A 66,836-nucleotide genomic window follows, 5' to 3' on the forward strand; every position below is an offset into this window, starting at 1 on the left:
TCCGAGATGTTATGATCTACCCGGACCAATTTAACTAGTGCCTATGAACTTTTACCTAATTTTCCATCCACTCCCCATAGAACTAAATTTAAGAAATGCAAACTAGCTTTTGATAACCTGATGCAGCAAATTAGTTATAAGAGAATTTACAATAATAGATACCAATTTCACATACATGGCAATAAAAACAGGAAACTTCTTTCTAACGAGGTGACAGAACTAGCTCTGCTATTTTAACCTTGACTGACAAATTCGGTATACTAGATACTGTATCCTCCACTCTTTTTATTCTAAACTATACTCCCAGGATCCTATTAACCTGAAGAATAAACACATTTTATAGTATAGCATAACACTACCAGTTTTAACTGAAGATCAGATATCTCCACTAATTGACTCCATTGCTCAACTTGAGGTCCTTTCAGATATTAAGGGGCTTAAATACGGAAAATCACCGGCTCACGCTGTTGGTTCTTGCCTTGGTACATCTCGATCAGACAGGATTTGTGTCGGGTGTGGTGCTGTATCCAAGCATTCATAATAAGGATGATCTTCAATTATTAATTTCTCTAGCCGCAGAAAAAGTGATTTAGTGCTATGGGATCACCTGTATGAGTCACTCCGCAGATTTGGATTTCCTCCTCAGTTTTTGACATTTATCAGAATGTTAAACACGTCCTCCTCTTCACAAATAATAGCTAACAATTATTTATCATCCCCCAGTTCAATTCAACAAGGTACTAGGCAAGGGTGACCCCTATCCACCCTTCTATTTGCACTGGCTCTAGAACCTTTGGCTGTTGCTCTGCGGTTGGAACACCAATTTCAAAGCATCTGAGTAGTGGCTGTAGAACTCAAATTATCCCTGTTTGCGGATGACTTATTTTTTTAATCTCTCATTCACCCACATCTATTCCAGCTATCCTACATCTTATATCACTACTTAGCTCATTTGCGGGGTATAAAATAAATGTTACCAAATCGAAGGTCCTCCCGTTATCTAGACCAGACCAGACTAGGTACCACTATGTACACCCCTGAGCTCCGCTTTTTCTGTTTTCTCTTCAAAACTTAAATATCTCATATTATGCCTTCCATTAGTCAGATATATAAGCTAACTTATATATATATTTATCCCGTTATGGAGAAATCCGGATTTTGCCCCTTCACTTACGATTTGGAAATGGAAACAAAAAGGTTTGGCGGCCTTTCGGAATGTATTTGATCCTGGAGGCAGTTTATGTTCTTTCCAACAGCTTAAATATAATATATATTTGCTATTCCTAACTCCCATTTTTTTCTATACTTACAAACCCGATATTACATTAAGCGAGCTCCGGTTCATATGACTCCTTAATTCATAACGTTACACCTTCTTCTATATATTCCCTTGTCACACTGGCTTCTACCTGCAAATGTAGACTTGATTTATATACAATGATCTATTACCCTCTGATGTAACTAAGTTACGGCACAAAATCTGGTCCTCTTGGTCTCATGACTTTCCTGATTTTACATATTCATCCCGAATTATTAATCAACTCCCGTCAGTCTTAAAGTGGGTAAATCGGCTAGATTCCAAGAAATTCATATAAAATTTCTTAATAGAGCATATCTTCACAATCATAATGGTGCTGTATAACCCATTCAGATTCTGGTTGCTGCCCGAAATGTTCTTTCTCCTCTGCGACTTTTGTCCACATTGTATGGCAATGTTCCAAAGTTAAAAAAATGTGGTCCTTTTTATTTAATATTATACAGCAGTTTGGGAAAACATTTCCTTTCACCTGGGAACCATTTCTTTTAGCAGATTTTACCTCCACTAGTACCCAAAACGGCATTGCCACTATTAACGGGATGCAATCGGGAAACCGGCTGACGTGATCCCGACAGCCAGCTTCCCGACTGCTTTATCCCGGCGTGGGTTAAATGTCAGGCGTCTATATCTAGACGCCTGTCATTTTCCCGACGCCGGGAGACAGGCGCCCGGCATCCCTATTGAAGGGATGCCGGGCGCTGCGAGCGAACAGCCGCGGGGGGGGGAGGGTTAGGTGTAGGTCACTTAGAGGGGGGATTAGGGTTCGGCACTTGGAGGAGAGGTTAGGGTTAGGCACCCCTAAGGAGGGTTAGATTAGGTTAGTTTTTACTTACCTCAGGTACGTTCGGGATCTCCAGCGCTGTCGGGCTGCCGCTGCCGGGATCTGTTCAGTTGTCAGGTGGCCGGCGGTATTTCATACCGATTCCCTATTAACTATCCTCACAACTTTGGATAGAAAATGTATCTTTTCGAAGACAGTCCCAACTATAGAAATGTTGAAATTTGAACTTTTAACTTCACTTTAGATTTTTTATTTTTTATTGAAAATGTTTTCCAATTGAACTATAGAATATAACGAAAAAAGATCAAAACAAAAAACAAAGACAAACAAAAAAAAACAACAATTATCACACATCAAAATCGTAAAACATATCCATCACGAATATAGAACACCTACTATAAATAACATAATTTGCAGAGTATAGCAGAGAAAAAGAGAAACAAAATTTACAGCATAAAGAGAATAATAGACTCAGTACAGAATATACAATATATTTTACGCTAGAGCATTCACACTTAAAGGTTAGGGCACATAATGTAGAAACCTCCATTCCCAATATGCATTAGATAATCATATATGAACAGCATTGAGCAAGATACAACCATAGTCTGACTCCCAATCAATAAACATAAAATTTAGAGTCTAGGTAAAGTATGCTGATCCAGCGACAACTTGCATATGTAGATTGTGACCTTCTCTGCCAAATTTGGTCAAACTTGGATTCAGCTTTACAAGTAGTATATAAATACCGCTCATGAGATATTGTGGTATTAAATAGAGCAACCCACGCTTGAAACTCAGGACCCATAGTAGCCATCCACGCTCTCGCTATACATACCTTGGCCAAGGTGCATAAATTAATAATGTATTGTCTAGTGTACCTATCAAAAACATCCGCCAAAGTACCAAGAGTACAAACTGCCGGAGTCAAAGCAGATTGGGGTATATTTTATGATGCAATCACTACAATTACCTGGCCCCAGAAACAGTGCACCTTTGGGCAGGACCAAAGGAGAGGCCAAAAGGTCCCTTGGGAACACCCACATTTAGGACAAATATCATCAGCATACCCCCCCAAATTGAAGTAAACGTACAGGGGTGAGGTAAGTCCTGTGCAGTATAAATAATTGAATTTGCTGGAATCGAATAGCTGTCGTAGATTCTCTTGGACTACCAAGGGCCAGAGACCAGTATTCATCACACATTGGACCAACCTCCACCTCCCACTTTTGTTTAAGACTTGGAAGGTTAGATGAATGGTGAGCATTCATAATAAAGGAGTAAAGATATGAGAGAGCTCTATGAGCATTTAGGGACAATAGGAACAACTTGAGCACAGAATCCTGTAACATTAGAGATACACGAACAAATTGTGCATTTAAAGCGTGTCTAAGCTTTAAATATCTGAAGAACAGTGTATGTGGAAGATCACTGCGTAATTGGGTAAATGATTTTAGAACATTATTGTCATAGACCTGTCTCAACACAGTTATTCTTCTGCTACCCCATACTGCTTCCGCCTCTAAGAATGATAGCTTTGGCAATGCTTTAGCATTCCATACGGGGGTGTAAGGGTCAATATCTGTGAAACCCAGGAGGTTGTTAACCAGCACCGATATTTTAACAGCTTGTAAAAGTAGCTGGGGGCCCAGTCTATATTCCTTATTGGCCAATAGGGCCTGCAAGGGTGTATGTTTCAGCGTTGCCTGAGCTACTACCAAAGTGTGAAGGGCATTTACTGAGGTATCTTGCAGCAAAAGCCTCAAGTGTGATAGCTGAGCTGCATAGTAGTAAAACTGAAAATGCGGCAATGCCAGACCTCCATCAGATTTGGCTCTAAACCACTTCGGGCTCGCTTATCCACCCAGACCAGAGAGGAAACCAAGCCCTCCACTTTCCGGAATAATGTTATTGGAAGATAAATAGGAGACTGGCGGAAAATACATAGAAGCTTAGGCTGGATCACCATCTTAATCAGGTTGACTCTACCAGTTAATGTAAGGGGTAATTTACTCCAAGATCGGGTTTTGGCCTTTAAGTATGTCAACTGTGGCTGGACATTTAGGGCAATATAATCCGATGAGGAGTTGCTAATCCAAACTCCTATTCACTTTACTTTGATAGATGTACTGCTCTTTACGATACTGAAAAAGTTATTTCATACGAAATATACTAGTTATACCTGGCTTACCTACCCACACACTGCTGATAGCAGTATGAAAATATTTGAAAATACCACTTGGTACGTATTACAACGTCTCTATAGATTTGTTCATTGTAACATTTTCTCTTTACTCTTTCGGTAATACAATAGTTATGTGTTGTTGTTTTTTTAAATGACTGGCAGTTTTCCTTGTTTATTTTCCCAAACATCCCCCTCACCCCCTTTTTTTTTCTTTTCCCCATAAAAATGAGAAAGAAATTTATTCTTTAATGTATTTCTTTATTGAATCGCTTTTCCACCAATGTATTTCTGTTTTTTATTGAATTCTTTGAAAAGAGGGCCTGATTCAGAGCCGCTCGTAAGCGGCCGCTCATTCGCTATGAGCGATGTTCGCACAACTGCGCATGCGTATGGGTAGTAATTAGGGGTGAGCGGGTTCGGTTCTACTCGGTTCTGTTCGGTTTTAAAAACCGAATCTTCTTGGCTATCCAAAACCCATGACAGCTGATAGCCAATAAGATTCGTTTTTTAAATCCGAACGGAACCGAGTAGAACCGAACCCGCTCATCCCTAGTCGTAATACACATGCGCCAACCAGTCATTGCGGTCGGAAATCGAGCGCTCGCAAAATAGCGAGTGCCTGCTAATTTGAGTGACAGGATGAGGCGTTTGTGGGTGGTAACAGGGGAAGGTGCTTGAAAACGGGGAGTGGAGATCCGAACGCAGGCGTGCCAAACGGTCAAAACGGGCATTTTAAGGGTGTGCATAATTAGCAAAGCAGCGTCATCGACCACGTCACTTGGTTGTTTCTTAGCCTGAACTGTTCGCATGATTGCGGTAGGATAAACCTACCACAAGCACTGCGAGCAGTTCAGACGCCTTTCGATGGACTCGATTAATCTAATAAATAGCGGGGATGACGTATGATGCGAACGGCCAGGGGGCGTCTTTACAAAATAGCGAACGCATGTTTCGTTCGCTCGCTCAGACATAGAGGCATCAACAGACCGCAAAGAGCGAGCGCTCAATTTAAATAGCCGGCCCCTTTTTTCTGAACGAGCGAGCGCAAATAGCTCTGAATCAGGCCCAGAATCCCTTAGTAGTGGCAACATAATAGTGTATGGACTGTTGATGTCATTCATTTCTGTAGGCTGTGACAGGTAAGAGGCACTAATGCACAGGGCATATGGGATGGCACTGGGTAAGTCATACAGGTAATAATCAGATAACCCAGTCTGCTGCCTTCTATGGAGTACAATGCAGTCAGTGAAAGCTTTATAACCAAGGAAAATGTTTTCTACTCATTATGCTGCGGTAAAAGTGTGAATTAAAGACACATAAGTAGTTCATCAGTTACATGGACAAACACTTACCCAGCCACACAAAGTACTTTCCAGGCAGTGCCAAACAATGAGCTGTATCACATTGCTTTATATTCATGTTAAACATTGTAATGCAATGAATACAATACATTTTTTTATTTTATTTATACAATTCCACACAAGAATGGACCACAAAGGAGCCTTCTGTCCTATCATAATCCTATGGTTATTACTGACTTCTATGAGCACCATTAACTTTATCATGCTACACCTATATAAGGTATCACTACTCATTACAGTTGGTCATTTCTATACATAATTTACCAATTTTTCTCATGTTTACTTATTAAACGCAGTGCGGAGTCACACTCCACTCTCTCTAAGCTTTGTTTTATCTGCAAGATAAGACTCAGCCAACCAGGAGCTTGTGAGGCCTGGGATAGCAGCGACCAGAAGGATGTGCCTGTTTGGGGGCATGTCACTTGCAGGTTCTTGTACCCTGGTACAAAGTATGAACAGACAATGATGGCAATTGTCAGAATTAAGAATTGATTCAGAATTGCTATTAGTAAAAGAAAAGTTGCAGACAGGAGAGATTACACAGTGAGCAGAGTATTAGTCAGCATTGTATTCTGAGAAGGAAAATGTGTAGTACATACATATTGTGTGTTTATGGTACACAACCCTTTCAAAAATGATGCCAATGAAACAAGGAAACAATAATTGTCTGTGACAGTTCCCAAACAACCACATTTGATTAATTATTGTGAATAATGGGCCTGATTCAGACCCACTCGCAATTGGGCGTACGTACGTTCGGCGTACGTAAAAATATATTTAAATTCAAGCACTCGCTCGTATTTTCGTACGCAGCAAAAAATCCGCCCCAAACTCAGCCGACCCCTCCTCTAACTAACGAGCGTGCCAAATAGCGAGCGTATATCCCCGAAATGGCTTGAAGGGAACGCACGTACAAGTACAAACCGGAAGTGGGACTGTCAGATTCCGATGACCTGCTCGTTTTTTCTGCCTACCTCCCTCAATCGTATCATGCCAATCAATGTATCAATTAGCTTAATTGTTTTGTTTTTTTCAACACAATGCAATAAACTTTAATCTTGTCCGTGTTTGTATTTGCTCGCAGAATACGTACGGCTGAAACCTTCGCTTTTATTGTTCAAAAGACATGTTAGCCCCAATTAAACAATTGTTCTATTTGTTTGTCTCCCCACAAATTTTCTGTGGTTCATTTCTTTATTTAAATTTGCTTACGCATGTCACTGCATCAAGCCTATCATAACTCTCAAGAGATTTGTGGCCCTGTCGAACACATGACTCATACACTAGCCAATAGAATTTGTCCTGTTAATTTCCCAAATACATTAGCCAATCAAATTTTTTTGGGGTGCTTTATTAAAAATATTTTGCCAAAAAAACACCATTGCCATCATGAGATCCGCCGCATTCACCAGGCGCGAACTGCTGGTGCTGACGGAGGTGATGGACAGGCGGATCACCAGTCAGCCTCCACCCATCTCAAATAGGCGAAAATGTTCCGCATATGCGGAGGTACGTCGCCGCCTGCGCTCCTTCGGCTCACGCCGACATATTGGCCAGCTGGAGCGCAGGTGGTCGGACCTGCACCGGCGGACGCCCCGCTTGCTGGCATGCTTTCGCATGCAGATTGCGGAAAGTAAGTTTTCTGGACTGTGGTTTTCAAGTTTATCTTGTGGGCCCTAACTGCGTGTGCATGTTTTCATGTCTGTCCTATTGAGTCATTGTAGTCATATCTGCATGTGCATGTTTTCATGTCTGTCCTATTGAGTCATTGTAGTCATATCTGCATGTGCATGTTTTCATGTCTGTCCTATTGAGTCATTGTAGTCATATCTGTATGTGCATGTTTTCATGTCTGTCCTATTGAGTCATTGTAGTCATATCTGCATGTGCATGTTTTCATGTCTGTCCGATTGAGTCATTGTAGTCATATCTTCATGTGCATGTTTTCATGTCTGTCCTATTGAGTCATTGTAGTCATATCTGCATGTGCATGTTTTCATGTCTGTCCTATTGAGTCATTGTAGTCATATCTGCATGTGCATGTTTTCATGTCTGTCCTATTTAGTCATTGTTTTTTTTATTTTTATTTTTATTGTTTTTTTGGATTCCTGTTGAAACTAACCACAATATTTTTTTCATTTTTTAGGGGCACAGCAAAGACTACGGCGGCATCGCCAGACAAGACGCCGGTCCCGGCCCCTCTCTCCAACCCCCAATTCCTCAATTACCCCCTCCTCCCCAGACCCTGTGGCCGAGATTTCAGGTCTACTTCCCCTCCAGCCCAATTCCCCCTCTCCTCCATCCGTCCCTCCTCCAAATACCCCCTCCCAGGATTCCTCAAACACCCTGCCCCTAGGTTTGGGGAATGTAGGCCACCTCCGAGGTGGTCCAGGGAGTGGCTTCTGGCTCTGGCGTTTTGGAGAACGGTATGTTTTTAATTTTTCTTTTGGCCACCACAAACTGTTTGTATGTAATCATGTGTCGTCCCCATTTTTGTTGGCTTTCTGTCGCCTTAGGGTTTTTTTGGGGGTTGTCTTTACCTGTTCCTGCTGATGTCACCATACACATATCACACCTGTGTGCATTTTTTTAGGGCCCTTGTATTTTTGGCCTACGACATTTTGGGGTGCTGGGTTTTATCCGTGTAATGTTTTTTTTGCCCACAAGCTTTTAAGTTTTGGTTTGCTTGTTTTGTGTTTTTTTAGAATGTTGCTTCATTATCGATTTATTAATCCCCAAACTTTTGTCACCCACAGAGGAACAGAGGCGTCGGGCACAAATCTTTCATTGTGTGGCCCGTATGCGGGAGCAGGTCACCGGGCTTCTGCAGGGCCTTGACCATCTGTTGGTCCTCCTTAGGAATTAGTATGTTTTTTTTTTCTATTTGTTTCATAATAAATCAGTTTTAAATCAAGCTCTATCTCATGCGTTTGGAGTAAATCCAAGATTCTTTACACTGACATAAGTAGACTCTTCAAGCAAGGATTGCCACAGAATCTCACTACAGATTGTGTGTTGTATTTTGAATGCAAACAGGCACAAGAAACACCTCCCAGTACCAATGTCATTTTCCTTTTTTGTGGTGGTCAACATGATAGTTTACACCATTTTTCAGGTTCCTATTTGGTGGCCAAACTGCTTAGGACAATCTTACGAAGGCAACTGATTGTACAGGATTCCTTGGTGTGTTGGTTAGTACCCCGAAAACATATTACATTTTAGCTCCACTTGCTTCATTACTGGGTTACCCCTTAGGTAAAATTAACGTTTGGGAGTTTGTTTACACTTGCTTCTAACGTGCCCAAAAAGGAAACAAATTACACTCTCCAAATATTTATTCACAACAGAAATCAAAATACAAAGTGGTCACTCACAAACAAAACACACAGTGATAATCAGAAATACACCACATACCAAAAACACGAAACAAACACACAACAAATCAAGAACTGGTTGACGAAGGTCCATGCCCACATGATTTCAAAAATATGGCGTTGCAATATTGGTGTCAGAATATATTCCAGAAGTTTCCACATAAAGGTTTTTGAAGGGTAGCAGGAAGTAGTCATCGTGGGAGTGCCAAAGATTATGCAAACAAACAGAAAATGGTGCAAGAATTAATATCAAAAAAGATGAATGCTAAAAAACCGTAACACATTGGGTATACACACTGTTGTTTGGTCAATAATTACCTAAAATATCGGGCCACCACATCATCGCGTATGGCCCCCCCACATACTGACCTCCGACCAACCTCGGGGGGGCCATCCTCAGGTAAGGCATCCTCTGGCTGCATTGGAACACCACTCCATATGGCGATGTTGTGAAAGATCCCACACAGGACCACAATTTTCGAAACCATATCCGGCAAATACATGAGCTCACCACCAGAGCGGTGGAGGCATCTGAATCGGCCTTTTAAAAGGCAGATACAGCGCTCCACCACTTGCCTGGTGGCTGTAAGTGCGGTATTAAACTCACTTTGTGGACCTGGTGTGGGAGCCAAATAAGGAGTGAGCAGCCAGGGCATGCAAGGGTATCCACTGTCTCCTGTGAAAAAGAATAGACAACATCAGGATCACTGTGTATCAAGCTTAACATTGTTATGTACTAAAGGTCTACACTTACCCAGAAGCCACGCATCACCAGCTTGGAGGTTGTTTAATTTGTGCCATATCCCTGATTGCCGGATGACAAAGGAGTCATGTGCACTTCTTGGTAATTTTGCATTCAGGGACAGGATCTGGAGGGAGGCATCACATACCACCATTACATTCAGAGAGTGATAGTGTTTTCGGTTGCGAAATATTGCCTCCAGCCGTGCTGGAGGCTGAAGTGGTATGTGAGTACCATCCACAACCCCTATGATGTGTGGGAAGCCAGCTATTTGGTAAAAATTGGCCTTGGCCACACTAAGGGCACCCATATCCAAAGGCATTTTAATAAAATGATGGAGGTGCTTGAAAAGTGCCTCCATCACTGCCCTCAGGATCCTGGAAAAGGAGGATTGTGAGATGCCCGCCACTATTCCCACCGTTGTTTGAAACGATCCTGAGGCACAGAAATGTAACACCGCCATAAATTGCGTAAGTGGTGGTATTGCTGTTGGACTGTCAATTTGCCGCTCAAGATCACTCTCTATTAATGAGAGAGTGTCTATGATGATTTTGGGAGGAAGACGGTAGCATCTTAAAACCTCATCATCGGGCATTCCAAACAGGGTGACACGTGTTCGAAATATCTGGGGCCTTGCACGCCTACGATGCCTACGCCTGGGACGAGATTGAGGTTGGTCGGCTTCCGGGAGCATGCCAGAACAATCCGCCCAAGATCAACCTGAAATGGCAAGATTGGAATGTAAGGCTTTGGACCCACCCCAAAAGAAAATTAAGAACAACTTAGCTTGATGATACCATCCATTGCTGCTTACATGCCGGGGTATTGTCATGATACGTGCAAACTGAAATTAATCCCAAAAATAATTTGATAAATTTTAGTCTGTGCATTTATGTTTCTAAATTTTGTGCTAGACAAAACTTAAAATTTGCGAAACACACATTTGGCCAAAGAGCAAAACGACATTGCACACAGTGCATCAAAATGGGTTTAAATGTAAGCCAAAAAAGCGAAAGGGCAACCACAAAAATTTTTACAGGATTAATAAGCATTTAAAAATGCGCTAATTAGTTCGCAAATACAAGTCACTATACAGAGAAAAATGCGCTAATTAGTTAGCAAATACAAGTTAATAAACAAACTGAGAAAAATGCGCTAATTAGTTCGCAAATACAAGTCACTATACAAACAGAGAAAAATGCGCTAATTAGTTCGCAAATACAAGTTAATAAACAAACTGAGAAAAATGCGCTAATTAGTTCGCAAATACAATTCACTATACAAACAGAGAAAAATGCGCTAATTAGTTCGCTAATACAAGTTAATAAACAAACTGAGAAAAATGCGCTAATTAGTTTGCAAATACAAGATAAAAAATGGACTTACCAAGAGCAAATATATAAGATTCCAAATCAAAAGGTCTTTGGATCCGAAATTAAAAAAAAGCTAAAAGATATGAAATTATGGATCAAAAAATTAAAAACAAGAAGAAACACAATGAGACACCAATTGAACCAAAGTTAGACTTCACAAAACTTACCAAATCAAGAAACGAGGCCAAAAAAAAATATACAAAAAAAGCGAACGGAAAATAAAAACGCAAATCTAGCAAACAAAATAAACTCCAAACGCCAACTCCTTTATCCGCAAACAAGAAACTCTAACCAAGGTAACCTCCAACAATCCAAAAACGCCACCTCGACTCGAGACACACCAAGCCATAAATAGTGTTTCGTTTCCCGCACAAATTAAGGAGGGATCATAGGAACGCACAATCAATGATGCGGTCGCAAAATAAGGACGCATGTATAAATACGTCACGAAAACACATTTAAATTCTGGTGTATTTCTTGTTTGGACCTCAGACATGGCTACAGACCAGGGAAACAATGGCCAAGAGTCAGGCGGTAAGTCTTTCATGCATTTTGTATCAATGATTAATTTGAAACATAAGATTGGGCAAGTTGTGAATTAGAGAAATCTGAATATTTACACAAATAGGTGAGGAGGATGACATGGAAGAGGCTGCTGGGCCCAGTATTCCGGCCAAAGCTGCAAAAAAAAAAAGGCAGCCACATTTCACAAGAAAGGAGATGGAGGTTTTGATTCAGAAGTGTGTGGACATCCTGCCACAGGCAGACAGGAATATGAGTATAAGCCAGAAGTGGAGAATGTGGGAAGAGGTAGCCGTTGCTGTCAATAGGGTGGGTGATTATGTCCGTCTAACCCGGGATGTCAAACGGCGGTAAGTAAACACTTGCCCCCCCTAAAAACAAACACCATTTTAAACAAAAGGATAATGGCTTCCATTTTTTCCCACAGATGGGGCGACTTCAAATATCGCCTAAAGCAAAAACTCGCGGACAGGGCTAGGCATGCAAGGGGGACAGGTGGGGGTCCCACCCCTGTGTCATTGGAGTTGACGGATTTAGAAGAGCTGGCACAGGGGTGTGTGCAGCCTGTGGAGGTGTTTGGCGTGTCCAACATGGATACGGACATGCCAGACTTTGCGGCTCCTCATGTTGTCCCAGGTAAATCTTGTGATGTCACCAACTCTGAAATGTTAGTGGGCCAATATGTAGATTCTAATGTGAGTCTTTTCTCATTTTTCCTAACAGAGACACAGGCGGATGAGTCTGCTCCAGAGGGGAGCCTTGGCCGCCGAATTTCTGCTGGCTCTGCAGGGGAGGAACCAGTACATCCGGCTGAGGACCCTGCAGAAGCCAGTCCAGGGCAATCCCCCTCGCAGGCAGTGGCCCTCCTCACAGAACTCAATTTCAAATCGGATTTCCATACGGAGATTCTGCAGAGGATGGACGCCAGTCTGCTACGGGTGGCTGAGGCCCTGGAGCAAAATGCTGCGGCCAACGTGACCATTGGTCAGGCCCTGGCGGAAAATACCAGGGCCAACATCCGCATCGCCAATGCCCTGGAGCAGCTCGTTCGCCAGCACATGGTGGAGCCGACCTCCTTTCCTGCCGGAACATCAGGATCCTCCACCTCTGGCACAACATCAGCCAATCCTCCAAATGTGCCTAGCCCTGTGCCTAGTCCAGAGGCCACAACATCTGCCTCTGGACAGGCAAGCCCGATGACATCCCGGACCCGGTCTGGCGCCCTCCCTCCCCCAGCCAAACGGGTGAAAAAACGGTGACAGCAATGGCGACTTTTCCCACACTCCTTCTGTGCTTGGCTCATATTCCTTTCTGGTCAAAACTTCCCTCTCCTTTCTTGTGAATTGTTTTTAATTTTGTGTTCTACATTTCATAAATCTTTTATTTTGGCCCAATTATTGTAACTTTGGAAATGAACCCTGCCAAAAAACTTTGGCCAAAAATTTTAGAATTGTGATTTTTTCTTTGAGCAATAAAAATAAAATAAAAAACTGACATTGTATTCTCACATTATTGTCACAATGGATTACCTTTAATCCTGGGCCAAAAGGCACAAACTGGCAAGAACCACATTTTACATGGCCCCCCAAAAAAGTGCTCTTTAAGAAAAGTTTCAAATTTAACATAACGAGGCAAATTCAACAGGCCAAAAGAAAAAGGGAAAAACCAAAAAAACATGATGACATTATTGTTACAATAGGCCCTAACCAACAAATTGAGCCACAAAGAAAATACCACAAATGTACGTAAATTGATTGTGTAATCATCACATTAGCAGCTATGATTTCCACCTGCGTACGCTTCTGTGCTAACACAAAAAACTACTTTCAATACACATACCAAGCCGCTTTTCAATCCACCACTAATTGCTGTTCAGACCACCCGCGATTAATCGCAGCAACATCGAAGAGTGCCGGGATGGAGGTGAAGACCATCGCCAATGTGGTCGAGTAATCCAGACCCTAAGCTGTGCGAGCATTTTGAAGGGAAAGAGGATCATCCAGTGACGTATGAGTCGGTCCGTACACATTTTACGCTCGCATCTGCTAATGTATGTACGCCCCAAAAACGCCTCGCCACGCCTGCGTTTTTCCATCTCCACCCCCGTCAACACCCAAAAACGCCCTGTTCTGTCAAACACATTTGACAGGTCACTTCCTGTACGCTATTTGACGAACGAGACCAAAAAAACTCGCAATCTGCCGTACGCACATGCGCAGTGTTACACCGACGCATGTGCGGTTAGTCAACATCGGAACACAACGAGCATACTGCTGTTTGCGAGTGGCTCTGAATGAGGGCCAATGTTTTTAATTGTGAAACTAAAATACAGTTTTCCATAACACAATCCCCTCCAAATAAAATGACAAATAATATATTTCCATGCTTGTTCTAACATGGGTAAAAACACAGTTTTCCTAAAAATGGTTGTAATATCGGATTATCATTGAAATGCATTTGGACAAGGCGAGTCCTAACATATCAGCTTTTACTTGATTTTTGTTTATTTGACTTTATTTCTTTTATTTCTTCTTTGTAGTTTGCTATTTGCTGACTGATCCATTCAAGGTAACGATCTACCTTGGTATATACTCCAAAATTATCCAATCTTCCGCATCCCTCTCCCCAGCTCACTAAGCCAATAAGAAACCAGGTGTCTCCAAACATGGTGACCATGGGCCCCCCACTGTCTCTAGCGCAAGCATCCATATTGTCCCCCAACCTTCCAGCACATAACATATTACCAGATACATAGTTCTGCATAATGTCAGAGCAATTCTCATGCGCAACTATGGGGATTTGTATTACATTGAGGATCTTAGAGCTGTTTCGCAATGATCCATCCTGGCTTCCCCAGCCAGTTACTATGGTCTCAGTGCCCTCTAGTGTCAGATGTGTTTCAGCAAGTCGTTGACTTGGTAGACAAATGGGCAACACATATGTGCTATACACAGCTGGAGTTTTGAGTTGCAGTAGGGCAATGTCATTATCTGTAGTCATAGGATTGTATTCAGGATGCAGGATGAACTTAGACACATAGATCTGCTGCTCTGTGTTTTCCAGTTCCCAACGTTCATATTCACCTGTGGTGTGACATTTACAGAGAGATACGTAAATGGAGGCTAAGATCCAGTACGATTCTTATGTGTACTTTTTCAGTGAGTATGTTCTAAAGAATAATAATTGCTAACACAAATCAAAAAATAAATTGAGCATTGGTACTGGATATTTATGAAAAAATTCAAACCACCATAGATAAAAAAAACAGTAGAAAAACCATTATTAACTTAATTACATATAGAAAAACAATAATACAGTATGTAAAAGATAGATAATAGAAAGATAGTTAACTGGACTGATAATTATATAGATAATAAATCTTAATCTCAAATTTTTTGTACAATATCCAAGGTATTAAGATGGAAATATAGACCACAATTATTAAAAATATATACTTCATATATGTAGTTGAATAGACCATACAATTCAGCTGAAGTTCTTGCTTTGTATTAATATAATATGAAGATACAATAAATAACTTTCATTGGCTCAGTTGTCTTGTACTATTATTATTGTTATACAATCCTTGTTAGAAATAGTCTAATAAATATTATTTATCCAATATGGAGATGAATGCAATATAGTAGCAAATGTATCCAGTATGAATACATTTGCTACTATATTGCATGCATCTCCATATTGGATACATTCCATACTATAACAGCAATTTCAGATGTGGATACACATATGAATCATCCCTCATTTACTTTCCGTTTGTTTGCCAGCGGTATACTACAGTCATTATATTGATATATGATGTTTTAAATACATGTGTATATTTATATTCATTGTTATGTGAACTTTTTTATTATTAAAATTGGAGATTGTGTATCCCTTGAGTGTGGCACTGTGTGATAAGCGCAACCTATTAACTCAAAAGAATACACAGATCCTGGATAATGCACCTCCCTCCACTCACTGCCATCCTTTCCTGATGCCAATGCGCTCAAAGAGCCGGATTTAGACCTCAGGGGGCCCTAGGCAAGACAACACTTTGGGGCCCCCCTTCCCTCAAACAATCCATAGCACTATATTTGCATTCTTCATTCATGCAAAGCATCCCTCCCCTGACCCTAACTCAACCCTAAACTCAAACCTCACCCTAACCATAACCTCTAACCCTAATACTCTAACCGCTAAACCCTACATCATCCCTAATACCCCAACACCTAATCTGACCCGAATACCCTAACCCAAACTGATACACCAACCCTAATAACGTATCCCTAATATCATAACCCAAATAAACCTAATACTCTAAGGTTTTCCCTCTTAGTACTATAAAGGCGGAGGGGCCTCTCCCTATTACCTATTAAATACATCACATAAGCCTGAGAAGTGCTAAGGATTAGAAGGTGGCTGCGAGGTGGCATCTGCAGTGGGGGGTGTGGTGTGCACATGCCCAGTATTGTGTGTGACTGTGCTCAGCTTAGTGCAATGATGGGAATTAGTCATCTACATTACACTCTCCCCCCTAACTATCGTGCAAAGGGGGCAATTGTTGAGGGGGACAAATGTCCCCTGTGCCGCCGCCAGGTAGAAGGACTGTTAAGGTAAAGTGGAATATTTTCTAGATTTGTGATCATTAATGTAAAGAAAAAATTAAATAGAAACTTTCTTGTATTTGTACTCTCTTCCTTATACTACTTGTTCTTGTATTACTGCCCACCCATAATATAGGACCCATTGTAAATAGTTTTCAGGCTGCTTAGTACTTGAAAATAAATAGACATCTGCAATCAGACACTAAAATCATGAACTGGCTCTGACAGCAACACATCAGTTCCCAACACCCAGGACTGCCACTCCCCCCTCAGGCAGTGCAGGTACACAGCAGCGGTGCTGGGTTATGGGAAAAGGATGGTCTGTGTGGGAGGCTGTACAAAGGTTCATTTACTGGTAGACATATACAGGTAATGGATAAAGGCTTGGTCTGTGCACAAAATTACTCTATGGCCGATAGTCGCTATGGCCGATAGTCGCCCTCCTGCGCATGCGTATGCGGTAAAATACGCAGCACAAACCAGTCACTGCGATCGGGAATTGTGCGCTCATAGTAAACAGACTGGACGCTACTTTGAGTGACAGAATGTGCCGTTTGTGGGTGGCAACAGGGGAAGGTGCTTTTGAACGGCGAGTGGTGCTGCAAACGCAGTCAAGTCTGGGAGTCAAAACGGAGTTTTATGGGTGTGCATAATTAACAAAGATGCGTCACTGTACACGTCACTTGGTTGTATTTTACACTGAAGTGCTCGCAGTGCTTGCGGTAGGGTAGAGTCAATCACAAGCGCTGCGTTCGCTTCCGATGGTTCTCGATGTACCGATGGTTGCATACACTTCCTGGAGATGACGTGCGCTAGTGGGTGTCTTAAGACATGCTGATGGTCGTCTACATACACCAAACGATCGCACGCCAAGACATAGTGGGCATGCTTATGCCTTGCCGTGCGATCGCCTGCCATGCCGTCACTAAGTCAAATTTGCATACGCTGGGAGCGAGCGTACGCCTCTAGCAAACTGGTCTGAATGAGCTCCCGTGTGTACAAAGATTTCTCACCTAGCATACTGATCCTTATGGAGGAGGCAAAATAGCAGCATAGCATTGCTGGGCATTTGGAAACGTGGAAAAGGCACCAAACTCAAGCATGGCAGTGCCAGAGCACTCGCTGTCACGCTGTACTTCAATGGATATAATTTGACACTAGTCTCACAGATTACTGAATATAATAGGGATAGCATATTCACCTCAAAGTCCTGAAAATGTGTATTCTTTGTGTGTTGTGCAGGCAGTATACAGGGTCCATGGACTAATCCTCATTGATATATATAAAAGAAGCAGTGGCGGAACTAGCGGCGGTGCAGCCGGTGGCTTGCACCAGGGCCCGCTGTGGCGCAGGGGCCCATAGCCGCTGCTGCACCCGCCACCAGTGTCCCCCCCCCGGGCCCCACAAGTGTAGTGCAAACCGCAGTGAGAGCAGTCAGCACTACACAGTAACAAACACACAGCCGCCAGCGGCAGCAGTGTGTTTATTATAGCAGCCAATGAGAGTCAGGCAGACTCTCATTGGCTGCTGCGTCCACAGAGGGAGCTGGTTGTAGCTCACTCATGAGCTCCGCCTTCCGTCTCCCCCTGCAGCAGGTGATGGGAGAGACGTCATGACGTCTCTCCCATAGTGCAGTGCGGGCTGGGAGGAGCGGACAGCAGCGGTCGCGGCAGGAGCGGGGATTCAGGTAAGTTGTGTTTTTTTGTGTGCGTGTGTGTGTGTAAGGGGGCCCAGGAATTACCACAGCATGGGAAGGTGCCGCTACTGGGGGCACTGTATATGGGGGACTACTACTGGGGGCAATGTATAGGCGGGACTACTACTGGGGGCAATGCATAAGGGGGACTACTTCTGGGGGCACTGCATAGGGAAGACTATTACTGGGGGCACTGCATAGGGAGTTACTACTGGGGGCAATGCATAGGGGGGATTACTACTGAGGCAATGCATAGGGGGGACTATTACTGGGGGCAATGCATAGGGGGACTACTACTGGGGGAAATGCATAGGGGGGACTACTACTGGGGGCATTACTACTGGGGCAATGCATAGGGGGGGCTACTAAAGGGGGCAATGAATAGGGGGGATTTACTACTGGGGGCAATGCATAGGGGGGAACTACTACTGGGGGCACTGCATAGGGGGGAACTACTACTGGGGGCAATGCATAGGGGGATTTACTACTGGGGCAATGCATAAGGGGCACTGTCTAGGGGGGACCACTTCTGGGGGCACTGTATAAGGGGGATTACTACTGGGGCAATGCATAGGGGGGATTACTACTGGGGGCAATACATAGAGGGGATTACTACTGGGGGCAATACATAGGGGGGGTTACTACTGGGGGCAATGCATAGGGGGGGTTACTACTAGGGGCAATGCATAGGTGGACTACTACTGGGGCAATGCATAGGAGGGCTTACTGGGGACAATGCATAGGGGGAACTACTACTGGGGCATTGCACAAGGGGGACTACTACTGGGGGCAATGCATGGGGGGTACTACTGGGGGCACTGCATAGGGGGGACGACAACTGGGGCAATGCATATGGGGCACTACTACTGGGGGAACTGCATAGGGGGGACCTCTTCTGGGGGCACTGCATAGGGGGACCACTACTGGGGGCACTGTATATGTGGCCCTACTGGGGGCACTGCACAGGGGGACCGCTACTGGGGGCCCAAAGCATATTCTTGCACCTGGGCCCACCACTCTCTAGTTCCGCCACCGAGAAGCACATATAATCAATAGGGTATATAAATAAAAATATGAGGGGCGTGGCCTGGACGAGCTAGTGATAGGAGGCTGAATCCATAGCTCCTAGGCCCAAAAATCCGATACACGTATCCTGGATCATTTGCCTTGACCCTTACGCTCAACTTTTGTTGGCTACTTACCTCTCCATGTTCCAGGAGTTCCTTGGTCTGCCTATCTTCTTTGGCTGGAGAGATACAGGCGTTGACAGTCTCTCCTTCAGTAACACCTCGTTGCGGGCGCCATCTTGGATCTGCCTCTGGCATCTGATGCGGCTCCTGATTCCAGCGCTGGTTACATCTGTCACCCGGTCTATGTTTTGGAAAGCTGGATAGGTGGCAAATCCTGTCTCTGGCAAATTACAGCTCTGTGAGTTTTTTACAGTCCTGAAGCTCCCGACTGCGGCCGCCATCTTGAAGCGCTGCTCTGTGTCGGTAACAGTCTCTGGGCTGGAGGTACAGCTATTGTTACATTTCTCCTATGCTCTCCAGGGTGGGAGTGTGATAACTGGGTCTGCTGCTATGGCTTATTCTCTGGATCCTCACTGCCTTATCATCCTGTCTGCTAGTCACTGAGACTTCCTATACTATACTTAGGGATCGTCCTCTGGAAGTTTTGTACTATTCTCATCTCCTGATTTGATATACAGTCAGGTCCATAAATATTGGGACATTGACAGAATTTTCAGATTTTGGCCTCTATTCACCACCACAATGGTTTTGAAATTAAACAAACAAGATGTGCTTTAACTGCAGACTTTCAGATTTAATTTGAGGGTAATTACATCCAAATCGGGTGAACGGTGTAGGAATTACAACAGTTTCAATATGTGCCTCACACTTTTTAAGGGGCCAAAAGTAATGGGACTATCAACTCAAAAGCTATTTCATGGACAGGTGTGGGCTATTCCCTCGTTATTTCATTATCAATTAAGCAGGTAAAAGGTCTGGAGTTGATTCTAGGTGTGACATTTGCATTTGGAATCAGTTGCTGTCAACTCTCAATATGAGATCCATCAGAGAGATAGCAAAAACATTAGGTGTGGCCAAATCAACTGTTTGGAACATTCTTAAAAAGAAAGAATGCACCGGAGAGCTCAGCAACACCAAAAGACCCGGAAGACCACGGAAAACAACTGTGGTGGATGACAAAATAATTATTTTCCCGGTGAAGAAAAACCCCTTCACAACAGTTGGCCAAATCAAGAACACTCTCCAGGAGGTAGATGTATATGTGTCAAAGTCAACAATCAAGAGAAGACTTCACAAGAGTGAATATAGAGGGTTCACCAGAAGATGCAAACCATTGGTGAGCCACAAAAACAGGAAGACCAGATTAGAGTTTGCCAAACAACATCTAAAAAAGCCATTACAGTTCTGGAACAACATCCTATTGACAGATGAGACAAAGATCAACTTGTACCAGAGTGACGGGAAGAGAAGAGAAGGAAAGGAACTGCTCATGATCCAAAACATACCACCTCATCAGTGAAACATGGTGGTGGTAGTGTCATGGCGTGGGCATGTATGGCTGCCAATGGAACTGGTTCCCTTGTATTTATTGATGATGTGACTGCTAACAAAAGTAGCAGAATGAATTCTGAAGTGTTTCGGGCAATATTAATGTGCTCATATTCAGTCAAATGCTTCAGAACTCATTGGACAGCGCTTCACAGTGCAGATGGACAATGACCCGAAGCATACTGCAAAAACAACCAGAGAGTTTTTTAAGGCTAAAAAGTGGAATGTTATGCAATGGCTAAGTCAATCCCCTGACCTGAATCCGATTGAGCAGGCATTTCACTTGATGAAGACAAAACTGAAGGGAAAATGCCCCAAGAACAAGCAGGAACTGAAGACATTTGCAGTAGAGGCCTGGCGGAGCATCACTAGGGATGAAACCCAGCGTCTGGTGATGTCTATACGTTCTAGACTTCAGGCTGTAATTGCCTGCAAAGGATTTGCAACAAAGTATTAAAAAGTGAAAGTTAGATTTAGGATTGTTTAGTTTGTCCCATTACTTTTGGCCCCTTAAAAAGTGGGATGCACCATTGTAATTCCTACACCGTTTACCTGATTTGGATGTAATTACCCTCAAATTAAATCTGAAAGTCTGCAGTTAAATCACATCTTGTTTGTTTCATTTCAAAGCCATTGTGGTGGTGAATAGAGGCCAAAATATGAAAATTCTGTCAATGTCCCAATATTTATGGACCTGACTGTATATATATATATATATATATATATATATATATATATATATATTATCTCCCTTCTGTGGTCATACATCTCTGATTAATATGGATCGTCTCCTCGTTGCTATTGTTGAGTCCGAGAAGAGGCTTGTGGCTCGTCTGGCAAATTTGTACGAGGTGCTGCCTTTTCCACGTTATGGTTTACCGTATACTAAGACACGGTTCGCTGATATGGAGACATGCATTCCCATTATGGAGTGTGGCGATAATCCTGCTTTTGCTAGTCTAACTGTCTTCAAGTTTTGGAGAATGATATATCCGATACCATTTGATGCCATTGCCGAGGTTGAGATTACATCCCAGGCCGTTGATTTCTCAGCTAATGGGCACTTCGAATCCGTGATGCCTCTCCAAAAAGCTCATATTTTTGCCTCATATATTGTGCTGAAGATTCTGAATTCAACATTTCAGTATATGTACTTTTCTGTTTGTGTTTGGGTGGGATGGTCCGAGATTCCTTTTTTCTTTACTATTTTGCAAGAATCTGAGGCTTGGCCTGATTAGTGCTCTGCAGTCTCATATATTTGTCGCACTTTTGATGCCTTTTCTGCAAGTTTTCATTTTTTCCGCACTGATATACAAGTATATATTCTGATGTTTCAAATGCCTATTGCCCCTGTCAATTATCCTGTGCAAGATATGTATATATGTATGTGCGTATATGTATGTGTATATATATATATATATATATATATATATATGTTTTATTTAGGCTGGGAGGTAGTAGGGGTTATATTTCTGATATATAAGTACTCCTTATATCCTTGTCTTTGGTTTCCTTGCTGAGGGGGGAAGGGTTTTTGATTTAATTATTCTGGAGGCCTGTTGCAAGCTGGGGTTGGCCTCCACTAGCTTAAGGCCACTTAGTCTATTGCCCCTGTTTTATCTTATTTTTTAGGTTGGTTAAGGGGAATTGGGATCCAAGTATGCCTGGGTTGGGGTTAGGCCATACAGGGTGGGGGGTTATAGGATGGGTTGTTTTGGAGGGTTTTGATTTGTTTTGATTTATGGCAGATTATTATTAATATTTGTTAATTTTATTTAGTCATATTTTGCAATTATTATGTATCAGGCTTAAGATGTAAGGTACTTTTGTACTTGTATATGACTCTAACACTGGCTATTTATGTTTTATACTTGGTAAATGAGCCCATATGGCGCCTATGAGCTCTTACTGTTTATTGATATACTATGTGGTGCTCTTTATATCCTGATATATTGATTATTTGTCTTTACTTATGTTTATTGCCTGATTATATGTATTTTTGTATATTGTATGTGGTACTCTGTCTGCCATTTATTATTTGTTGTTGGGTGTTTTACTCTATGTTCTCTATTGGGAATTATGCCATTTAAGAAGGTGATACCGAATATTATTCTCTGAGTCAATATCTGTGCAAATTGTCATACACTTGAACAAAAGCAGGCTTCATATGTTCGAGATTTTGCTCTTTACCGAGTTTGTAATAGGCATAATTTGTAATGGAGTCAATATATGTGTACTCGTTTTGTTTATGTTATTATAAAATCAATAAAAACTTATTGAATTAAAAAAAAAAAAAAAAAAAAATGACGTAAAAGGCAATTATATAATAAACTAATAAATCTATCGGAATGGTCTCATCAAAAGAGTGTAGAATTACTCCTGATTGCTTGAACCTCCTGAATAACTTTAAGTGCTCATGCATGAAAGAAAATGCCGTGACCCTACATCGACTAACCGGTAGTACTCTCCCCCAAATGTGCCTTTTCTAGGCACAAATGATGAAGGGTCCACCATATTCCCAAAACCCTGTTTGTACCCTAGTTAATCTAGAATAAACTACTACTCACCTATCTGATTATATGTGGATTCTTATTTTTGTATTGTGATAAACCCATAAATGACTTTAATGTAAATGAATGTAAGCAGTGTGGTAACCCTTTAAGAGCTAGATAGTAAAATACTCCATTTTACAGGTGTTAAATGCATTTTGTTGAACTGTGTACTGTAGAGTAGCTTTAAAAAGAATCCCTTAGTAGTGGCAACATAATAGTGTATGGACTGTTAATTTCTGTAGGCAATTTCTGAGTGACAGGGAAGAGTAAGACTGAGCGGTAAGAGCCACTAACGCGTTTCAGTCATGCACAGGCCATATGGGATGGGACTGGGTAAATCATATAGGTGGATATTATTTCCTTTAACAGATAATCCAGTCTGCTGCCTTCTATGGAGTACAATGGAGTCAGTGAAAACTTTATAACCAAGGAAAATGTTTGCTGCAGTAAAAGTGTGAATAAAAGACACATAAGTAGTTCATCAGTTACATGGACAAACACTTACCCAGCCACACAAAGTACTTTCCAGGCCGTGCCAAACAATGAGCTGCGGTCAGAACCCATAATGGGTGAATCAGGACTCCGCCACAGCAAAACTTCTTCTCGTGCAGCAGTAAAGCCTGCAATCACAAGAGGAAGCAGGGGTACTGCTGGTCAGGAACAAATCATTATTATTATTATCAGCAAAGTGCCACGGTAATGCTCAGCGCTGGACAATGGGAAAACAGCCTGCATAAAACAAGTCACAAAACCATTACTCTATATGCAACATAGCCAGCCACAGGTGAAGTGGGAGACTAAGGAAGGGTCACTGACAGGAACAAATTATTGTAGCTTCAGATAAAGGATTTAAAGTTTACAAAATCAATTTGTGATACCCCCAAACCAGCAATGTTTTCCCCAGAATGGGGTTAACGGCCAGGAGTTAGGACCCTGCTGATCCCCTGGAGATGGTTCTGCTACCAGCCTTAGAAGGGAGACTAGGCTGTTGGGGGCAGAGGTAGAGAAGACCAGTAAGTCCTGCACAAGACTGGGTGAGGAGCAGGCATATTATGAGCAGAGGCTGATTTTCTGGGCACACATCATGTCTTAGGAGAGCCAGGGTAGTGAACTGAGCTGCATTGCCCGTGAGGATACCCAGAGACAGATTGGCCCGTTCCGAGAGCTAACAGAGGACAGAGCCATTTGCAGAGAACCTGCTATTGCTACAGAGGGACACAGTGAGTAACCATTGCCAGATCAGTTAGGTCTAGAACGAGGTGCCTTACAGGACCTCTGAGGTACCAACAACGTGACCGGTGACAAAAGGGGGGGCCCACATGGATAGTAACACTGGTAGCTGACCGGCCCCTGCCGTAGCAGCCACGTGGTTGTGACGTCAGAGGTCCTTTCTTCAACTTGGATCTAGCAACAACCGTGTACTAGCGATGGGCAAAGTGAGACATTGAACTGAGTCAAGCCATGTGGCTCGAGATAGTGTCTTGGCGCACGGTTCTTCTGGAATGCAGAAACTGCCAGACTGACTGTGCCAGTCACAATATTTGCAGCACTTGAGTAAGGGTGCAGCACTGGGCACGCAGGGGTGACACCAACAGCTCCGCCTGCAGCCCCACACTTGCTGATCCCTGCTCTGCAGCAGCAGCATTAATTCTCCCTCCCGGGAGGGGTGTCACCCAGAGCGCCATTGCCCATCACTACAGTGCACACCCCTGGGAGGTAAGCGCACCACCATGACCCAGCAGCAGCCTCCCCACAGTTCCCCAGCGAGGTGTCAGACTCGGGTCAGGGTGCTGTGTCCCGGGAGTCACCCAAAGTGCCACACACTGCAGAGCTTGTTTATGTGGTGATTGGGGAGGCTCGGGCGGGCTAGCCACTGCCAGTGCCCAGAGGGCATCGGAGCTGGGAGCCCGGGCAGCTGTGGTGGAGACTGGAGAGCAACAAGCTCGGAGTGGAAGTACCTGCTGTAAGCGCACAAATCGCCACTCACACGTCACTCACTGCTTATACCCCACTTAGTGCTGTCCCTGAGTTAATGTTGCAGTAACAGTTCTTGTGTTTGAGCAGCTCAGCGTGATCCTCTGGGGGAGACTGTCACTGAGAGGCTGCTGAGTATCATGTCTCAACACACCAAACTTTTCGTGACTCGAATCATTCGAACATCTACAAGATTTAAGTCAATGTGTCGAGACATTTACTACATCAATGACAGTTACCTAGATACTGCAGCTAGGGCCGGTGCAAGGTTTCCAGGCACACTAGGCAACATTTCAGCAACTGCCCCTGCTCCCTCCAATTCATAAAGTCACCAGTTTATAATATGCACAGCAGTGACACTGACACACACACAGCACTCATACATACACACACACTACCAGGACTCCTACATACACACACACTAACACTGCCAGCACTCATACATACACTAATACTGCCAGCCCTCATACACACATACACTAACACTGCCAGCACTCATACATACAGAACAGAGAACCCTTACCTGGCTCCATTCAGCTGCAGCAGCAGCAAGCCTGTTCCTCGTGCTGCTTAGGAGGGCAGAGCTTCCGATGTGAGTGACAGGCTGGCAGCTCCGGAGGGAAGGAGGGGAATGCAGGAGAAAGGGCTGTCATCACTGCTGCTAAGTGCTGACTCTACCTGACTGACAGGTGAGATTGCAGTGCCAGGGGCTGGGGGAGAGATCCTAAGGCTTGCAGGGACTGAAACAGGCATCCCTTTCTCGCTTTTTTTTTGTGTGGATCCAGTGGCGCCCTCTAGGGCCAGCGCCCTTAGGCACATGCCTAAACTTGCCTAATAGTAACGCCGGCCTTGACTGCAGCAAGCTATATTGTACCCCAGTGCAGTAAGGGAGACAGGATCATACTAGTAACACCAGTGTAACACAGTGCATGTCCTGAGTGGCCACAGTTACAGGGACAGCACAGCCACTCCTGTATCTCAGTATACAGTGATTCCCTGCACCTCCTTTATGTTTATGTGCACCGACGAGAGCCTGTACAGGGAAGATTAAGGGACAATAGCAAATGTAAAACAAGTATTATAAATGTCAAATTCAGAGTCGTAACTAGACTTTTGGGTGCCCTGTGCCAGAAAGAGCATTGGCGCCCCCCTCATTTTTAAAAGGGACATAATACACCCAAAATGAGCCATGGCTTCATGGGGAAGGGCCAGGGAAGAGATAGGAGAGGCCAGGAGATGCTGGGGATGAAATAAGGGGAAGCTACAAGCAAGAATGATAATAAACAGAAATTTGACAGGCCCAAACAGCATCTGTGGTGCCCTGTGCGATGGCACCGGCCGCACTACCCTAGCTATGGCCCTGGTCATATTGAGCAAGTTATAATGAGCATTGGAAAGTGATCATAAGTTGATTCAAGCAACTGCATATATAATTGGTATTGCTGTATCCTTGCATACTTTAACCTTTATTCAGTACAGTACAAGCTTGACGAAGTGTCTCAGCACAATAAAATGAACATCACTTTCCCCAATGTATGTTTACTGTGCTGGGTTCTGGGGGTCTCCTGTCTCTCTGTCGTGGTAGGAGGAGCCTAGAAGAGGAACGGCCCTGATCCAACCAGCGATCCACTCCCAAGCAGATTCCAGAAGAACGGCAGGTACGATCTACTCACTGACATGCCACCAAATTGGGAATGTTACAACTTATGAGGTCCGTCTACTACAGTACATTACTACATAGGGAGTGACTGCTACCTGTGACTCCTTTTATGCTTGCCATCTATACCCCTGTGTCTCTGCTGTTGCCCCTCTATTATAATCCATCACTGTCTTAATCTTATACTTGATTGTTGTCAATCCCACTATTGCATTACTGAGACAAGCAATTAGATGTACTTACTTGCCAAGGACTGTCTCCTTTACGTCCTCTCTTTGCCCCCGTGAGACGGGCTGAATACTTGGGGTTGAATATTTTCATTTTGCCACAAGGAAATTCCTCTGTAAGACACAGAACAAAGGTTGTGCCATTCACAGACAGACATGAGTTTACTTGAGGCACAAAGGGCATATGACAGATGTTTCCAAACTCTGCCATTACGCTTCATGTTTTAAGGATAGCCATGCTTAAGCACAGGTGACTTAATTAGTACCTCAGTTAATTTGATTTATCCATCTGGACTCAAGCATGGATATCCTTAATACCTGGACAGTAAGGTTGAGTATGACCATCACATCCTCTCTACACTACCCAGCTAACCTGTCTTCTGTACTTATTCTCATTATCCCAGTGTGAACAATATTTCAAAGGAGAAAGCTCATTTAAAATGTGACCTAGATTGCTACAAAAATGATATAATTTCTACTGTATAAAGAAAGTAATGTGTGGTTAATTGATTGGAAGCAATAGAATAAAGCAAAGAGCCAAACAGATATATTTACAACTTTCTACAAAATACAGAAAAACATAAAGACATTCAAATTCTGAAAACATGATAGTTAGGTATGGGGATATATGTAACTGCAGCAACAAAGCACCCAGCACTGTACAATATTCTTTACAGCACCAACACATGTAAAAACATCAATACAGAAATTACAAAAGTACTCTCACCAAACTGTAATATTGAATTATTTTTGAAGATCCTGGCCTCTGCAGTTAGGCCCTTAGCTGGGTACACACTGACAGATATATTGGGCGATCAATTGCTCGGCCAATATATTTGCTGCCCGTCAGCCAGTGCGTACCAGCGATATGTCTGTGAGCGATGTCGTTCACAGACATATCGCATTGGCTGTGCTGCACAGATATCTGCAGACATATCTGTCCATCGGCAAATGTGTACGGGCAGTCTGCAGACATATCTGTCCATCGGCAAATGTGTACGGGCAGTCTGCAGACATATCTGTCCATCGGCAAATGTGTACGGGCAGTCTGCAGACATATCTGTCCATCGGCAAATGTGTACGGGCAGTCTGCAGACATATCTGTCCATCGGCAAATGTGTACGGGCAGTCTGCAGACCGCCCAAACATATGCAGCGGCAGGCACCCCCGCCAGCGGGACCCACACCCTCCTACACACTGAACACAGATGATGGTTGTTCGTACACACTGAACAACCATAATCTGCAGATATATCTGTTTAGTGTGTACCCAGCATAAGAGTCATATGCGGGCAGACTCTGAAAATACGCTGCAAATCTTGAAATGCGACTCCCTCGCCTTGTACTATCTGGCTGAGATGAGACTGGATTGTAACTGGAGTTGTGGCTTCACTGACAGTATAGAAAATGCTGAAAATTGCAGAAACCAATACAATTAATAGACGGATAGAGCAGATAATAAGTACCCAAGTGGATTGCAGATTGGTGCATTTGCAATGTTAGTCATAGTTGTCGACTGTTTGGCTGCCCCTTTTGGAAAGGGGCAGCCAAGTGTGTTGGTAATTTTGCAGGGGGTGGTGCTGTCAAAACCGGATAATTGGCGAAGACAGAATCTGTTTGCAATTGGAATCTGCGCAATGCTATCTTGTAAAGGGCGTCAAGACTCCATCTTAGAAATAAAATCTCACAGCACTATTTTGTAAAAAAAAAGGTACATAGTCAGCCTTCCTCAAACACAGGCAGACAGTGTTTTACACAAACACTAACTTATTAGCATTTGGAACCCTATACAAAGCCCATCTGCAACCCAAAACAGGCAGAATAAACAGGGAGGCTCCGACAGCACAGCTGGAAGCCTCCTTCCTGTATGAGGATTAAATTCACTGTATAAACACATTTTGCAATTGCAGTTTAAAAACATCAGAAAAATACATGTGTGCTTGTGTGTGTGTATATGTGTGTAATATATATATATATATATATATATATATATATGTGTGTGTACATGTGGCCCATCATGCATGGACTTATGTGTATAATATCACACACAGACTTATATTTGAAAAGTAGCAAAATTCCCTGCAACTCATACACTCAATGTTAAACAGAACACAGTCAGTTTTTTAGTGATCCTTCCCGAAATCATACTGGCATGGCCACACACACACATAGATGCCCTTCCAGCTTAGTGCTGCTCGCTGAGTGCCCCACCGACCCTCAGACACACAATGCAATTCAGTGCTGTTTTCCCCGCATACATACATTTAAAAGCAATGGTCCCGTAACGCAAAAAGGATAATTATTACTTGGTTTATAAACGCAATGTCAGTATATAAAGAAATGAATGTTTTCTGTAACTATGGCTTAGTAAATGACAATTGGACTGTGTGTGGAGCCGTACTGATCTACTCTGTTTCCACAGCGTTCCGGTGACATCAATATGAAGATCAGAACATGCGGCTATGAAATATGAATGTTAGAGAGAATAACTATTTGAAATGTTGTTTGCCATAGCAGCTTAGATTTGCATGTGGGGGATACAAAAGGAGGTTGGAGACCTTTTGTATCCATTTGGAATTGTCCAATAAATGCCCTGTAACAGATTTCTAACCTTTACCAAAAGACAATAACATGGTGTAGGCTTGTTTACATTTTTGTCCAAAGGACTGGTTATTCCAGTCTAATCAATAGAGATAGCTAACTGGGAACAGTAGTTCAGGTAACCAAAAGGATACTCCCTTTCTGATGACCTCACAGGTAAAAGGGGACGGGAACATAGCATGCACATCCTGAGAACACACAGCCAGCAGACACACTTGCAGATCTTTGGAAGAGAGAGGTTCGCTCCCTCACAAGACAACGGAAAAATGGGTCTCAGTTCCACTGGGTTATAGCTAAGTATAAAATGTGCAATATTTAGCCTATTTGGGTGTCTGTAGCTATGTTTGGTGTTAATCTGTTATTAGCTTAGCATGGTGTGTGGTTTGTAGTTTTCTAAGGATATTCATGAGTCTGTGTTAGCATACAGTGGATGATATATTATCTAATCTGTACTCTTCATCTACACTGTAGGGTACAATAGTCTGTTATCAGCATGCAGGAAAGGGATTGATTATGGAGTTTTTGTAATATTTGTAAATGATTGATGCTGGTTGATTGAGATCCCATGTGTTCTGTGTTAGGGCCTTCCCATGTGTTCTGTGTTAGGGCCTTCCCATGTGCTCTGTGTTAGGGCCTTCCCATGTGCTTGAACAATATCTCTGCTTGGGAGAGATAGGCTTGGTATGTGTTGTGTACTCATGAATGTAATCATAGGGTGGTATCAGTTATATATTATGGAAGTTGAATTAATAACAGCTTTGAATGGTCATAAGTAATTGCCGTGTGGGTCAGATAGGTATATTGTCTGCAGTTTATTAGAGATGGCTATTTCCATGTGGGGTGAACAAAGGAAATTATAATTCTACCCAGTTATCGTGTTGTATGGGTCAGATAGGTATATTGTCTTTATTATAATTGTGATCATTGATGGATGGATGATTTACAGAGTTAAAACTTAATGTGAGTTTTCAAATTGGAGTTTGCCTAGGGATCATGAGGCTTGCAAACAAAGGAAGAGCAAGTGTTTCAGCCCTTCCTCCTCCCCACGGTCTAGTGGGTACTGGATGAGGTCTGTTGTAGGATGGTATTGTTGTATATTGGAATCAGCTTGTGTTGTACATGTTGGAATATTAAATGGTGCAGTGTTTGCCTGATGTGTTGGCATATGATACCCAGCTTGCATATTTAATTAACTATGGCATTATGGGAGATTTCAATGAGCTTCATAATGGAGTTTGTTTGTAGACCATGCGGTTTGGACAATAGGGCAGGAAGCATTCCTAACCCCCCCCCCTCACACACAAACACAAACACACACACACACACACACACCATCACCAGCCATCTTGAACATATGCTCCCAGCAGACATTGATATCTCTCTCATTGTATTTTGATGTGTCTCTTTTTCTCTCTCTGTCTCATATTGCTCATTGTATTTTGATCTTTAATAACTGTTTCATGTATTTTAACTGTACCTTATGACCTAATGTTTGTACAATTTATTTGCGCTCATTATTAGATCATAGCGTTGTAACATCTGTACTTTTACCTGAATAATAATCTTTAGCGCGTTAGACCGCTATTCAACTGTCTCAGTATTTCATTAATGGTATAATCAAACACAGCGCTAATTAGCGACATCTTGTGGTTTCAGAAGGTATAGGCAGGTTTTGTCTTAGAGGTTCTAGGCAGGTGAATCTTAGAGGTTTATAGGCAGGAATGTATTGGTTTATTGGCAAAGTCAACAGTGCAGTCAAGTGAGCGGTGTGAGGGGCATGACGTGATTACTGTCATTGTAAAGTGGGGGTGGGGCCATAATGATGCGTTGTAGCCCGCAGCGGGCTGTCTCCGGGAGACTAGCCCACTTTTCCAGGTGTCCGGGAGAGCCATTCGAGATTGGACGTTTCGCGAGAGTAGACGAGTATGTGTTTAGCGAAGCAGACGCTAATATAATTTTTTTTTTCTTACAACATATTAGAATTTATGTACAGACTTCCCCATTTCTAATTTAGTCTGAAGTATTATTTATTTGTGAGAAAAGAGTTTGAATTGAAAAAACACTGCTGCAGCAGGTTTAGAGGTTTTGAAACCAATCGCACACAGTCATCACTCACTATTAACTTGCAGAGCTGACCCCCAGGAGGCTGAGTTTCAGGCTTTTCAGCAGCCATGTTTGTCTTGGCTATAGACTACAAGCTCAGAGCACGCCATTACTGTACTTTTGCAGTGTGCGTGCATTCACATTCATGATATATTCCAGTGATTTAATACCAATTCCAGACCCTTAGTCGCAGAAAGCCTCAAGTTAGACAGAGAATAAACATAGATTGTGAAAAGACATGCATGTTTAATCAAACAAAATAAATCTCAATCTACACTTAAAGCTGACTCTAAGTAACCTAAATATTTAATTTCCCAGTTTGATCCAAAACTACCAGATGGCTTCATCCTGGATGGACAAAAGTTTGAAAGTTGGCTGAATAGACAATAGTGTTTGGTATTTTCTAATGCTGGGTACACACTGACAGATTCATTGGCCCATCAATTGATCGGCCAATATATCTGCTGCACGTCGGCCAGTGTGTACCCACGATATATCCGTGAACGTCGTCGTTCACCGACAAATCACATTGCCTGTGCTGCACAGCCGATGGACAGATATGTCTGCAGACCGTTCGCAGACCGTACACACACAGCGGCATCCGCGGGGAGGGGGGTGGGACACGCCCCCCCGTCCACCGGGATACCCCCCGAAATGCCCCCTGGTCACCGGGACCCACACCCAGACACAAATGATGGCCGTTCAGTGTGTATGAACGACCGTCATCTGCAGATATATCTGTCAGGTGTGTACCCACCTTAAGACTTCCCACTCTATTACTGTAGCTGGATGCAGAAAAGCAGGGCCAGAATAACAATGGGGCGTACAGCACTAGGCCTCCACATAAAACTAGCATCATGATGACCGGCTGCTCAGCTAGCCACAATGTAGGTCAGGTCTCATTAGGATAAAAATTGTATTTCTGATTTTCTCACACCATACGTGGCATTTTACAGCGGCAAGATGACGCAATTCAATGGCGTGATCAAACCCCCGGGCCGCCTATTTTACTTGGGAAGTGGGCAGCATGCGGGAGACTGGCCCACTCTTTCTGGAGTCAAGGAGAGCCCCCTAAAATTCAGGACTTTCCTGGACATTCCGAGAGTGTTGGCAATCTTATCTAAACCTGGAAAGTAAAACACATGATCAGAAATGTGCAGAGTTTGATAACTGTTGTTTTTAAAAAAATATTGGGTGGACAATAACAAAACAAATCTGTATAACAGGGAAAGTGCTAGTTCAACATGACAACAAGCAGATTTATATGGCTTGTATCCAGGGCCGGTGCTACCATTAGGCAGCCGCCTAAGGGCGCCGGCCACTGGAGGGCGCCGCTAAATCCACACTAAAAAAAAAAATGAATAGCATAATTCATGGCTGAGTGGCATACAATTAATTTATGGCACAGCGGAAGTGTTATGAGGTACATTATGATTTTGGCACTCTGCCGTGTGCAATATTCTATACAGTATATTATATATTTGGGACACTGTTGTGTGGCATATTATTTAACTGGGGAACTGGGGAGACTGATGTGTGGCATATTATGAATTTACGGGAGCAGGGGCGATTGGTGAAATGTTGCCTAGGGTGCCTGGAAACATTGCACCGGCCCTGCTTGTATCACCAATTACTTATAGGGATGATCAGCAAGACTCAGGTGTGAATCTCCTCCCAAGCTCAGTGGTCTGCATACTGGACTGCTCCTCCACACCTGAAAGGAATAGTATTGGTGTACATGGGCATAGGAGAGGATGGGGAATAAAAGAAGCTACTCCTGTCTTGCGCTCATTCATTAATAATAAAAAGGATTTAAGCTCTTTAAATGAACCTGCCCAAGGCACTTCTATAAAGGCAACGAAGATAATTCTCTGAACTAAGATCCCTTCAATTCATGGGATGTGTTTGTGACTTCAAAAGATTTAATGGATCTGCTTAAGCTATGGCTACCCACTTACCTTAGCTAAAACTACAAGACCGCTGGGGACTCAGGGCCTGTTGCATTCTGCGCATGCATCGAAGTGCGTGAACTAGCCACTGCGATAGGGACTGCGATCGCAGAGGCTACGCAAACCCATCGCAGAGTGATTGACAGGAAGTGCAGTTTGTGGATGGTGACAGGGGGGGGGTTGTCGGGCGAACGCAGGCGTGCCAGTGCGTTTCACTTGAACTGCGTGTGTAATCGCTATTGCATACGCAGTTGCGTACGGTAGTGAATCAGGACCTCAGTCTCCAAGCACAGCCTGTGTCATTGCACTGAGAAAATACTCTGGAAAATATACAGGTTCAGGGGGGCACTTATGGGGATTTTCAGCTGCCAAGAAACACCCCTTATAATCAAATTGCCACCTGTTGTTGCTGAAGATTCAAAAAAGTATAATTTAATGCAAAATTTATCTATAATAAAAATAATAAACAAATAAATGAAAAACAGTTTGGAAAAAAACAAGATACAATGATGTGTATTCAATTATATTAAACGTCCTCCATAAACGAATACAAATCTATTATACACCATAAGCAAAAAGTGCAACCCGTTATAATTAATAAAAAATATAGAGGCAAAATAGATAATATATAAAAAATAAATAAATATGGGGGCATTATAAATATTATGCCACTAGAGGAAGGAATAAACATTTAAAAAAGGGAGGATTATAATTATTATAACAATAGGGGGAAGAATTCTATTTATGGTCGGGTAAGTATACTAGCCCTCCCCCCTTCTTCCCCTAACTCTCCCTTCTTGCACCCTAAACCCAGGCCCAGTGACAGGGAGGGACTAAGGGTATACCTGTACCGGGCCCCGAGGGACCCATAGACGCCGCCCAGCCACCTTGCAGCCTGGCCAGGGCAGCGCTGGGCTTTTCCAGGTGGCTCAGCTGTGGCCCGGGCCGGGCATAACCATTAAGTTAGCAACATGGCAGCGTGACGTCATAGGTCACGTCTCCGCATGTCTTCCCTGCCCGTTAGGCAGGCTGCGCCACTGCCTTGGTTAAGTAGTTGAGGTGATTGGGGAGAGAAGATAATGAATAGGGGCTGGGGACAGAGGAAGATGATGGGGGCTGGGGACAGAAGAAGGTGAAGGGGGCAGAGGAAGGTGATAGCGGCTGGTGTAGAGGAAGGTGATGAGGACTGGGGACAAAAAAGGTTATGGAGGCTGGGGATGGAGGAAGGTGAAAGGGACAGAAGGTGATGGACTGGACTGGGGCAGAGGAAGGTGATGAGGGCTGGGGATGGAGGAAGGTTATGGAGTCAGGATATCATATCCCACCAGTCCCCCAGTACACATCGTCCTTTCCCGGATCATCCCTCCCCTTCCATTTTACCTACACTGACATCCTTCTCCCCTGTATCTGGAGAGGAAGTCATGGCCATTATCCAGTCCTCCCCCCCCTTCCACCTCCCCCCTTGACCCTATCCCTTCATGTCCCCTCCGCTACCTGTCTCCTTGTGCCTGTTCACATCTTGCCCACCTCCTCAATCTCTCCCTCTCATCTGGCACTGTCCCTTCTGCATTCAAACATGCCCTTGTCTCCCCAATTCTTAAAAAACCTACCCTTGATCCTAACACTCTCGCCAACTACCGACCCATCTCTCTCCTCCCTTTTGCATCCAAACTCCTTGAGTGGATTGTCTACAACCGCCTTACCACCCACTCCCTCTTTGACCCTTTTCAGTCTGGCTTCCGTTCTCTCCACTCCATTGAAACTGCCCTCACTAAAGTCAGCAACGACCTCCTTGCTGCCAATTCCAAAGGCCACTACTCTCTGCTCATTCTCCTTGACCTTTCTGCTGTTTTTGACACTGTGGACCACCCTCTCCTGCTGAAAATCCTTCAATCCCTTGGTCTACGTGACACTGCCCTCTCCTGGCTATCCTCCTACCTTTCTGACTGATCCTTCTCTGTCTCCTCTCATGGCTTATCTTCCGCCCCACATCCTCTCACAGTAAGTGTTCCCCAAGGTTCTGTTCTTGGACCTCTCCTTTTCTCCCCTATATGTCCTCTCTAGGTGAACTCATCAGCTCATTTGACCTCCATAATCATCTCTATGCTGATGACACTAAGATCTACCTTTCCTCCCCTGACCTCTCTCCCCACTTGTATCTCCAACTGTCTCTCTGCTATATCTTCCTGGATGTCCCAGCGATTTCTTAAACTTAATATGTCTAAGACTGAGATGATCATCTTCCCACTATTTCTTTATCAATTGATGGCACAAATATCTCCTCTAGCCCCAAAGTGCGCTGTCTTGGAGTTATCCTGGACTCCTCCCTCTACTTCAAACCACATATCCAGAACCTCTCATAGTCCTGTCGTTTCCATCTCAAAAATATTTCCAGGATCAGACCCTTTCTCACCCTGGATGCTACTAAGACCCTAATACACTCACTGGTCATCTCCAGATTGGATTACTGTAACCTCCCCCTATCTGGCCTCCCCAACTCCCATCTCTCTCCTCTCCAGTCTGTCCTCAGTGCTGCCGCCTCATCTTTCTGCTCTACATCTGCCTTCCCTCTCTTACAAGCCCTCCACTGGCTCTCCTTCCCCTTCAGAACCCAATTCAAGGTTCTCACACTCGCTTACAAAGGCCTCACCCACTCCTCTCCCATTTATATCTCTGACCTCATCTCCCTTCACTCTCCTGTCCGCCCTCTTGGTTCAACAAATGCACGCTGCCTCTCATGCCAACTGATTACTTCCTCCCACCCCCACCTCCAAGATTTTGCCCATGCTGCTCCCCACCTTTGGAACTCGCTCCGTCTCCCCATCAGACTCTCCACCTCTCTACAATCCTTCAAACGGGCTCTCAAGATCCACTACTTCATCAATGCTTTCTAGCTCTCATCCTAACTTGCTGCTACATGCTCCCTCCTCCCTGTCTTTCCCATCTGTATCATGCCTGTCTGTCTGCCCCTCCCCTTGAGAATGTAAGCTCTTGCGAACAGGGCCCTCTACCCTCTTGTGCTTCTCCTTACTTTATTTTCATCTACTTCTTACTCACCACTAGGACACCAAACACTTGGTGCTTATGCTCTGATGCTTACTTCGGTGTTATGGCCACCAATGTATCAATGTACATTATCCATGTCCTTGTCCTGCATTGTATTTTGTAAGTCACTTTTTTGGTCATGTACTATGTAAGGCGTTGCGGAACACTTGTGGCGCCATATAAATAAACGATAATAATAATAATAATGGAGGCTGGGGATGGAGAAAGGTGAAGGGGACAGACAAAGGTGATGGGGGCTGGGAGCTGGGGGCAGAGGAAGGTGATGGGGCTGGGGATGGAGGAAGGTGAAGGGAGCAGAAGAAGGTGACAGGGGCTGGGGGCAGATGATGGGGCTGCAGATGGAGGAAGGCTAAGGGGGCAGAGAAAGGTGATGGGGGCTGGGGACGGAGGAAGGGGATGAAGGATGGTGATGGGGCAGAGGAAAGTGATGGGGGCTTCTGGGCTGAGGATGGTGATGAGAGGCTGAATTTGAGGAAGGTGATAAGGGGCTGAGAATGGCTGGCTGCAGACACCATCCCTAATACCCATGAGGCATCCACAGCACTGTCATCAAGAAGATCTTGCAAGAGACAGCAGACAAGAACTACAGCCTGCATCGTTAGTGACAGAGACAGTGTGGTAAGTCATAGTGTATTTTTACTTTATTTAAAGGCTGGCTTATCTTTCAGTTAACATTCTCATGCTTCACATATCACACATGCAGGGGAGGGATGGACGGGATCAGGGGTGGTGAGAAGGTGGGGCCCCCAGAGACATCAGTGTACCGGGCCCCGAGATTTCTGTTACCGGCCCTGCCTAACCCTCCCAGTTAGTGCCTAAACCTAAACCTCCCCCCCCTTGGTGCCAAAAAGTAACTGCCCCCCCTTAGTGTCTGACCCTACCCCCCCCAGTGGTGCCTAACCCTAACCTCCCCCCCGCGGCTAACCCTAACCCCCCCATGGTGCCTAACCCTCACCCGCGGCTAACAGCTAAGACGCCCCGGTGTACCTTAGATCGGGATGGCGGCTGTCGAGATTCCAACGTCGGGATCTAGACTGCTGGCAGGATTTCAATACCCATCTTTAGTCCTGGGTAGGGCTTCCGACGCCGGGATTTCGATAGCCGGCATCCCGTCCGCTGGCATACTAACTACATCCCGTGCAAACACTATATCACATTAGTTTAAACCAAGATAGTAAATATAGTAATATAAGCTTAAAGTAACTGTCAAAAAAGCATCTGCCAGCCAGCCACGTGGTCTGCAGTATAATCAGCCAATCATTTCAGCACTGGAACCAGAAAAGTTATGTATTGCTGGTTACTATTCCTGCCCATACTGGTATGTAAGAGAACTGGGATTGTTTTGTAAGAAAGTAACTGGAGTTACAGTGGTAGCAGAATACCTACTGTCTATAGCTCTTTTTTTGCGGAGATGTGACTATCAATGGACCTTAATGCTTTTATAAAAGATTTAATATGCGCAAGTATAAAAATGTAAATTTACTAACAAGACATGAATTTTAGATTAAAGGAGCTTCAGAAATGATATATAAACAAAATGTGTAGATATAAGAAAGTGATAAAATCTGATCATTGAAAACATGAGGGAAGAAGACACAAGTGAGAAGTACATGGACTTACCGGCCGGCTTACAGCTGCGGTAGTTATCATCCAGCTGGTACCCCGCGGCACAGCTACACAGCCGTGATGTACCGTTCCCAGTCTCTGTGCAGAAGTGACTGCAGCCTCCATTACTCAAGGAGCAATTGAAGTGGGTGACTTCTATAAATGGGGATAGTAGGTTATAACATTTGTATGATAAGGATAGTAAAAGCATTTTGCGTACAATAGGTTTTTGGGAGGGCTCCAATAAGGATAAGGAAGTACCCTATAGGTTATACATGTAAAACGGGAAGTCTGATATTAACTTTAAATCATAAAAAAGTGCCCCTTCTGTGACCTACACCCAAATAATGATCGTGATCCACTGAAAACCACTTTTCAACCAAATACCCAGTTTACAGTAACTGCATTACTATTTCCAGCAAACTTGCCTAATTTGTTATCCTTTCCTCTGGATTGTCCCAGGGAAGGGGTCCAGGTGTGAGGTGCGAGGAAACATGTTGCCTACAAATTGTGTCATCTCTCCCTGCCTGTCACCACTCAACAGGGCTGTAACAAGGTGTTTGCAAGTGGTGCCGTTGCCCAGGATTCAAAGCCAAAGGACAGTACCGTCACTACCCTGTTGGCATCTATATGCGGCATGCAGGGTACCTGGAATGGCACCCTGCAGCCTAGAGAGCACCCTGGCACATCTTTAGTGCCTAGTTTCCTTTTCCTGCAACATTAGTGCCCCGCTATGGCACTGTCGCACAATCGTACAATTAGTGACATTGAACAGCTGGGCCACGATGACGTGATTTGCCATAGGTTGCGATACCAAGACCCTGGGCCCAGCAAAGTGAGTAGATTCTTGAGGCTGATTTACTCCGGGAGTATCCCAGACATTCTGGATGTGAAGGCAGGTATGCTTTCTAATAAGCCAAATTATGTGCTTTAGCAATTGTTACTTGCATACGTGGAGAGTTGTACCTGCTGTATTAGAGAGATTTATAAATATTTTTGAAGCCTGATAGTGCATGCACGTGTAATCTCACTGTCACTGTGAACGCTGTGAGGTGCCTGAGTAGATAGTTCTCTGTCACTATCCTCTGTCTAGGCTAGCTCATGGGTGGGGACATTAAGGGCTCTACTCAGCAAGAGTAACAATGTTGCCCCGAATATTATCGGGCAACATCGTCACAATTTTTTATCATTTATTACATTTATGGCCCCTATTTGGAGACTGGGGCAGAGTTACAAGATCCTGCAGGGACTTATGGGAAAAGTCCCTCTGTCCCTGCAGGTTTTGGGATAATTAAGGATTCTGAGATGGCGTTATATAATGTAAGATTTTTTGAGTAATTTAATGCTTTTTGTTTTGTTAAATAGCAAAAAGTGTTAAAGCACTGTAAAGAGCAATGACTTGCTCTCTACAGTGTGATACATGTCGATATGGGAATTAATGGAGAAGATAATTGCGTTATCTTCTCCATTAACCCATTGCTGAATAGTGGACATACTTAAAAAATGCAGAAAATAAGAGTTATGGTATGACATACCTTTGTTAACTCTTTTTCTTCGAGGTCCATGGGTTCCACAGCCATTACGTTGGGGTATGAATCCCGGTCACCAAACAGTTAACGCAAACGAGTTCTCTGCTCCCAGGATGCACCAGGGTTCCTCCTCATATACCCCACCCCCTGTCTCAGGTAGCCAGTTCGTTACCAAGCTCAAGCAGGCAGAGACAACCTAAGGGTAATAAAGAAAAGACCCATACTTACGAGTCCAGACTCTCAAGAGAAGAAACTACGGAAAACCTTCCCCAGAACTACAGGTGCGTCTGGGTGGGTGTCCTGTGGACCCCATGGACCTCGAAGAAAAAGAGTTAACAAAGGTATGTCATACCATAACTCTTATTTTCTTCTTCTAATTGCGTTATCTTCTACATTAACCCATTGCTGAATAGTGGACATATTTAAAAAATGCAGAAAAGAAGAGTTATGGTATGACATACCTTTGTTAACTCTTTTTCTTCGAGGTCCATGGGGTCCACAGCCATTACGTTGGGGATATCCCAAAGCACTAACCCTACGGGCGGGGACGCTCCTGGCTCTCGGAAGAGAGGAGAATCCTACGCCCGAAGGAGGCATCCTGAGAGGCAAAGGTGTCAAAGGAATAAATTTTGACAAAGGTATGAATGGAAGACCATGTGGCTGCTTTGCATAATTGCTCAGCAGAAGCACCGCGGCGGGCTGCCCATGATGGACCTACCGCCCTAGTAGAATGTGCCGTCACTGAATCCGGCACCCGCATACTAGCCTGTGTATAAGCCAATGAAATTGCCATGCGAATCCACCTGGCCAGTGTCGGTTTACTGGCTGGCCAGCCACGCTTAAAAAAGCACAAAAAGTGAATCGGACTTCCTCCATTTGCTCGTGCGTTTAACATAAATTCTCAATGCACGGACCACATCCAGGGAAGCCTCACCTTGTGAGAGACTTGTGCCCTGAAATGCTGGAACTACTATTTCTTCATTAATATGAAATTTAGACACCACTTTCAGAAGGTATCCCTCCCTAGTACGTAGCACAGCTCTATCTTGATGAAATACCAAGAACGGCTCCCGGAAGGAAAGTGCAGCTAAATCCGACACTCTACGTGCAGATGCCATAGCAAGGAGGAATACCGTCTTTGCTGTTAGCCACTTGATGTCTATTGAATTTAAAGGCTCGAACGGAGGAGCCTGTAAAACCTTCAGAACTAGAGTCAAGTCCCACGGAACGAAGGGAGGCTGAATCCTCAACACCCCCTGAAAAAAGGTCTTTATATCTGGTCTCAGAGTAATTTTATGTTGGAACCAGACTGAAAGAGCTGACACCTGTACCCTTAAAGAGGCCAGGCGGAGCCCTTTTTCCAGACCGCTTTGAAAAAAATCAAGCACTCTGGATATCAGGAATTTCTGTGGATCATACCTTTTCAGTTCACACCACTGAAAGAAAATATGCCAAACCCTATAGTATATTTACGGGCTGAGGATGGTTTCCGTGCCTTCAACATCATCCGTATAACAGACTCGGAAAACCCCTTCTTCCTCAAGACAGAGGCCTCAAGAGCCATGCAGTCAGCGATAGCCGATGAAGATCCGGGTACCAGCAGGGACCCAGATCCAGAGATCCGGTCTCAATGGCAGAGGCCATGGAGTGTCTATGGAGAGAGACCGTAGATCTGTGATCCAGTACCGTCTCGGCCATGCTGGAGCTATTAATATGATGGTACTGCCCTCTTGTTTGATCTTTCTGACAACTCTGGGCAGAAGAGCAAACGGGGGAAACAGATATACCAGCTTGTAACGCCATTTTACTGTCAGTGCGTCTACAAACTCGGCTCTCGGATCTCTTGTCCAGGATTCGTACCTGGGAACCTTGTTGTTCCTTCTTGATGCCATGAGATCTATTTCTGGTAGACCCCACCTGTCCACAAGCTTCCGAAAAACCTGTGGATGTAGGGCTCATTCTCCTGCATTTATCTCTTGCTGACTGAGAAAATCGGCCTCCCAATTCAGGATTCCTGGAATGAACACGGCAGATATCGTGGGCAGATGAGTCTCTGCCCATACCAGGATCTTTGATACCTCTGCCAAGGCAGCCCGACCTTGTGCCCCCTTGATGATTTAGGTAGGCGACCACGGTGCAATTGTCCGACTGAATCTGCACCGACCTGCCCTTTAAGATTTCCTGAGCCTGCACTAAAGCTTTGAATATAGCTGTTAGTTCCAGGATGTTTATAGGTAGCCGGCTTTCCGCCACTGACCACTTTCCTTGGAAAGTGTGTGACCCCGTCATCGCCCCCCAACCTTGAAGACTGGCGTCGGTTTTGACTAATGTCCAATCCGGCACACAAAAGGGACGACCCTGCCTGAGATGCTTTGTCTGCAACCACCAGGTCAGGGACAACCATACCTCTGGAGAGAGACGCAGCAGCTGAGACCTGATCGTGCGATGATCCTTGTTCCGGCGAGACAGAACTAATTGCTGCAGTGGTCTGGAGTGGAATTGAGCGTATTCCACCATCCTGAAGGTGGCCACCATCGACCCCAGGACCTGCATTACTATTAAAACGGATATCTGCCTGTTTCGAAGCAACCTGCGTATTCGTGATTGTAGGGCAAGGATCTTCTCCTCCGGCAAATATATTTTCGCACCACGGAGTCCAATCTCGCTCCCAAATGACACATCTGTTGTACCGGACAGGGTGACGACTTTTGCCAGTTTATGATCCAGCCGTGACTGCGACCGAAACCCCCGAAAGGAAGCCCTCCTCAATTTAGACGAGGTTGTTGATGGCAAACTTGCCATCTTTGAGGCTGCCATGGAGGACACAATTTTGTCCAATTCTGGACCAAAGAGAACACCTCCTGTGAATGGAAGGAATTCTAGGGCCTTTTTGGACCCGGCATCTGCCTTCCAATCCTTAACCAGAGGATCCTACGTGCCACCACGGACTCTGCTGAAACCTTAGAGGAAAGGATCCCTGCATCCAAGGCGGCATCTCCCAAATAAGAGGCCCCTTCTCTAATAAAGGAGATCATATCCAGTTGCTTCTTAGAGGCATCTGGTAAAGACTCCGTTAGAGTTTTGGCCCACTCCTCAATAGCTCTTGCTACCCAGGCAGTGGCCATAGCTGGGCGGGTGGCCGTTCCTGCCAGCGAAAAAATTGATTTGAGACAAGTCTCCAGTCTTCTATCCGTGGTTTCCTTCAGCGAAACTGCTGGGATTAGCAGAGTGGTACGTTTAATCAGCTGTGCCACATGTGCATCAACTGATGGTGGATTCTCCCACTTGGCAAAGTCCTCTGCTGGAAAAGGATATAGAAGCGCCATTCTTTTAGAAGAATGGCTTATCTAATCCGGACAGACCCAGGCTTCCTCCATAAGTTCTAATAAATGTTCAGTCTTTGGGAATTCTGCCTTAACCACTTTCTGGCGCTTAAACAGGGGGGCTTTCCTAGGCGGAAGATCCCCTTTCTCGATATTTAACACCAATTTTACAGCCCTTATCAGAAAGGGGACATCGGCTGCTGGAAAATGATCATCACCCTCCTCGGAGCTAGGCTCCTGTGAAGAGTCCTGTGCCTGTTCCTCCTCCTCGGAGGCACTGGCGTACTCACCCATATGAGGCGATATATGGCGCCTAGATTTAGGTTGCTTTGGCTTGACAGCCTGAGGCTGAAAAACCCTGAGGATGATGCCATAACCTTACCAGCACCAGGGTCCATCCAAGGCGGCCACATCATGGGCATAGGGTGCATCTGCTGAGGCAAACCCCAAACAGGTGGTACCGGGGCAGCCAGCCGTTCTGCCACCTGAGCCATAACCTGAGAAAATTACGCCCAAGTGGGCTCAGGGCCTGAAACAGGCAAACTTAATAGGTGTGGTGGCTGTCTGAAACAGTTCCCACAAAGCCCATTTTGTAGAAAGTCCTGTGGGGACAAACCTGCCTTGCAGGCTATACAGGATATCAGCAACGGAGCTCCCGCCACCTGACCCTCAGACTCCTTAGACATAACACTATGCCACTGGTTCTGAGTGTCTATATGCTGCTTTCTACTCTCAACCCACACACCTGTAGCAAGGGAAGGGGAGAGACAGTGACAGTATACAGGAATTACAGTTCTTATACAGAAGAAACAGTATCCATAAACAACAATCACATGTCATGCATAAATACTCTGCGAGCCATATGCATATAAGCTCTCACTACCACAATCAGCCTAAGCTTAAGTAGGATAGAGCCCTGTAAACACCTAAACCAGCAGTAGGCAAGGTAAACAGGGAGACTGCCCAGCGTCCTGTAGGAGCAGGGTTCAGAGAGCAACGGACGTACACTCTGGCTGCCCTATATGGAGGCTGGGAGGAGCAATCCACAATCACTGCGCCTGAGGACTGAACTAGCGTGTGGATTGGGGGAGGGGCCGCCAGGGAAGCATACCTCCCCTATGCTGCTTGGACCTGCCCGGTAAACTGACCTGGCCGCCGCCACAAGCACCGGCTGGTCAGGATCATCATATCCCGGCGGTCTAGGTTAGGAGACAAGCTGTATGCCTCCTGACTGCAGCGCGCCTCCGGCCAGTCTCACCACCGGAGGCCGGACCGCCACGTGGTCCCAGCGTCAGCGGACGCCGGAACCACCTGCTTACCTACCATCCCCTTGATCCGGTTGCAGTCCAAGGCCTGAGGGCCCCTGCCGAATCCCCTGCCATAGACCTGCCAAGGCTAGCGGTGTGGCGCCGGAGGAGGTAGTTGCAGCGCGTGGCGGTGAGCCTCCAATCAGGCGCGAGGCTGCTTCCAGGACAGCTCAGACCACCCGCTGGGATAGAGAGTAAAATTCTTTTTTTTTTTTTTGTTACTCGTCTGCAGGACTGCTCCAGCAGTCCCACTGTCTATGTGGTGAACACACCAAACAGGAAGAACTGGCTACTTGAGGCAGGGGGTGGGGTATATGAGGAGGAACCCCTGGGAGCAGAGAACTCGTTTGCGTTAACTGTTTGGTGACCGGGATTCATACCCCAACGTAATGGCTGTGGATCCCATGGACCCCGAAGAAGAAATAACAGTTTCCGTCTTGTTTTAATTAAAAGAATCATTGCTGAACAGACCCCAAAGTGTACAAAGGGTCTTCACACATGAAGATTTAATAGCAAAGTCATATGAAGTAGACACATGTTGGTACAGGTACATGAGTATTGCAGTGCAGCACACTGAGTTGTTTGCACCAATTGGGCGCCAGACAGGGGCTGGCTGGCAACTTTTAGCCTGGGGGGCAAGTCCAAGGCACTGGCCCATAAGTAACGGCGCATCCTTAAATGGAGGTGTATGTGTACAATAGCGCTGCTAACATACATATGTGTACGTGTAAAATAGGCTATTTTACACGAACACTTATGTATGTCAGCAGCGCTATTTTACACGAACACTTATGTATGTCAGCAGCGCTATTTTACACATACACTTATGTATGTCAGCAGCGCTATTTTCCACGTAAACTTATGTATGTCAGCAGCGCTATTTTACACATACACTTATGTATGTCAGCAGCGCTATTTTACACGAACACTTATGTATGTCAGCAGCGCTATTTTCCATGTACACTTATGTATGTCAGCAGCGCTATTTTCCACGAACACTTATGTATGTCAGCAGCGCTATTTTCCACGAACACTTATGTATGTCAGCAGCGCTATTTTCCACGAACACTTATGTATGTCAGCAGCGCTATTTTCCACGAACACTTATGTATGTCAGCAGCGCTATTTTCCACGAACACTTATGTATGTCAGCAGCGCTATTTTCCACGAACACTTATGTATGTCAGCAGCGCTATTTTACACGAACACTTATGTATGTCAGCAGCGCTATTTTACACGAACACTTATGTATGTCAGCAGCGCTATTTTACACGTTCACTTATGTATGTCAGCAGCGCTATTTTCCACGAACACTTATGTATGTCAGCAGCGCTATTTTACACATACACTTATGTATGTCAGCAGCGCTATTTTACACGTACACTTATGTATGTCAGCAGCGCTATTTTACACGTACACTTATGTATGTCAGCAGCGCTATTTTCCACGAACACTTATGTATGTCAGCAGCGCTATTTTACACGTACACTTATGTATGTCAGCAGCGCTATTTTACACGAACACTTATGTATGTCAGCAGCGCTATTTTACACGAACACTTATGTATGTCAGCAGTGCTATTTTCCACGAACACTTATGTATGTCAGCAGCGCTATTTTACACGTACACTTATGTATGTCAGCAGCGCTATTTTACACGAAAACTTATGTATGTCAGCAGCGCTATTTTACACGTACACTTATGTATGTCAGCAGCGCTATTTTACACGTACACTTATGTATGTCAGCAGCGCTATTTTACACGAACACTTATGTATGTCAGCAGCGCTATTTTACACGAACACTTATGTATGTCAGCAGCGCTATTTTACACGAAAACTTATGTATGTCAGCAGCGCTATTTTACACGTACACTTATGTATGTCAGCAGCGCTATTTTACACGAACACTTATGTATGTCAGCAGCGCTATTTTACACGAAAACTTATGTATGTCAGCAGCGCTATTTTACACGTACACTTATGTATGTCAGCAGCGCTATTTTACACGTACACTTATGTATGTCAGCAGCGCTATTTTACACGAACACTTATGTATGTCAGCAGCGCTATTTTACACGAACACTTATGTATGTCAGCAGCGCTATTTTACACGAACACTTATGTATGTCAGCAGCGCTATTTTACACGAACACTTATGTATGTCAGCAGCGCTATTTTACACGAAAACTTATGTATGTCAGCAGCGCTATTTTACACGAAAACTTATGTATGTTAGCAGCGCTATTTTACACGAAAACTTATGTCAGCAGCGCTATTTTACATGAACACTTATGTATGTCAGCAGCGCTATTTTACACGTACACTTATGTATGTCAGCAGCGCTATTTTACACGAACACTTATGTATGTCAGCAGCGCTATTTTACCCGAACACTTATGTATGTCAGCAGCGCTATTTTACATGAACACTTATGTATGTCAGCAGCGCTATTTTTAACAGCGCTGCTAACATACAAAAGTATAAGTGTAAAATAGCGCTGGTTAAGGCGCATTTGTCACTTTGCAGCACCTTGTACATATTCCCCAACGGTCAGTGTAGAGAAATATTACATACAAGAAATCCCTCCCACCATATTTTTACTTCAAAAGAAAAATAAGAGTATAAAATCCATACTAAACATACACTTACCGGTACCTTTATTTCTTCTTTGTTTTTCTCTGTTTTTCTCTCTCCACTTTCATAGCAGCGTACCCCATAGCATCGTACCCCATAGCAGATTCCCCATAGCAGCGTACCCCATAGCATCGTACCCCATAGCAGATTCCCCATAGCAGCGTACCCCATAGCAGCGTACCCCATAGCAGATGCCCCATAGCAGCAGATTCCCCATAGCAGCAGATTCCCCATAGCAGCATACCCCATAGTAGCATACCCCAAAGCTGCTGCCCTGTGAGTCCATAACCACCCCCCCACACCCCCTCCCTCCCCCTGCAGCCGCTGCCGCTCGTTATGTACGGCCGGCGCCGCCTATGTGCGACGCCAACGGGACGGCCGGGGTTGGTGCCTTGTTTATTATGTACCTACAGGGCTTCCGTAGCCCTGTAGTACAAACCAGAAGAGCACGTGACCGCGGCTACCTCCGACAGTTAAAGTCGGAACGCAGCCGCGGCGGAAACCCCTGAGCTGCACACTGGTCTAACTCCTCCACAGCCGATTGCAAGGAGGAGGTGGGCGGCCCACGATGCATGCTAATAGAGCGGCCCGGGGGGCACACGGCACCCTGCCCCCAGGCCCAGTCCGCCACTGGCGCCAGACCATCTCTTAATTTCAAACTTTTGCACTGTGTTTACACTGGTATACTTCCACTCCAGCACATGACTTAGTTTGCAGTGTGTAGATTACTCCTCCTGCACTGCACTGTTCATAGGTAGTAATTGCAATATGACAATCGAATAAACCAACACTCACATTTTCACCACAGCAAATCTCAACTTAAAGCAAAAGCAGCCTCATCTGCTGCAACACAACATCGCAGATTGCGGACTATGCAGAAATGTACAGAGCTGTGCTGAAGCAATGCAGGGAGATTAAACTAGGAAGTGGGCTTCATAAAGGAGGATGAACTACTCTCCCGGGAGTTTGTGGCGGTTCCCCGAAATGTAGGAGTCTCTCGGACATTCCGGTAGAGTAGGAGCTTATGTTGCTTCCACTGTGTGACAGTGATGGCAGCAATTTAAATGTGTGATTATGTACAGTAGCTGTTCCAGAAACTCACCCTGACAGCAGAGTTTTCCTTCCCAGCCTTGGTGACAGGTACAGTAAAATTTCCCAATTCCATCCTTACAGACACCATTTGTACATGGACTAGAGAGACACTGATCCCCATCTGTAGATATAACACTTCAGTACTTATATAGTACATTATCATCTCCACTTCCATCGTGTAGACACTTACCAAAATACGTTGCCCAAAAGTCAAGCTACAAATAAAAGAATATTACAATGGGGACACGACAGATGACGGTTTGCAGAGAGTTACTGTAGAAAACAGCTGAGTTATACTATTAATTCTCTTACAGTGGCCTCGCGAGTCTGAAATATCTCATACGCCTCTACAAGGTCGCATTTCTCTTCATAGCACTCTCGCTCCAGCGATCCAGGTCTTATCTCCTCCAGGAACTGAGCATTGGAACGTTTTTTAACTTTCAGCACACGATTCGCATCCTGACTACTGGAGAAGACTGAGAATGAGAGGTGGGAAATATATAGGCTGGTTAATTCCTGTAATTGTCATCTGTAGACACTATCACATATTACATATCACCTTCTATCACTTTATTTTTTTCTCAAAATATATTATTGGAGAGCCACATTTTACTTACATATAGATAAAAATGAACGTGTTTCCAACAGTACTTTATCTAAAAATAATGACATTCACATATGTGACAAAATAAACATACAAAGAGTGAGAGAGTCGAACGCAACTTAACAAATCATGTAGGAGCATATATGTTCTAAAGGAGGATATATTGATAGAGACGAAGAGCAAGCAGTTGAGAACGGGGGACAGCCCTAGGAAAGCATTTCTAAATTGTACAATGAGGTTAACACTACAGGTTTTCCTTCACAGGTGAAGGTAAAGTACGTACATATGGCAGCCAGACAGCAAAAAATGTCTCCACTCTTTTTTCCTTATTAACCAACATTTACAGCCAATCCATATGGAATAAGTAGGAAATGAAACAATCAAACACAGGGTGGAGGGTAAGGATAATGAGAAGAAGTAATGGTAAGTTACATGAGAAACAGAGGGAGTAAATCAATCAATGAATCTGTACCTAACAAGTGGGTGGACGAACAGCATCAAAGTCATTGCTGGAGGATAGTAGACGGGAACAGAGGTTCGCTGTTGGCAGGGATGGTGCTAGCAGTGGCGTAACTAGGGCAGGGCCGCCCGGGCTTATGCCATGGGCCCCCCGCGCTGCTGGCCATTGTACAGGTCCGCCCTAGTCAGTCAATGTACTGCGGACTGCAGTGAGTGCGGTCCGAACTACACAGTAACACACACATAGCCACCAATGCTGGGTAGTACACTAGTACTACCCGGTGGGGATGTGTGCGTTTCAGCAGCCAATGACTGTCAGACAGACTCTCATTGGCTATCTAAGAAAGGGTCCTGGACTGCACACCCTGAATATATATAATGGGAGGTGCTACCTGTTGAGACTATTATTGCAGGCACAGCCAATGAGAGTATCAGAAACATCACAGGTGCACAACTCCAAATTACTGATTCTATATAAATACATTATACAATAACATTTTGCACCTTCTACCTGGACTAGCACCCCATCCTTATTGGTTTAAAGCATGGAGTCTGGTATTGTGAATGCACACCAGTAATAGGCACAATTTTAGGTAAGTCCTCCAAATTATATACTGTAGTGCAACGCTGGGTTGATTTCTGGGGCGTGGGTCCCAGGGGCGGATTTGCCACAAGGCTACATAAGTGGCCGCCTAGCGCCCGGCGGGTCCCAAGGGGCCCGTGGCAGGCCCCACAAAACTAGATGACATGGCTGTTGCTGTGTGCGACTGTAAAATCTTCCAAGAGGAGCACAGCGCGCACCGCGTGACGTCATGACTCACTCTGCAGTGCATTGAAGGGGAAGGGAGTCCTACTCCTACTCGGGTAACCATTCTGGAACTTTCCCGCAGGAACAGTAAAACTGCCTGGCCCGCTGCATCCCACTTCTGCACAATGACAAGCGGCCTGATCAGCCACCCGCTTGTCATTGCGAAACCAATAGTCAGGGCTGACCCACCCGTTAAGTGGGGTGATGATGTCACGCAGCCGCCGCACAACAGCCCGTCTGCTACTTGTGCTTTAACCACACTTGCTGTGCCAGCTCCTCCTAGGATGCTCACACTCTTCTGGAATCAAGGTGAGCACAGTTATCCCACCTGTCAGGCTGCCTGTCACTGCCTTGGAGAGGAGGGTAGTTGTAGTTAGGGGAGCAGTGTTATATTCCCTGTGGGAGCAGTGTTATATTCCCTGTGGGAGCAGTGTTATATTCCCTGTGGGGGCAGTGTGATATTCCCTGTGGAAGCAGTGTTATATTCTCTGTGGGAGCAGTGTTATATTCCCTGTGGGAGCAGTGTTATATTCCCTGTGGGAGCAGCGTGGGGGGCTGATGGTAATTTATTCATAAAGAAGTCTTTTCATTTGAGGCCCACACACCCCTTTCAATGAAAGGAGTCTACTATGCATGATACCACTCCCCTTATATTTGTGGGGGTGGGGGGCATTTTGACTTTTTGCACTGGGAGCCCACAGCCCTAGAAACAACCTTGCCATAGGTAGGACTATGGTTGTGTGTTTTCTTGTACTGTGTGAATGCATAATAAATGAATAAGTCTGTGTGTCAGTAAGTGGTATCTGTGTAAGTTGTGTGTGTCAGTAAGTTTTATCTGTGTCAGTAAGGGGTGCCAGTAAGTATATATAATAATGTGTCAGTAAGGGTTTCAGTATGTGGTATCTGTGTCAATAAGTGTGTGTGTCAGTAAGAGGTATCTGTCAGGAAGGGATGTCCATGTCAATAAGGGGTGTCTGTATCAGTAAGAGGTGTCTGTGTAGGTAAGTGTGTCTGTCAGCAAGCGGTATCTGTAAGTAAGTGTGTTTGTGTCAGTAAGAGGAGTCTGTGTAGGTAAGTGTGTCTGTTAGTAAGTGGTGTCTGTGTCAATAAGTGTGTGTCAGTAAGTTTTTGTGTTAGTAAGGTGTATTAGTGTCAGTAATAGATGTGTCAAAGTGGTATCTGTCAGTAAGGGGCATCTGTGTCAGTAAGGCAGTGTGTGTGTGCAACTATTGTATGAGGGCAGTGTGTGGCTTTCGGAAAGTATTTGTGTGCAGCTTTGGGGCAGTGTGTGTATATGGCTATGGGGACAGTGTGTGTGTATATGGCTATGGGGGCAGTGTGTGTGTGTGTGTGTGCTGCTATGGGGGCCGTGTGTGTATAAGGCTATGGTGGCCGTGTGTGTGCAGCTATGGGGGCAGTGTGTGTGTGTGTATGCGGCTATGGGGGAAGTGTGTGTGTGTGTTTACGGCTATGGGGGCATTGTGTGTGTGTGTGTGTGTGGCTATGGGGGCTGTGTGTGTATATGGCTATGGGGGCAGTGTGTGTATATGGCTATGGGGGCAGTGTGTATGCGTGTGGCTATGAGGGAAGTGTATGCTGCTATGGGGCAGTGTGTGTATATGGCTATGAGGGCAATGTGTATGTGTGCGGCTATGAGGGAAGTGTGTGCTGCTATGGGGCAGTGTGTGTATATGGCTACGGGGGCAGTGTGTGTGTGTATGCGGCTATGGGGACAGTGTGTGTGTGTGTGTATGGCTATGGGGGCATTGTGTGTAACATTTCATGCAGTTAAGGGAGTGGCGCCCCAAATTGATATCTTGCTTAGGGCCCTATGAGGTCTAAATCCGGCTCTGGTGGGTCCCCTGAATTGCTTTGGTTGGTCCTTTCCTTTTTTGCACATTTTATCTCCAGGAGCTAACGGCTCGCATGGATAACCAAGAGGCGGCACAGCAACATGTGGCCCAGTACCTACAGGAATTATCTGGTCAGCTCCTGTCTATTCAGAACACTCTGGCAGCTATGTCTCATGCTCCACCTTCTGTCGCTCCTACGGTTTCTCCTGTATTACCTTCGGGGGTCGTTCCTCAAAAATCCCATTTGCATTTGGCTACTCTCGAGAGGTTCGATGGTACTCCACAACGATGTCGTGGTTTCATAAACCAGTGTGAGATCCAGTTCGAATGCCTACCCCAGAATTTCCCTACCTCCCGGTCTAAGGTGGCCTATGTAATTTCATTACTAACCGGGACAGCTCTGGATTGGGTCTCCCCCTTGTGGGAACGAGCAGATCCGCTCGTATCTAGATATGAAGAGTTTGTGGCAGCTTTCAAAAGGATCTTCGATGAACCCGGGAGATCTGTCTCTGCTTCTTCAGATTTGCTTCGTGTCCGTCAGGGTACCCGGTCCGTCGGGCAATATGTAGTACAATTTCAAACCTTGGCGTCCGAACTAAAATGGGACGAGGAAGCACTTAAGGCAGCCTTCCTACATGGCTTATCTGAGAGGATGAAGGATGAATTGGCATCTAGGGATTTACCTCCCACCTTCTCGGATGTTATATCCCTCTGTATTAAAATTGACCTTTGCCATAGAGAGCGGTGGGGAAATAGGGGGCGTGGAGATCGTCCTCGGGATCACCCATCCTTGGGAGGTCATTCCTCTCCTTCCTTCTCTAGCAGTGAGGAGCCAATGCAAATTAACAGATCCCGGTTAAGTACCACCGAACGGAACCAGCGTTTTCAAAATAAATTGTGCTTGTATTGTGCTGCTCCGGAGCACATATTAAGGAATTGTCCTGTATTGGCGGGAAACGCGAAACCCTAATTGATGTTGGGAGCATGCGATTGGGGGTTATTTCTGACTCCTCCCAAATAAATGACAGTTTATTGCCTGTGTCGCTCTCCTACCGGTCCAGGACAAGGATGGTTAAAGCCCTTGTGGATTCTGGGGCTGCTGGCAGTTTTATTTCTAAGTCACTGGTTCAGACCCTAGGCATTCCGGTGGTTCCATTGCCAAACAGATTACTGCTCTCTGGTGTAGATGGCAAGACCTTGCTAGGGAGATCTATTTCCTCAAAAACCCTGCCAGTGTTCCTCCAGATTGGATGTCTGCACCAGGAGACAATTGAATTTTTTGTTCTTCCCGACTCAGCCTATGAACTAGTTCTAGGCCTCCCCTGGCTACAAAAGCACAATCCTACGTTTGAGTGGTCCAGTATGCAGATTTTATCGTGGGGTCCAAGTTGTTTCCATGGATGTCTCATCCAAGTACTCCCTGTCCGCACTAACGCGGTGTCCTCCAGTGGAAATATAAGCTTCCCCCCGTCTGACAAACCCAAGTGTTCCTCTGTTCCCGGTCTACCAGCAGCTTATCAAGATTTTGCCGATGTATTTTGCGAACAGGCTGCGGATAAACTTCCACCTCATCGTTCCTGGGACTGTGGTATTGAGCTCATGCCAGGGAAGAACCCTCCTCTGGGACGAAACCTACCAATTATCAATTCCTGAAACAGCCGCTATGGCGGCATATATAAAAGAAAATCTAGCTAAGGGGTTTATCCGGCCCTCCACTTCTCCAGCAGGGGCAGGGTTTTTTTTGTTAGCAAGAAGGACGGCGGGCTTCGGCCTTGTATTGACTACCGTGGTCTCAACCAGATTACTGTAAAGAATCGATATCCTCTGCCTCTGATTCCGAAGCTTTTTGATAATGTTCACGGGGCCTCTTTGCTCACCAAACTTGATCTGCGGGGTGCGTATATTTTAATACGTATTAAAGCTGGAGATGAGTGGAAGACCGCTTTTAACACCAGAGACGGCCACTTCGAATATCTCGGACTCTGCAACGCCCCAGCGATATTTCAGGGTTATGTGAACGAGATCTTCCGGGATGTTATAGTCTATTTGGATGATAGTCTAATTTTTTCCAAAAATTTGCAAGATCATCGCCAGCATGTCCGCGAAGTCTTGTCACGCCTCCGGAAGCATCATCTTTATGGAAAAATATCCAAGTGCCTTTTCGAACAAACCTCGGTACCCTTCCTAGGGCACATAATTTCTGGAAAGACCCTCCGGATGGATCCGGAGAAGTTAAAAGACATTTCTGACTGGCCGTTACCAAAATTCTTGAAGGCTACTCAACGCTTCTTGGGTTTTTCAAATTATTACCGGAGGTTTATACCAAATTTTCCCACACTGGTGTAACCTATCACAAATCTCACAAAGAAGGGTGCCAATCCCATTCGCTGGCCAGATACTGCCATCCAAGCCTTCCAAAAATTAAAAGAAGCCTTCTCCACTGCACCTATCCTGTGCCAACCCCAATTGGACAAACCATTCACAGTTGAGGTAGATGCTTCTTCAGTAGGGGTGGGGGCAGTACTGTCTCAAATCTCAAGTGATGGAAAGTGCCATCCCTGTGGGTATTTTTCTTGTAAGTTTTCCATTGCCGAAAAGAACTACGGAATTATTGACCAGGAACTACTAGCAATGCGGTTAGCTTTAATGGAATGGCGGCATTTGATGGAAGGAGCCAACTTTCCAGTTACCGTGATCACGGATCATAAAAACTTAATCTACCTCCAAACGGCTCACCGTCTAAATGCTAGACAGGCCTGTTGTTCTTTTCAAGATTTAATTTAAAACTTCAATTTCGTCCTGGCAGTCTAAACAGAAAAGCTGATGCCCTCTCACGGTCTTTCTTGTCCAGCACTCAGGAAGAGCATCATCAATGTTCCCGACCAATTTTAGATCCTGTAGTCTTCGCCTCTACTCAAATTTTGACTCCTCCCCCAGGGAAAATTTTTGTGACCCCAGAACTACGGGGAAAATTACTAACTTGGGCTCATAGCTCTCTGTTTGCTGGCCATTCTGGTATCCTCAAGACTTACAAGTTCCTTCAGCGTTCCTATTGGTGGCCCACAATGAAAGGAGATATTCGAGAATTTATTCTTTCATGTGTAAAATGCGCTCAGCATAAGACTCCCCGCAAGAAGGCAGCAGGTCTCCTGCGACCCCTGTCCATTCCTAATACTCCTTGGAACCATATATCCATGGATTTCATCTCTGAACTACCATGCTCCCAAGGATACAATACCATATGGGTAGTGGTGGATCGCTTTTCTAAGATGGCACACTTTATTCCATTGATGGGTCTCCTTTCTGCTCCTCAGTTGGCAAGAGTCTTTGTTAAGGAAATATTCAGGTTGCATGGACTTCCTAAAGTTCCGCGGAGTTCAATTCGTAGCTAAATTTTGGAGAGCCTTATGTAGCACTTGTGGAACCAAGTTAAAATTTTCTTCAGCCTAACATCCACAAACTAATAGGCAACCCGAAAGAGTTAACCAAGAGATGGAGACTTTCATAAGACTCTTCGTTTCCTCCTCACAAGATAACTGGCTGGATCTATTACCTTGGGCAGAATTTTCACACAACTTCAAATATCACACTTCCTCCAAAGCCACTCCATTTTTTACGGTGTTTGGGAGACATCCTCGAGTCCCAGATTTTCAAAAATTACCTACAGTAGAGTCCCTGCAGTTTCTAAATTGGTGGAGTCTTTCGCAACCATTTGGAAGAGGGTTCATTCTTCTCTGAAGCAGTCGTCTAAGAACTACAAAAAATTTGCGGATAGACGACGTGTCGCTGTTCCACTGCTGAGAGTTGGAGATAAAGTCTGGGTATCCTCCAGGAACATCCGATTGAAAGTACCCAGTATAAAGCTAGCCCCGCGCTTCATTGGTCCTTACCGTGTTCGCAAGGTCATCAACCCAGTCGTGTATAAGTTGGAACTCCCTCCGCAACTAACAATATCCAATACCTTTCATATTTCCTTGCTGCGTCCTCTAGTGCTGAATCGTTTTCAAACTTCTGCTCCCAAGTTACCTCAAGTGCAAACTTCTCAAGGTACAGAGTTCGAGGTAGGGAGGATTTTGGACTCTCGATTTACCAAATCTAACAATCTCCAATATCTCATTGACTGGAAAGGGTACGGTCCGGAAGAAAGGGCATGGATCAGAGCCACAGACGTTCACGCGCCTCAAATGGTTTGAGCCTTCCATATTAGATTTCCTGGTAATCCTGGTGGGTGTCCGGTGTCCACCCTGAAAGGGGGGGGTACTGTCAGAGTTCAGCCGGGGATCGGCCGTCCCTTACCATCCCGCCGGCTTCCTCTGACTTCTCGGGCAGTCGGGCGGCTGGTGCGGTGACGTGGGAGGTGCTGAGCATTCTCCCTGATGCTGGTGTCTCGGGCGGCCTGGTGCGCAGGGATCGGAGTCCCTGTCATGGGCGCCGCCATGACACTTCCTTTTCTGACTGTCCTTCCTTCCCTGACAGTCTGGCCAGTCAGCTGACGCTGTGGACCAATCAGTGGGCTTCCAGGGGTATATATCCGGCTCCTGTGTATCAGGTAGTTGCCTGAACAACCATTGTCGCTGCTAGTGTTACTAGTGGTCTCTCGTTCCAGGTTCCCTTGCTTCCAGTGATCTATTCCTGTGTGCAGCTATATCGTTTATCTCACCAGTGCTTTACCATCTCAGCCTGTGTGCAGCTGTATCATGCATCTCACCAGTGCTTTACCACCCCAGCCTGTGTGCAGCTATATCATTCATCTCATCAGTGCGTTACCACCTCACCTGTGTGCAGTATACCTCCATTCCACCAGTGCATTACCACCGCCGCCTGTGTGCAGTATACTATCCATTTCACCAGTGCTTTACCATCACAGCCTGAGTGTAGTTATACGTACCAAAATCTCCAGCGTTATAATCTCTGGCTGGCTCCAGTACTACTACCCACCTCGTTACTGGACTCTGTGGTCCCTACCTACGTGTTTCAGTATTGCACCGTGGTGCACTCTTTTTGACCGGCAACCCGGTAGAGTGTGTCCGCAGTGCACACTTCCTTGTACTTCAAGTACAGTGTCCCTATGTGCCCCTTACTGGCACCGACCCTTTGGGCCACGAGTGTTCGTCTCTCCTTTTTCCCGCAGGCTTTGGTCACCTAGTCAAAGGACCGCGACCTGCTTACGAGGTGCAGCTCAAGCCCATATCCCGATTGGTGGGGTCACTGGCGAACACCATCTCATGGGTTAGATTCCGCACCTTTGACTAGGTCTTGCCAACAACCAAGACCCGTGGATGCGGAGGTCGTACATCCAGGCCACTCGCCTCCGTTTCCTCCCGCAGCCTCAGGGCCTCAGCTTCCAGAAAACCGCCTCCCAGCATGACAGTAATGAGCAAAACAGTCTTCCTCCAAAGGCATACCAGGACAAATCAGGGAATAGTTGTATTTTGTCACCATTAAACTCAATCCTCTCGAGCTGAAGGGTTTTCCTCAGGATGGCCTCCTTCTGGGTATAGTAGTGGAGGCAATAGATAACAACACAAGGTTTGTCCATAGGCAGTCTTCTGGGGATGAGGGCGCAGTGAGCTCTTTCTAACAGGATTTCACTATTTGGGTTCTTGCCAAGTATTTCGACAAAGATCTTTGTAAGGACGTTCATGAGACTAGCATGGGAGATGTCTTCCAAAAGTCCCTGAACACTGATATTTTTGCGGTGGCCTCGATTGTCTAAATCATCCATGCAAGACTTTGACAGTGGATTTCAGACAATTGGTGGGACATCATATCCCTGAATTGAAGGTGGGTGTCTGCAGATGTCTCTCTGTGGTCTTCTAGAGGGTCAAAACGGTCCGTGAGGTGAGCCATATCGGATTGGAAAGTGGCCACCTCCTGGTGATTAGTAGATTGAAGCATGCTCTCCAAAAGCAACTTGATATGAGAGAGTATCTCACTAATCTACTGGTGTAAAGAAGGCAAGAGGCTGGAAGGTGGATTCTCTACTGGAAACATTCTATCTGAATCCTGATAAACTTTACAATTAACATGGAATATAAGTTAGGCAATATCATAAAACACAGCCAGCTCTCCATGTGTAGCAAATGCTCCATCCTTACGCCTGAGTACGTCAGTGGTATCAGTGCAGGAGCAGACTGGGCTGGGTGGCATGTTCCCCCTGGCTTGGGCCAGTATCAGGCTGGCTTAGCAGTATTGGATGAGGCTGCAGGCTGCATGTGTGGTCACATAATTTGTTTACAGCATTTCGCTAACCAGACTCCCTTACTCCTGTAGGATGCAAAGGTGACCACTGCAGCTATGTCCGGCCAGCTATGCACACTACACTTTTTTTAAAACATTTAAAGACAGAAAAGTAGCCGCTGTTACTTTGCTCTGTGCCGTTGCCACGCCAAATTTCCGTGCATTTCACCTGGAGGAGAATTAGGTCAGCAATTTCCATAGTATTTCCTGCCTGCCAATGATCCCATCTCATTCACCTGTGGTGCCCAAGGAACAAGGCTTGAAATGCCTGTGCCAATCCCTCTGCCTACATCACCAGTGTAACAATGAGGTGGATGGGATTGCAGCTACTGGTTTCCACATAAACATAGTAAGCCCATCATTATGCCAGCATGATTGTCTGCCAGTTAGCCACACACGTCTGCCACAAATCATAAGCATTAAAACTGTATTTCAGGTTTCCTCACAAAATGATGCAATTTTTCTACTTTCCATATTTAGAGAGACATAGGGGCTGATAGTGTAGGGGTGGCCACGCCCACATAGCACTGGTCACGCCCACACATGACAAGTCACACCTCCTCCATTTCCCACAATAGGTCTCTGATCATTCTCAGCCCCAGGCCCATGTGGCTCTTTATCTGCCCATGTCTGCCTATCCCATGTGTGCCAGCATTTATGAACTTCTTCAGTCTGTGTCAGTCTCTCTGCCCATCTCCTGTCTACGCCAGCCTCTCAGGTCTTCCCATTTGTGCCAGCCTCTCTTTTGTTTTGTCTGCACCAGCTTGTTTACACCATTCTTCTCTTCTGTACACCTGCCTCTCTGCCCTTCCCGTCTGCACCAGCCTTTCTGCTCTTCCCACCTGTAGCATCCTTTCTCCCCTAGCCTTTCTGCTCCTCTTCTGTCTGCACCGGCCCGTCTGCCCTTCCCACCTGAGCCAGCCTGTCCTTTTAGCTAGTAAAAAATTTAACTCCGCACTATTATACTGTTTGTGGAGCAGCTCAATAGTAGGAGATAGACTATTTATATAAGCAATGAGCGCTATATGGAATCAATGTTATAAATGAGTGGCACCTGTAAAAAAGATTATAGGTTAGTGTTCTGTTTATAGCTCCTTTATGGAGAGTTAAATATGATGGGTCCTGTTCCAAAGTCACTTTGCCTTGTGATTGAAATGAACCTAGCTTTCTCTACCTTACCCTTAGATCTCCGGTTCCTCCGTCCTCTCGTCAGGGAGTCAGTCCGGGCTGAGGTGGGGAGCTGGTTGCTTGAGCCTGGCCTTGGCTCTTGGTCCACGTGAACCGCTGGCGTCTGCCTGAGAGTGGCCGCAAGTGATGACGTCAGTGGGTTAGCGGCGGGCAGAGTGAACGGCCGTGCGAACAGAGTATCCAATGTTCTGGGACAGCCACCTGTTGCCCTCAACACGTTTCGTGCGCTTGCAAACTTTTTCAAGGATGGCACGGGTATCACCAGAGTGTCTTTGTGTATTTAAAGACACTCTGGTGATACCCATGCCATCCTTGAAAACGTTAGCAAGCGCACGAAACGCGTTGGGGGCAACAGGTGGCTGTACTCGAACATTGGACACTCCGTCCGCACGGCCGTTCACTCTGCCCGCCGCTAACCCACTTATATAAACATCCTGTCCTTTTTGCTATTCTTCCCTCCTTTCGGTGAAGGCCTTTCTGCCCTTTTGCCTATGCCAGCCTCAACCAGTGGCGTCACAAGGGGGGTGCGGGCTGCACCCGGGTGTCACCTGCCGAGGGGTGCCACCAAGGTGCAGACTCCCCCTCAGTGACAGGAGCCGCGTGCTGCACTGTAGTATTATGTGCAGCACTTGGCTACTGACACAGTGAAGGAACCGGCACTGCACACAGGGCAGTCCGCTCCTCCTGCATCCCCCTGAGCCTCCTCAGTAAAAAGCACGAGAGTCGGGACTATGGGTCTCAGGCCACGCCTCTTCCTGTGTGGTCACGCCCACTGTCCATTAGACCATGACCCCTTCTCGGTGGCGCACGGCATCCCTCCCCACACCAGGAGACACCGCGGGGATGGACGCCACTGGCCTCATCTGCAATGTGGTTGACAGTTGCTTGAATTTCATTGCACCGTTGTTTAGGAAGAATGATCAAAGATTATCTTACAGAGTATAGGAAATACATACAAATCAGCCCGTGTGTACTATTCCGAAGTAACATGTGTGTCTGTGTTTCAGCCTTCATGGGTCACATATGTGCCAACATTCCTATATTGTACTCTAGCCCCAATGACACGCCCTTCCAATCAGGAGGAGCCACAAGTGGTTGTAAAATGCGATCGACTGCATTCATATTGCTGCTAACGTATGCATTGCTTTGTAACATGCATATTATACGCTAAGAAAAGGGGGGGACTGCACTAGTGCAGTTGTAAATATGAAATATTATATATATATATATATATATATATATAAATATATATATCAGTGCTTGATTAAACAGTAAATCAGGCTTCTTTCATCCATAAAATATTTCATAAGACAAAAACATATTACATACAAGCACTGGTAAATTATAATATTTTATATTTGAACCTGCACTAGCGCAGGATATCACTGATCAGCCAAATCTCTTGGTTTTGTTAGCATATTATACGCAGCAAAAATGAACGTTGTGTCCATTCCAACATGACCCCCAAAATGTGAATATCAGATTTCTGCCTAAAATATTACCTGAGCTGTTGTAAGCAGCTGGGATGAGACTCAAGATAAGGGCCCGCCACATATTGCAACTTGATGAATCTGCCGGCATTAAAGGAATAAAGGACACAAATTATTTTTCATGTCACGTTTACTAAAAGGAATTTTAAAAAAGTGGAGGATGCAGAAATTGGAGATAAATTTTCTTTATGAAAAACAAATATATAACTTTATTTTCTATTAAAAAACAAACAAAAACACTTTTATATTTAGTTTATCATTTTAAAGTGATTTAAAAAATGTTTTTTTTTACCAAACATCTTAAGCACTTTCCACATCCTGCTCCCGTCACTTCTATAGAGGTGTGTTCATGCAAATATTGCACCTCGGCTGTAGGGGCAATAAAAACGCACAGAGGAGTGCAATGTGGAGAAGCGGGAACATTTTTTTAACACAATTTAACACGATGCCACCCATTTGTGCCCAACTATGGCCTAAGAAGAATATCAGTGTGCCTGTAGCCTAAATTACTTGTTACTTTATGTTATACTTTGCGGAATGATATCCTGAATACATAAACGGAGCGCCAGTTTAAATTTTATAACCCTTTAGCCAAAGTATAATATTTACAGCCGTCAGGTGTGCATAACTGAAGTAGCAGTTGTGGAATATTGGCACAAGCTAATATTTGACAACATGCACACAGTGGCAGATAAGGCACTTCCTATGTATTATGACTATGAGTGCCTTGGAAGACGATGCTGGAGACAAAGCTACTGCTGGGACCAGGTGACAGCTGGGCCACCAGGGACTTTAGGTCGGCATTCTATCATGCTGACATGTCATTCATGTAGACATTGTGAATGTTGACATGGCCACTGTCGACATTTCGACCTGATGCAAATTTAACATGAGAACTGTCGACCTAACATACCACACCCATTATGATTGTGTAATGCTGGGTACGCAGTGAGCAGTGTTTACTCAATGGGCCCACATATCATACCTCGGGTACACATTAGAATGATGTAACGATTACTTGTTTTGTCCTTTATTACCTGCAACGGGGCCGAATGCGCTATCATCCAGTTGGACGTGCAGGACGGCCGACCGCATGATACTGCATGTGACCGCGGGAGTGCATATTGGCCGTACACACTGAGCGATGCGGCTGATATGTCGTTGCGATTTGGCTGGAAACGACATATCACGCAGACATCGTCTCAGTGTGAACCCAGCTTAAGAGAGATCCAAAAATTGTGGCATTCAAAAAGGGGGCAATAAGAATTGTATCTCTCTTCCCGAGTCTCACCTGGACACAAAAGCATGGTTATCTGGCTCACCGTAACCAGATCAGTTACTACATACAGTGCATCCGAAAAGTATTCACAACGCTTCACTTTTTCCACATTTTGTTATGTTACAGCATTATTCCAAAATGGAATAAATTAATTTTTGTCCTCAAAATTCTACACACAATACCCCATAATGACAACGTATAAAACCTTTTTTTCTTTCTTCGATTTTTGCAAATTTAATAAAAAAAAGACACACTAAGAAAACACATGTACATAAGTATTCACGGCCTTTGCCATGAAGCTCAAAATTGAGCTAAGGTGCATCCTGGTTCCACAGATCATCCTTGAGATGTTCCTACAGCTTAATTGGAGTCCACCTGTGGTAAATTCAGTTTATTGGACATGATTTTGAAAGGCATACACATGTCTATATAAGGTCCTACAATTGACAGTGCATGTCAGATTGCAAACCAAGCATGAAGTCCAAGGAATAGTCTGTAGACCTCCGAGACAGGATTGGCTTGAGGCACAAATCCGGGGAAGGGTACAGAAAAATATCTGATGCTATGCAGGTCCCAATGAGCACAGTGGCATCTCATCATCCGTAAATGGAAGTAGTTCGGAACCACCAGGTCTCTTCCTAGAGTTGGCCGACCGTCTAAACTGAGCGATCGTGGGAGAAGGGCCCTAGTCATGGAGGTGACCAAGAACCCGACTGTCACTCTGTCAGAGCTACAGCTTTCCTCTGTGGAGAATCTTCCAGAAGGACAACCATCTCTGCAGCAATCCACCAATCAGGCCTGTATGTGGCCAGATGCAAGCCACTCCTTAGTAAGGAGATAGAATGAAGCCGCTCCAGGTGGCAGCCCACCTGGAGCTTGCCAAAATGCACCTGAAAGACTCTCTGGTCTGATGAGACAAAGATTGAACTCTTTGGCATGAATGCCAGGCATTATGTATGGAGCAAACCGGGCACTGCTCATCACCAGGCCAATACCATCCCTACAGTGAAGCAGGGTGGTGGCATCATGCTGTGGGGAGGTTTTTCAGCGGCAGGAACTGGGAGACTAGTCAGGAGAGAGGAAAAGATGAATGCAGCAATGTACAGAGACATCCTGGATGAAAACCTGCTACAGAGCGCTCTTGACTGGGGCGACGGTTCATCTTTCAGCAGGACAACGACCCTAAGCACATAGCCAAGATATCAAAGGAGTGGCTTCAGGACAACTCTGTGAATGTCCTTGAGTGGCCCAGCCTGAGCCCAGAATTGAATCCAATTGAACACCTCTGGAGAGATCTGAAAATGGCTGTGCACCGACGCTTCCCATCCAACCTGATGGAGCTTGAGAGTTGCTGCAAAGAGGAATGGGCGAAACTGTCCAAAGATAGGTGTGCCAAGCTTGTGGCATCATATTCAAAAAGACTTGAAGCTGTAATTGCTGCCAAAGGTGCATCAACAAAGTATTGAGCAAAGGTTGTGAATACTTATGTACATGTGATTTCTTAGTTTTTGTATTTTTTAATTAAATTTGCAAAAAAACTTTTTACATGTTGTCATTATGGGGTATTGTGTGAAGAATTTTGAGGACAAAAAATGAATTTTTTTCAATTTGGAATAAGGCTGTAACATAACAAAATGTGGAAAAAGTTAAGCATTGTGAATACTTTCCGGATGCACTGTACATCTATACAATAAAGGAAAAACCAGATGCATGACACTCGGCGCATGCAGTGTGCAGGCTCCTCAAGCCAAAAATGACTAGATGTATATAAATATAATCTTTTGGGGACAAATATACTTTTATGGACTGATCATTAATTATGAAGACAAAAAAAATTATCAGAATTTGCACAGGCTCTTCCAAGTCCAAAATGACACGTGTATATGTGTATATGTAATATGTATATGTGTATATATATATATATATATATATACACACACACACATATATATATATAGTACCAGTCAAAAGTTTGGACACACCTTCTCATTCAATGTTTTTTGTTTAATTAATGTATTTTCAACATAAATTAATACTGAATACATCAAAACTATGAAAGAACGCATATGGAATTATGTTGTAAACAAAATAGTGTTAAACAAATCAAAATATGTTTTATATTTTAGATTCCTCAAAGTAGCCCCCTTTTACTTGGATGACAGCTTTGCACACTCTTGGCATTCTCTCAGTCAGCTTCATGAGGTAGTCTCCTGGAATGGTTTTCCAACAGTCTTGAAGGAGTTCCCAGAGATGCTGAGCACTTGTTGGCTGCTTTTCCTTCACTCTGCGGTCCAACTCATCCCAAACCATCTCCATTGGGTTTAGGTCGGGTGATTGTGGAGGCCAAGTCATCTGACGCAGCACTCCATCACTTTCCGTGGTTGGGGTCATTGTCTTGTTGAAAAACAAATGATAGTCCCAGTAAGCGCAAACCAGATGGGATGGCATGGTGCTGCAGAATGCTGTGGTAGACATGCTGGTTAAGTGTGCCTTGAATTTTGAATAAATCACCAACAGTGTCACCAGCAAAGCACCCCCACACCATCACACCTCCTCCTCCATGTTTCACAGTGGGAACCACACATGCAGAAACCATCCGCTCACCTTCTCTGCGTCTCACAAAGACACGGCCATTGGAACCAAAAATCTCAAATTTGGACTCATCAGACCAAAGTACAGATTTCCACTGGTCTAATGTACATTCCTTGTGTTTCTTGGCCCAAACAATTCTCTTCTTCTTGTTGTTCATTCTCAGTAGTGGCTTCTTCGCAGCAATACGACCATGAAGGCCTGATTCACGCAGTCTCCTCTGAACAGTTGATGTTGAGATTTGTCTGCTACTTGAACTCTGTGAAGACTTTATGTGGTCTCTAATCTGAGGTGCTGTTAAGTAGCGGTTTCTGAGGCTGGTAACTCTAATGAACTTATCCTCTGCAGCAGGGGTAACTCTTGGTCTTCCTTTCCTGGGGCAGTCCTCAGGAGAGCCAGTTTCATCATAGCATTTGATGGTTTTTGCAACTGCACTTGAGGATACATTCAAAGTTCTTGAAATTTTCCGTATCGACTGACCTTCATGTCTTAAAGTAATGATGGACTGTTGTTTCTCTTTACTGAGTTGAATAGTTGGTGCCATAATATGGATTACAACAGTAGTCAAATAGTGGTGTACACTGTGTACTAACCCTACCTCTTCACAACACAACTGATGGTCTCAAACACATTAAGGCAAGTAATTCCACAGATTGATTCTTGACAATTGACACCTGTTAATTCAAAACCATTCCAGGAGACTACCTCATGAAGCTGATTGAGAGAATGCCAAGAGTATGCAAATCTGTCATCAAAGCAAAAGGTGGCTACTTTGAGGAATCTAAAATATATAACATATTTTGACTTAACTCTTTTTTGTTCCATACAGGTATGTGTTCTTTCATAGTTTTGATGTCTTCAGTATTAATCTACTATGTTGAAAATAATTTAAATAAACAAAAACCATTGAATGAGAAGGTGTGTCCAAACTTTTGAATGGTACTACATACATATACATATATATACACACACACGATACACCTCGAATGCAAACAGTTATATATGTATTTTGCAGGAAAATCCAACTATATCATAAGCACAAATCAGGCAGCTTATCTTGACTCATGAAATTGCAGTATACATGTCAATCCAGTAGATGGTGCACCAAGACAAATACTACATATCATAGAGTCGCTGCTCATGTTACTTGCACCCTTTCAATGTTACTGTAGGTTAAGTGGGTTGCTCACGAGTTAGTAGCCCCAAGCATCCTTTTGTATTAATCCTTGAAGGAAAAACTGCAAATATTGTTTACAAAGACATTTTGTGATCAATGTCTACAATATAAAATATACATCACAATATTAGATGCAACTACTTGTAAAATTAGTTCCGCTGAGCAATAAAAGACATCTACACTAGCGAAGCTGCAGGCAAACGCTAGTTGTGGAATAAGATTAGTTTTTAATATAAATAATTCAATAATTATATTTTTATATTGGACTGTTTATTGAATTATACACGACTGTTTATAACTTCTCCGTTGTTACATTGTACTGAAATCTAATGACCATATAAGATTAAATGTAGTGTTTTATCTTTTGTGTCAGTACCTTACTGTAGCAGATAAATGTGTCCTGTGTAGGGGTTGGGTACGGGATGCCGGCACTCACTCACGCGGTCAGAACCCTGGCAGGGTTACAATACCGACAATGACCTGTAAGTACCCTAACTTAACCCAACCCTTACCCCTCTTTCACCATACCTTAAACCTATCCCCCACCCCAGTGCCTAACCCTAAACCTCCCCTAGCCCCACTATTTACCACCGGGATTCTGACTGGTGTCGGGATTCCGGTGCCGGCATTCTGAGCACCGGTATCCCGACAGCCGGCATTTCAACTACCTCCCATGTTACGTATGCTGTTTAGCTAGTATAAAGTGGTATGGGGTTATAAATACACACGCAAAAATATAAACTATGTTAACAAGTTTTAATGTCACTCAGTGTATATACAGTAATGTGTAACTTACAGTTCATCACTTCACAGATCCAGCAGGTTCCTGTAGCTGTCACTGGACTTCTTGGGTCTCTACGTTCTCATACACACCCGTTGCATTTGCTTTAGGACTCCTCTTTCAGTCATTCACAGATATACACAAATATTGATTCTGTTCTGTCTCTCTTTGTGCAAACAAAAGGCAGTGTCTGTGTGTGGGGGACAAGACAGGA

The 66,836-nt window shown here is 44.7% G+C and overlaps 1 protein-coding gene across 1 annotated transcript; it reads right to left on the reverse strand.

The window, feature by feature from the left end:
* Nucleotides 1-14,137: 14,137 nt before the first annotated feature.
* Nucleotides 14,138-57,603, reverse strand: LOC148517020 (vitamin K-dependent protein C-like). The gene is made up of 8 exons (XM_088479266.1): nt 57,318-57,603; nt 48,467-48,630; nt 48,345-48,369; nt 48,165-48,275; nt 38,284-38,424; nt 26,962-27,059; nt 23,593-23,707; nt 14,138-14,739 (listed from the first exon to the last, which is right to left on the reverse strand). The coding sequence occupies exons 1-8, from the start codon at nt 57,601-57,603 to the stop codon at nt 14,138-14,140; spliced, it is 1,542 nt and encodes a 513-aa protein (XP_088335392.1).
* Nucleotides 57,604-66,836: the final 9,233 nt, after the last annotated feature.

The sequence above is a fragment of the Taudactylus pleione genome, unplaced genomic scaffold (genome assembly GCF_031769625.1).
Source record: "Taudactylus pleione unplaced genomic scaffold, aTauple2 ptg000229l, whole genome shotgun sequence".
In the NCBI taxonomy this organism is placed as follows: Eukaryota; Metazoa; Chordata; class Amphibia; order Anura; family Myobatrachidae; genus Taudactylus; species Taudactylus pleione.

Bases quoted from the DNA above. Each gene is read 5' to 3' on its own strand.
- LOC148517020 (XM_088479266.1), bottom strand. From the start codon at position 57,603: ATGGATGATTTAGACAATCGAGGCCACCGCAAAAATATCAGTGTTCAG. The intron at 48,276-48,344 runs GTAAGTGTCTAC...TTATATCTACAG, and splicing joins CTTTTGGGCAACGTATTTTG to ATGGGGATCAGTGTCTCTCT. The intron at 23,708-26,961 runs GTAAGTACATCT...TTGTGATTGCAG, and splicing joins AAGGAGACAGTCCTTGGCAA to GCTTTACTGCTGCACGAGAA.